The 71098-nt window shown below is 49.9% G+C and overlaps 1 protein-coding gene across 1 annotated transcript; it reads left to right on the top strand.

The window, feature by feature from the left end:
* Positions 1-16839: 16839 nt before the first annotated feature.
* On the top strand, positions 16840-55685 carry MAP2K3 (mitogen-activated protein kinase kinase 3). The gene is made up of 12 exons (XM_049874786.1): positions 16840-17061; positions 31175-31241; positions 31641-31689; positions 36816-36929; positions 37225-37344; positions 38267-38383; positions 39396-39447; positions 40073-40200; positions 40578-40655; positions 50717-50856; positions 52223-52268; positions 52843-55685. Exons 1-12 carry the CDS (start codon positions 17013-17015, stop codon positions 52924-52926), a joined length of 1044 nt encoding a protein of 347 aa, XP_049730743.1. The 5' UTR covers positions 16840-17012; the 3' UTR covers positions 52927-55685.
* Positions 55686-71098: the final 15413 nt, after the last annotated feature.

The following is a 71098-nucleotide window of genomic DNA, read 5'->3' as shown; positions in this document are numbered from 1 at the left end:
TAACAGTTAACGAGAGCCTCGCCTTTCTTGTTGACACAGCCCTTTATTATAGCCATTTGGGTCATTTTTCTAAACGTAGCATTTCTGTCATGGCTGCTGAGCCACCCACCTCATGGAGGTGCAATAATTAACCAGTTCCCTGGTGCTGGGCCTGTAGGTCATTTTCACTTTTTCACTGTCTTGAGACAAATACGTTGGAATGGATGTCTTCACTGTCTGTCCAATTGTCTTCTCAGACAAATTTCCCAACAGCAACGTTTACCGAGCACTCCTTATATGCCAGGTGTTACGCTAAGTGCTTCATGTGCACCCTGAGAAGCAGGGATCTTACCAACGAGGGAGATGGGCTTTGGAGAAGCTTAAACTTGCCAAAGATCTCCTTAGTGGTATGTAGTGGAGCCAGGATTGGAACCCATGTGAGGCTAATTCTACAGTCCGCTTTTTAATCATAATCCTGGACGTCCTGAGCACAGGACGAGCCTGCTCCAAAGTGGGTATGTTGTTGAACCATTGGAATGGGCCTGGCAGGGGCCTCCCCAAGGAGGTTATCTGGAATAAATCAGGGTCAGAAATGCCACTGGTGCAAGACCCAGGCAAGTTATGTGACTGAGGGAGACAGGCTGAGCGTCAGACAAGAGGGAGTGGTGTGAAGTGTGGCAAAGTGGGGATCAGCTGCTGCTCACTCCAGCTGGCTGTTATGTAGGGGGCGATTTTTTAATAAAACCAACCTCTGGCCTTTTGGTTAGCAGCCAAGCTCTTAACCACAATGCCGCCAGGGCTCCAATTTTTCAACAGGAGCTGAAAATCAAATAAAAAAGTAAGATCTCCTGGTTTTTAAATGATGGCAACTAATTTAAAAATTACACATGTCTGCAATTAACTCTTGTTAGTTGGGAGAGAAAGCATGAGAGAGAGCAGATATGGTGAACTGTTAAGACTTGATGACTCGAGGTGAAGGTCATATGTGTGTCCATTGTACTATACTTGCCGTTTTCTTCGGTAGGTTTAAACTTTTTCAAAATAAAGAACTGGGTTAAATAAAGAGATAAAACCATATTCAACATGTGAATCCTGGTTAGATTTAGTCATAATAGACATTTGGGGCACAACTGGTAAGTTGAGTCTGTGTATTAGATGCTTGTGGAATGATGGTTAATTGTCTCAGGTGGAATAGTCATATCATGGTTACAGAGGGAATGCCCTTCTTCCCCTAGGAGGTACATGCTGAAGTGTCGGGGGCACTTACTCTTGAATGGTTCAGAAAACAGTATACATCTCTATGTGGAGAGGGAGAGAGAGGAGAGAGCAAAAGTGGCGAAGCATGAACCATGGTCTCCTCCAGCTGTACGTGAGGTGTATATGGATTATGATTTCAAATTTTCATAGTAAAAATTTAGAGGAAAAACAAACAACAAAAAGGAACAATGTCAGTGAAATGAAACATATGTGGATGCTAGAAATGACCTCTAGTTTGCAACTTGTCATTTGGGCCAATCCACCACCACTTCAAGACAGGGAAACTGAGGTCTGAAGAGCAGGAGAGAAAGTCCTTTCTTTACAGCTCCCCCTCATGAAGAAGGTCAGATGCCCCCACCATACAGTTTTTGAAATTGGCGTCAGAAGCAGGATTTGTTGCAATGGCTCCAGACTCACGGAAGCAGGGGACTTTGTACAGAGAACGAACAAGAGAGCGTGGGAAGTGAAACTTTTGACTCTTGATGGTTACTTTGGTTGTTATCTGTAATGGCTAGGAAAGTAAGAGACATTATACTGCAGCTGAGAGGAGAAAAACTCGTTTGGAGTGGCTTGGGGCAAAAGCTAGGCTAGTAAAACAAGATGATTGATAAGAGGCCAGGGTCTTCTGGTACCACCCATCCAGAGCCCAAGACCATATGCATATGAATGGGAAGACAGTCAAGGTGTGGAGAAGAAGAAACTGGAATGTTTTAAAAAGGGTTATGTGTTTATCTGAATGTACAATGGATATTGAATGTTTCTCTTTCCTAGTGTTGGCACTGGGTAGTGTGGTAAAACAGACTTCTAAATGTATGATGGAAATGGACATTGGGTATTATAAATTAAAAAACGAAAGCGTGTAACTCCATCTTCAGCCAAGACTTGATTGGATATGCTAAAAGGGAAACTAGGATTTGCCCAGAAGAAACACAGGCTGTTGATTTGAATGCCTTAGCCCCGCATATAGAGTATTGGGGGCTTAGGTGGAAAACCTGAACCCCACCCAGAATCTTTCCAGTCAGGAAATTTGCATTTGAATACACATGCAGACTAACCTGAAACTGCTGGAAGAGCAGGAAATTTGCGTACAGAGAAAAATGGTTTTTCCTTTTTGAACTTTCAGCAAGTGGTTTGCCATTGGATGCATTGAGGCAGGAAAAGTCAGTGACCATCAGAAGAAACCCCCTTCCAAGACTGGAAGTTAAGTAGACGGGCTGGTAGGCTCGCTTGAGGACCACGAGATCAGTGGAAATGGGGGAGGCGTAGCAATGAAGAGATGGGCTGAGTTTGAACATGTTCCATTGGCACCCGTTGACCTAGCCCATGAGGGCTAGGGATGAGAGAGAGAGAGAAGAAGGGACTGGCTGATCTGAAGGGCAGGGAAGTGTGTGGACTCTTGTGCCTATGGCTAGTACCCACTGACCTAGCCCACAGGGGCTAGGGATGAGCTGAACAGAACCTGGCCAAATGAAGAGAGAGGTGTTTGACACTGTGAGCTGGTGTAGATTGCTGCAATTTGATGGCTTGCTCTGGGCTGGACTGTGCTTATAAATGCAGATGCTCAAAGTTCCAACCGGAACAGAAGAGTCTTCTGGTCAAGGATCATGCTTATCTCTTCCGAGTACTGGTTTGATAGGGATGGGCGAATTAGAACTTAGCTATATAAAATGAAGGAGGGGGAGATAAAGCCATGAAGTGGCTGGCTTACATGCTTTCGTGAGTGTGCTTACACTCAAAATGAGGGGGTCAAGGGAGGATCCCCACTTAATAGATTCCTCTTTTCCTGATGAGTCTGGCAAAGAGAGAGAGAAGATGCTGATAGGATTATATGATTTAGTTGTGAGTGTTGATTGTTAACAGGGTTATTGTGCTTGTGAACTGTACTGGTAGAGGCTGTAACTGTCAAAGAGTGAACTAAGGGGGAGGCACTGCTAGACTGGAATACAGTGGCTGAACTTAAAGTTCCTTAAAGGTTTTGCTATGCTGGTACCTCACGAGGCTCAGCACAAGGGAATAACTTCTCTCAGTTAAATTTGTCAGATATCAGAAAGGGTGATGATAAAACAACTTTTGGAGAACCTGACCAGGTCAGATGGACACCTGCTGCAGACCTGAGTGGCTGAGACCTGCATGGCATCACCCTGAGGACTCTTTTTCTTACTGAAGGACTAAATGATAATGACTGTTTTGGACTGGTAAAATGATTGGGAGGGGGAAGTTATCCTCCAAGTATGAGAGAGCCATGGCTAGAAAACCCAAAGGGCGGCCTGCAGTGCAATGAATTGCTTTTATATGGCCTTTCTCACCGTGGTCTTGTGACTCTTACAAAATGATTGGGTGGGAGTATACAAATAAGGTGCTTGTGGCTCACTAAGGGGATTGGACAGCTTGCTGATAATGCAAATAAGGTGCATGGAACCCTATGGGGGTGGAACCATGCAAATAAGGACTGTGGAACCCTAACGAAGGGATCAGTCAGTTTTGCCATCCTGTTTGGCTTAAAAGAGAGCCAATCCCAGACCATAGGAGGACCTCACTACCACCAAGAAGAGACAGGAGCACAGCATGTCTTTTGGACCCAGGCTTTCTGCACTGAGAACCTCCTAGACCCAGGGAACAGAGAGAGAGAGAGAGCTATAACACTGGAGATGGTGAGAGACAGTGAGAAGAGGCAGCAGCAGAGCCAGGAGACTAGTGCAAGATAGAACAGAGGGCTTTCTGGTCCATGAAGTAAGGTGGCTACAGTGGGTGTGCTGACCCACAGAGGGAGGCAGCTGAGTTCCTTCGGGCCAAGATTTCCTGGTGGAGTGGGATGCCCCTAGGCACTTGACGGTACTAAAGAGCTTTGTAGCACTTACCCAAGCAGGGCAGAGGCCAGGCCAAGGGACTGAGGGGCCGATGGGTGGAGAGGCCCAGGGAGAGATCTGCCTGTAGGCACAGCTGGGAAGAGGCTGTCCTGACCAAGGAACTGTATCCTGACTCATTCCTGATCCTAAATAGTAACCTGTTATTTCCCTAATAGACCCCATAACTATGAGTATGGTCTGTGAGTTCTGTGTAGCCATTGCAACGAATTATCGAACCCAGCAGAGAAGGGGGGAGTGCCGTGGGAGCGACGACTGGTGTCGGAATTGGTAAAAAGTTTAGAGTAAGGAAGTATGCCTGACTTCAGCCTCACAGGAATCAGCCTTGGATTGATGTTGCCCCTTGTAAAGTTAGAGGAGGTCAGACACCCCCACCATTTCACAACCCCTGACTTACCTTTCTAGTTACATTTTCTTACCCATGTAAAGGTGGGTGTTTGGGCTGGTGGCACTGAGACTCAAGCCAGCGCTCCCACCCTTTGTCTTATGTTCCATCCCCTTCCCCTCCAAAAATAAACCTCTAGAGGGGATCTGTTAAGGCTCCATTTTACAGAGGTGAAAGCTGAGACCCCCACGTCACACAGTGAGTCTGGGAAGGCCTCCGTCTTCCCTCCTGTGCCCAGGGCAAGAGCACTGGCTTTGGAGTCAGCAGGCCTGGTTCTATTGCCGGCTTGCTCTGAGACCTAGGTGGCTCATTGACCTCTCTGTGCTATGGCTCCCTCCTCTGCAAAACAGGAGCAGTCACTCCTAAGTCCAATATCGGGGTGAGAAGTTCATGGGGTAGCATATGAGAAGGCTCCTGACCTCTATCCTACCTCTATCATGGGTGCTGTCACGTGTGCCCCTGCAGTCCCTGGGATGTTGTGCCCTCACCCCTGCCTCAGGCTGCCCTGCAGGGCTGCTGCCTCTTCTTCCATCCTTTCACTCACCCGGCCCAGACTCACGGAGCCGCAAGACCCACTGAGACCCACGAAGGGGATTAGTAATGTGACCACCCTGCTCCCCTCCATCCTCCTCATAAGTCTCTGTGTGTCCCCTCCCCTGCTGTCAGGTTTGCTACAAGCGAGGGTTTGGCCTGAGGAATGGTACCCTAATGGTGGAACTTCAAGCAGCAATAGGTAAGGCAACTGGGGAGGTATTTGGGATGTTCTTGTCCCTTATCTAGGATGTCATTTTCCCTACAATCCTATTAAAAAAAAAAAAAAAAAAACCCGCGGCTGTTAAGTCTATTCCGACTCATAGTGACCCTATAAGACAGAGTAGAACTGCCCCATAGGGTTTCCAGGAAGCGGCTGTTGGATTCACCTGCTGACCTTTTGGTTAGCATTCTGAGTTCTTAACCACTAAGGCCACCAGGGCTCCACAATCCTATTGACAAACTCTTATTCATTCTTTGAAGCCCTGTTCTAATATCTCCCACCTGATAAGCTTTCCCCAACCCCAGCCCAGGTTGCGTCAGGCACAACCCTGTGGCCTCCTGCAGCACCCACTGAGTATCACCATTATGTGGGTAGGAATCTGTCTGTCCCATTGGCTTGGGAGGGTTTGAATCTTGTTCATTCTCGCCCATTTTACAGAACGGGAAAACTGAGACACATCAGCTACTGTCCAGGGCTTTTTTTTCCTTCATTAAACATGCTCCTCTGCATTTCCCAACTTTAATGAGGGATAATTTACATACAATGAAATTCATTCATTTAAGTGTACAGTTTGATGGTTTTTGACAAACGTATACAGCTGAATAACCACCATCACAATCATGATATAGAATATTTCCTTAACGCTGAAATTTCTCTCGCGTGTCTTTTCAGTTAATTCCCTTCTCCCACTCCCGATCCCTCAAAACCACTGATCCGTTTTGTGTCTATGGTTTTGCCTTTTCCAGAATGTCATATAAATGGAATCATATTGAATGTAGCCTTTTGGTCTGACGTCTCTCACTCAGCATGATGCACTTGAGATCCACCCATGTTGTAACACATATCAGAATGTCATTCCTTTTTCATCGCTGAGTAGTATCCCACTGATGGATATACTACAATTTGTTTATCCATTTACAGGTTCATGGACATTTGGGTTCTTTCCAGGATTTAGCTATTATGAATAAAGATGCTAGTAACATTCACACATGGGTTGTCTGTATAAATAACCGTTTCCATTTATCTTGGGAGTGGAGTGGCTGGGTCATATGGTGTATGTGTATTTAACTATAAGAAATGGTCAAACTACAAGAACTTTTTTAGGTGAAGGGAAAGACAACACACAATACAGGAGAGAGAGGTCAGCACAACTGGACTAAACCAAAAGCTAAGAAGTTTTCTGAATAAACCCAACTCTTCGAAGGTCAGAGTAGCAGGGATGGGGGTTTGGGGACCATGGTTTCAGGGGACATCTAGGTCAATTGGCATGACAAAAAGTGTTAAGAAAAGGTTCTGCATCCCACTTTGGTGAGTGGCGTCTGGGTTCCTAAACGCTAGCAAGCGGCCATCTAAGATGCATCAGTTGGTCCCAACCCACCTGGAGCAAAGGAAAATGAAGAACACCAAAGACACAAGGTGATTATGAGTCCAAGAGACAGAAGGAGCCACATAAATCAGAGACTAAATCAGCCTGAGACCAGAAGAGCTAGATGGTGCCCGGCTACAACTGATGACCGCCCTGAGAGGGAACACAAGAGAGAACCCCTGAGGGAGCAGGAGAGCAGTGGGATGCAGACCTCAAATTCTCGTAAAAAGACCAGACTTAATGGTCTGACTGAGACTAGAAGGACCCCAGAGGTCACGGTCCCCAGACCCTCTGTTAGCCCAAGACTGGAACCATTCCCAAAGCCAACTCTTCAGACAGGGATTGGACTGGAGTATAAGATTAGAAAATGATACTAGTGGGGAGTGAGCTTCTTGGCTCAAGTAGATGCATGAGACTATGTGGGCAGCTCCTGTCTGGAGAGGAGTTGAGAAGGCAGAGGGGGACAGGAGCTGGCTGAACGGACATGGGAAATACAGGGTAGAGAGAAGGAGTGTGCTGTCTCATTAGGGGGAGAGCAACTAGGAGTATATAGCAAGGTGTATATAAATTTTTGTATGAAAGACTGACTTGATTTGTAAACTTTCACATAAAGCACAATAAAAAAATTAAAAAAAAAAAAAAGAAACGGTTAAAATGTTTTTCAGAGTGGTTGCACCATTTTACATTCCCACTGGCAGTGTAGTTTCTACCAGAGCTGCAGCTCCTTCGCACACCCACATCCTCACCAACACTTGGAATTGTCAGTCTTTTTGACTTCAGCTATTCTAATGAGTGTGCAGTAGCATCTCATTGTGGTTTTAATTGGCATTTCCCTAATGACTAATGATGTTGAGCATCTTTTCATGTGCTTATTTGCCATTCCTATGCCTTCTATGTTTTTATGCCTTCTATGAGGAAGTATCTGTTTGAATCTTTTGGACAGTTTTTATTGGATTGTTTGCTTTCTTATCATTGCATTACAAGAATTCTTGGTATATTCTGGGCACAAGCCCTTTATCAGACATGTGTTTTGCAGATATTTTTCTCCCAGGATTGTTTTGGACTAGATAACCTCATAAAAGCTCAATAAGTGAGTGCTCTTATCATCATCATTACTACTATTTTTATTGTTCTTTTTTTGTCATTGTGGATAGGCTGAGCCTTCATGCCTCCCAGCCCAGAACTCCCAGTGGCTCCAGAGCCTCTGGATGTCTTGGTGGTGTTTGTTGTTTATAATGTTCATTTATCAAAGCCAGCCACCTGGCCATAGGCTGTGGGGCTGGGCCACTCCTGGGAGGGTTGGGAGTTTCAGTGGAGGCCTCCGGACAAAGCCCCAGCCCTCACCTACCTCTGGACCCACACCCACAGCCCTTGTGGGCTAGAGCACGTAGACACATTTCCTCCTTCCAGCCTCACCACAGCATCTGGCTCTGTGTTCGTTGCTGGTGGGAATGTCATATGGTACAGCTGCTATGGAAAACTCTGTGGTGGTTTCTCAAAAAGTTAAACTTAGAACTACCATATGACTCAGCAATTCCTCTCCTGGGTAGAGAACCAAAAGACTCGAACGCAGGGACCCAGACAGATGCTTGTACGCCGACATTCATTGCAGTATGATTCACTGCAGTCACAAGGTGGGATCAGCTCAAGTGTCCATCAGCAGATGAATGGATGAACAAAATGTGGCAGATCTGTGCAATGGCATACTACTCAGCTGTAGAGAGAAAAGAAACTCTGATGTTACCACGTGCTACCACATGGATGACCCATGAAAACAACATGCCAGGTGAAACGAGTCAGACACAAAAGAACAAATAGTATGAAATAGTATGATTCCTCTTGTATGAAATATCTAGAATAAGCCAATGCATAGAGATAAAAGTAGTTTAGTTGTTGCTAGGGGTTGGGGACAGGGAGGAATGGGGAATTATTGCTTAATGGGTACAGAGTTTCTGTTTGGATTATGAAAAAGTTTTGGAAACAGATAGTAGGAAAGGTCCCTGGATAGTGCAAATGCTGGTGGTTTGAACCCACCCTGCAGTGCAATGGAAGAAAGGCCTGGCGATCTGCTTCTGTAAAGATCACAGCCAAGAAAACTCTGTAGAGAACATTCTATTCTGTAACACATGGGGTCACCATGAGTCAGAATTGACTCGATGGCAAAGGGTTTGGTTCTGATTTTGGATGGTCGCACAACATGGTGAACGTAAAATGCCACCGAATTATTCACTTAAATATGGTTAAAATGACAAATGTCAAGTCATATGTATTTTACCACAATACAATCTAAAATATAAAAATAAATGCTAAAATCTCCTCTAAACAATAAATAAAAGAGGTATTTACTTGTCTCTGTCTAGACCTTTCCTGGAAGGATGCACAAGGAGCTGACGACACTGGCTGAGTCCTGGGAGGACACCTAGGTGACTGGGGAACACAGCTCGGAGCCATTTTTTTCACTCTATCCCTTGTTACCTTTTTAATTTTCAAAGAAAATTTTCCTCCTCCAGGAAGCCTTCTCTGATTTCACCGACCGAGAGAGCCCTTCCCTTGTCTAAATCTGGCTGCCCCTTAGGTACCTGGAAGGTACCTCTTCCCAGCTGACCCCTTGTATCTTTTTGAGTCAGACCGTGTGAGCCCTGAGGGAAGGGCCTCTTAAGCTGAGGCTTGTCCTTCTGGGGAGCCCACAGGCCCAGCTCAAGCCTTGAGCTTAAGCTCTGACTACGTGCCAGGCATGATCTCAACCTAAGTCTTTAAACATTTTTTTTTTAATTGTGGTAAAAACATACACAATACATCCTAACTCTTTAAAATCCAAAAAACCAAAAAAACAAACTGTCGATTCAATTCTGACACATAGCAACCCTACAAGACAGAGTAGAACTGCCCCACAGGAGCACCTGGTGGATTCAAACTGCCAGGCTTTTGGTTAGCAGCCATAGCACTTAACTGCTATGCCACCAGGGTTTCTCTTTTTAAAGTAAGGACTGTTTAAACCCGGTTTTTCAGATGAGAAACTGAGCCTCAGGGAAGTTAAGAGACTCAGTAACTTGCCCGGGGTCACACACTAGTAAATGGTGGAGTCAGAAGCCCACCCTAGAGGCTTTTAGCAGCTCTGCTGATGCAGCCTGGCCTAGAGGGCTGGTCCTCCCACCCAGCCCTGTACCGCTCGCTACTACTGCCGTGCATGAGGCCTGAGGCCCAGGCCTTAGGGTGATGATCAGTGAGGGGCGGGGGCAGAGGAAGGAGCAGAGATTCTACCTGTAACAGCAGGGAGGGCTTCTGGGGGAGATGGTGCTGGCCCTAGGCTTGGAAAGATGAGGTGGCCTCAATTCTCCGCCAAGCTCGTTATCTCCTCTCCGCAGACACGGAGATGATAGTTGTATGGGCCATGCTGGGGTGTTGGGAGCCCCGCTCCATTCCACAGTTGCTCACTGGCACCTACTGAGTGCCATGGATGACCACAGGCCCTGCGGTGACCAAAGCAAAGCCACTGTGCTCCGGCAGTTGACATTTTAGTGAGTCAGCAAGAGGTGGTACGCAAAGGGACGTGGCACTGGCTGCTTTGATAGTAGAGCCATTTCCCTTGTACGGATTCACTTAACTTCTGTGCATTCAACCTTAGCGATTAGAGGGGGGTAACAATTTAAATCCACCACCTGTCTGTCTGTTTATCATACTGCAGTGGCTTGTGTGTTGCTGTGATGCTGGAAGCTATGCAACCGGTATTTCAAATACCACCAGGGTCACCTGTGGTGGACAGGTTTCAGTAGAGCTTCCAGTCTACGTGTACTAGAAAGAAAGGCCTGGTGATCTACTTCTAAAAATTAGCCAATGAAAACCCTCTGGATTACAACAGAATATTGTCTGATACAGTGCTGAAAGATGAGCCCCTAGGTTGGAAGGCACTCAAAATACACGCAGTGGCTGCAACAATGGACTCAAGCATACCAATGACCATGAAGATGGCAACAGGAGGAGCAACATTGCTTTCTGTTGTACATGGGGTCACCATGAGGTGGAGCTGTCTCCATGGCAACAACAACAAATTGTATAAAGCAGGTGAGTCTCCTGCCCTCCCTGGTGTTTCATCCCCACGTGACTTTCTCCTCCTCCTACTGCGACTTTAGAACCTGACTCTACCAGCCTACAGTAAGAAGCTCCCTCTGACTACGAGCTCCTCAAGGCTAAATCCTGACTCCCCCACAGCACAGCCTCCAGCCTGGCCCATGGCTGGGCAGTGCTGGGACCACTGCAGAAATTGGCCCCAGCCCCTGCTTTGGAGCAGTGAGAGGCTGATGAGTGATTCATGATGAGAAGGCGGAAGGACAGGGGCACTGGGTGATGGCCCCCCATCTTAGAAGTAGGCCTTGAAGTAGGCGTGGGAATATGTCAGGTGAGGAAGATAGGGAAGGGCATGTCCAGATGAGAGAAATACAAGATTCTGTGGGAGAAAGCTAGAACGGGAATAGTGGGACTGGAGGATGTCTGGCGAGGTGGGCAGATTTGGGAGTTTCCCACTTTGGGAGCCAGGGTTTGGAGTGCGGTGGGCTCTGGGTTTTGGAGCTCTCTCTGACCAGGGTGTGAGGGTCTGAGGGCAGGAAGTACAGACAGAAGAGAAGCAGAGGGGGTTCCAGTATAAGGTGTGGGTTAGTGGTGGGGGTGAGTTGCCGACCCCTCCCACAGAACTAGAGAGTGGCCAATGCTGCTTGTTCGGGTGCAGTGCTGGACCTGGCCACCAGAGGGCTCTGTGGATCAGGTAGCCAAGAAAGTTGGTGACAGGGCCTTACACACAGGTGCGCACACAGGTGCACAAGGGTTGTGTCTGTGAACTTCCGTGCACCTGTGTGGCCACCCCATGTGCATCTACACATGTACCCTATTTGTGAGTGTGTGCATGTGTGTTCGAGGTGTGTGGATTTGTGCAGGTGTGATGTGAGAAGGGGTAGTGGGGTTCAGAATGTTCAAGCGGGTATGAGCAAGTTGGTGCAAAGGGTGCATATAGATGAGAACAGGGGGCCCCGTCACCCACTACCTCAGCTATCTTATCTCCTTGTTATTCCCCTACAAGAAACCTATGCTCCTACCTCAGTGCGTCTGCACGTGCTATCACCTTGGCCTGGAACGCTCCTCCCCCAGATATCTTCGTGTATGTCCCTGTCGCCTGTGCTTAAATGTCACCTTCTCAGTGAGGCCTTTCCTCACCTCCCTCTTTAAAATTTCAGCTCCCACCCCATACACAACTTCTCATCCCCTTTCTGACTTTTTCCAGAGTCCTTATCACCCTCTGACATGTTATAATTTAACTCACCTATTGTGCTTCTCTGTCTTGTCCGCTGTCTTAGTTACCCAGTGCTGCTATAACAGAAATACAACAAGTGGATGGCTTTAACGAGGAGAAATTTATTCTCTCACAGTCTAGGAGGCTAGAGTCCAAATTCATGATGCCAGCTCCAGGGGAAGGCCTTTCTTCCTCTGTTGGGCCTGGCAGAAGGTCCTTGTCATCAATCTTCCTCTGTTCTAGGAGATTCTTGGTGCAGGAACCCCGGGTCCAAAGGACACTCTGCTCCCAATGCTACTTTCTCGGTGGCATGAGGTCCCACTCCTTTCTGCTCAATTCTCTCTTTTATATCTCAAAAAAGATTGACTCAAGATACAACCTAATTCTGTAGATTGAGGCCTGCCTCATTAATATAATTGCCTCTAATGCTGCTTCATTAACATCATAGAGGTAGGATTTACAACACATAGGAAAGTCATATCAGATAACAAAATGGTGGATAATCACACAATACTGGGAATCATGGCCTATGCAAGTCGATGCACATTTTTGGGGGACATTTTTTAATTCAATCCATAACATCCACCTTGTGTCCCCTCCCCAAGAGCAAGGAGCTGTGTCTGTCTTGTTCAATACTGTGCCCTCCCTGCCAGGTACACAGTAAATTCTCTATAACGAGTTGTTGAATGAGTGAACGAACTACCCAATCCTGGATGTCTTAGTCATCTAGTGCTGCTGTCACAGAAATACCACAAGTGGATGGCTTTAACAAAGAGATATTTATTCTCTCACAGCCTAGTAGCTACAAGTCCAAATTCAGGGTGCCAGCTCCAGGGGAAAGTTTTCTCTCTCTTTTGAGTCTGGAGAAAAGTCCGTGTCATCAATCTTCCCTTGGTCTAGGAGCTTCTCCACGTGGGAACCTCAGGTCCAAAGGACAGGCTCTGCTCCTAGCACTGCTTTCTTGGTGGTATGTGGTCCCTCTGTCCCTCTGCTTGCCTCTGTCTCTTATATCTCAAAAGAGATTGGCTTAAAACACTATCTAATCTTGTAGATATCATCAATATAACTGCCGCTAATCCATCATAGTGATAGGATTTGCAACATATAGGAAAATTTCATCAAACGACAAAATGGTGGACAATCACACAATACTGGGAATCATGGCCTAACAAAGTTGACAGATATTTTTGAGGGACACAATTCAATCCATGACGGTGGGTCTGAACCATTCTTTCTCCTTCCTTGATTCCCAGGTCCTGCCTACCTCAGCTCACACCCCATCCCATTCTGAGCTTCAGTGTCCCTGTCTCGCCAGAGAGGAGTACTTAGAACTTTTCTTTTGGGAGTCAGGGTAAGAGGCTTGTGGTGGTGGCCCATGTCAAATGTCCCTTCTGGTTCTAAGGGGTCATGAGGTGCCCCAGCCTGACTGGACCATGAAGAGGCAGAGGAGGTCCACAGATATTGCTACAACCAGCCAGCAAGAGAATAAGAAGGTCTGTGGTTTCTGCAGTGGGGTGCCTCCCCCTCCACCCAACTCAGATTTGCATGCCAGTCTGGCCCTCACCATGTTTTGGCCCCACGTGTAGCCCAGTCATACCCCTAGCCTTTGCCTCTACTGCTCCTCCCAGCCTTGCTTTCTTGCTTCTCTGCCTGGTGAACTCCTGTTTGGCCATTAAGAGTTCAGTCTTAAAGTCACCTCCTCTGAGAAGCCCTCTCTGACCTCACTCCAGGTAGAGTTCTGGCACCTTCCTTGGCCTCATGCTCATGTGTCTATTTATAGCATCCCACATCAGGTTTTGTGATTCTTAGGCTGTTTGTCAGGCTCCCTGACTAATCCATAAACTCCTTGGGTGCCCGGGAGGCCTGCATTGGACTGGAGTCACTCCATGGATGGCTGTGGTATTCTTTCCTTTCTTGCTTTGCTCATTTCTCAAATACTTATGAGGCACCCACTATGTGCCACCCTGGGCTATGGCTCAGGAATGCAGCAGGGAGTGGGGTGGGCAACATTTTTGCTCAGGAGAGGCGGATGCTGTAAGGGAGTGAGCCAGATTAAAAAACAGTGAAGAAGACTGGCATTGGCAGGGTGGGTGCTGGGCAGAGAACAAACAATGATGTCAGGCCATGACTGGGGAGGCTGCTGGGGAGAACTGAGGGAATCATGGGGGAAAGATGCACCAGGCAGAGGGGACAGCAAGCAAAGGCCCTGAGCCAGAATCTGTATTGGTATGTTCTTGAGGTGAAATGACTAGCTCAAGTGGCCCATTTGAAATAGAATGCTCCAGGCCTCTTTCTTCCCTGAGCACCCAGAGTGGAACAGCCTGGATGGCTTCCTGTAGGAGGTGGCTCACAGTGTGTCCTTGAGCTTACCTTTCCTGGGCAGTTAGTGTGTGCCAGGCCCTGTGCCAGACACTTTCAAGCATGACTTCAGGGAGATCTTACTGTCCCTGTGGGACAGGTAAGTAAGCTGAGGTGTGGAGCTGTTCAGTGACTTGTCCAACATCTGGAGTTGGGAATTGAACCTGTGCCTGAGTCCAAAGATCAAAATTTTCCATCCCATTGCCTGGAAAGCGTATGTTATGGGTTAAATCGTGTCCCCCCAGAATGTCTGTCGATTTGCTAGCCATGATTCCTAGTATTGTGTGGCTGTCCACCATTTTGTGATCTGATGTAATGTGTTGTAAATCCTACCTCTGTGATATTAATGAGGCAGGATTAGAGGCAGTTATGTTAATGAGGCAGGCCTCAATTGAAGGTTGTATCTTGAGTTGATCTCTTTTGAGATATAAAAGAAAAGTGAGCAAAGAAGAGAGGGACCTCCTGCCACCAAGAAAGAAGCGATGGAGCAGAACATGTCCTTTGGACCTGGGGTCCTTGGGCTGAGAATCTCCTAGACCAGGGAAGAGTGATGACAAGGACCTTCCCCCAGAACCCGCGGAGAGAGAAAGTCTTCCCCGGGAGCCTGGGCCTTGAATTCAGGCTTCTATCCCCCTAGACTTTGAGAGAACAAAATTCTGTTTGTTAAAACCGTCCATTTGAGGTATTTTTGTTATAGCATCAGTAGATAACTAAGACAGTGAGCCAGAGATGCAGGAAGAGAATAATGATAATTATAAGGCTGCTTCACATCCTTCCTTATCTCATCTGGCCCTCCCCACTGGTGTGGGTGGGGCCCTGTGGGGTCGCCTCTGTTTTACAGAAGGGCAAGCAGAGGTCAGCCCCCTGCTCCAAGTGTTTTCAGCAGACCTGTCTGCTGGAGTCACAGGAGACCCCCATCAGGCAAGCCCACACCCATGCCTGCCCAGGGCAATGACTGACTCCTTTAACTTCTGCAGGGCCTTCCTGCCTCTCTAGCCTGTGGCTTTTCATTCTGGGCACTGGATGCCAGTGCCAGCTTGGTTGGTGGGGCCTGAAATCCCCTGAGGCTCCAAGTGGGAGCAGAAGGGAGAAGATCCAACCAGCCATTATAGATGAGCAGATAGGGCCCCAAGAGGGGAGGGGAGAGGACCAGGCCAAAGTGCAAGCCTGGATAAGAGCTTGGTCACGGCCTACTGAACTGAGTAACCCAAACCAAAAAACCAAACCCATTGCTTTCGAGTAGATTCCTGCTCATACCGACCCTACAGAACAGAGTAGAACTGCCCCATTAGGTTTCCAAGGCTGTAAATCTTTACGGAAGCAGACTGCCACATCTTTCTCCTGTGGAGGGGTTGGTGGCTTTGAACCAATGACCTTTCAGTTAGCAGCTAAGAACTTTGACCACTGGACCACCGGGGCCCCTGAACTGAGTAAAATGAATTGAGAGGTGCCACTCGACTCCCTTATACTCAGTTTCCCCATGTGTAGAACGGGAGAGGGGTCGGGTAGTAACGACAGCAACCGTTAAAGCTACTTTCCTTGCCTCTTAGCCAGCGCGGTGTCGCTCCCCCCGCACCCCTACACCCCACGTTGATACCGGCTGGAGGAGAGTGCATGTGTGTGGACGCGTGCAGCCCTTCCTATTCACTAAACAAATGCGTCCTGAGCGCCTGCGGACGCCTGTTCCGTCCTCGCGAGCAAAGCTCCGTGGCACGGGCTGCTGTCGCACTGTTTTACAGAGAGAGAAACGGAGGCTCAGGGTTATCGCCTGAGTCACCCCAGGTAATCCCCGCTGGAAAGGTGCAGTCAGGACGTAAAACAGGTTTCATCGGGGCGCGCTTTAGCCTCTCCACAACACCCTGTCTGCCGCCGCGCTGGGCCCCGGCCGGGTTGGCCGGCCGCGCTCCGAGATCTCAGGGTTTTCCCAGACAACACACCCCAGGTCGCGCCCCTGCACCTGGCGCGCTTGGGTAGGCTGGGGAGGGGGCGCTGCACGCGGGCTGACAGGTTCCCGGGAGGTGGGCGGGGCTTGGCTCTTGACAGGGAGCGGGAGGGTCCCGGCTCTGGACCCAGTAAAGCAGAGCCTGGCTGGGGCCTAGTTTCCCGGGCGGAGGGCGGGCTTGAAAGGCAGTGGGCGGGGCCTGATTCCGGGTGAACGGAGGTCTAGGCCTCTTGCTTGATAGACGGGGCGGGGCCTGGCGTCTGACGGGTCCCGAGACGCGCCTTGGAAACTGGTGGCCAATCAGCGCGCCAGGCAGGGCCTAATGCCGAACAGCCTGAGGCCGGGGCTCGGAGGTTCCCGGCGGGAAGTGAGCGGTGCTTGGTTCTTGACAAGCAACGGCAGGGGCCCGGCTTTAGAAAGAAGGGGGCGGAGCCTGGCTCGGCCCCGTTTCCCGGGTGGTGGGCGGGCTTGACAGGCAGTGGGCGGGGTCTGCAGCTGAACAAATGGGGGGGCGAGGTCTTGTGCTTGACGGGCAGGGGCGAACCTGGAGTCTGATAGGCTGCGGAGCGCGGCCTGGAGACGGAGGGCCAAACGGCGCGTGGGGCGGGGCCTGCGTCTCGGCGCCGTCTAGCTCGGCCCCTGAGGCTCTGCCCAGTCTGGCTACGGCGCCGCCCGCCGCGGTCGCGTCCTCCCACCGCCGCCCGTTTGCCCCGTCGCGCCCGGGCCGCCTGCCCGCCCGCCCGCAGCCATGAGTCCGTGCGGCCCCGACCGAGCCCGCCACCCCCTCGAGTAGGCCTCATCGCCGCGCCGCCGGCCCGCCTGCACCATGGAGTCGCCCGCCTCGAGCCAGCCCCCCAGCGCGCCCCAGTCCAAAGGTAGGAGCCAGCCGGGACCCGCGGTCGGATTCCCGCCCCCAGGCCGGGCCCGGGCCTGCCTGCAACCCTGGCCTCCTTGGGGGCCCACCCATCCGGAACTCGACAGCGCCTCAGGTTCTCAAGTCTGTCCAGTCCCGGATCCGACGCTGGGCTGGACCTCTTCTGACCCCCAGTGTGGACCTTGGGGCTGCACGCAGGCCTGGGAGCTCCCGGGGCTGACAGAGGCTGGGACCGCACTCTGACCCCCTCTCCTGTCGGGAATCGGGAACTCTCTCTGACCCGCAGAGTGGGCCTTAGGGCTGCATCCTGACCAGGGGACTCCCAGGCCGGGGTCCTTAGCGGGACCCAGGTGGGCCGCACTCTGCTCCCACCTGATCCCTTGGCTGTGTCCAGGTTGGTATTTAACTTTGATCCCTCCATCTGGACCTCAGTGAGTTCCCCTGCTGGGACCTTGCTGCATCCCCACCCCAGGCGGGTACGCTGGCTACACCTCAGCTCAGAACGGCCCCTTCACTGGCTGGCTCTGTCCCTGTGGGCCCCCACATTGCCCCATCCTCGCTGGCTGCACCGGGCTTCTCCCCAGATGCTTCTGCACCCTGCCCTACACCCCCCACCCTGCAACGCTGGTTCCGGAACCACTCTAGGTTCCTCGTTAATCTGTGGCCACTCTGAGGCCCCCACCCCCTCTGACGTTCGGCCCTTCCTCTCCTTGCTCCTATTGTACCCTCATGTGCCCGGCTCCACACTGGACCCATGGCTTCACTGCCAGGCACCAGGCTGGTTGCTGCCAGGCCTGTTTCGCCTGGCGGCCCGTGGGTCCTGGGCCAGCTGCCAGACCAGGGTGCTTACCTCGAAAGGGGCTTGCTCTGTCTTTTCCAAGTCGCAGGCCTTCCTGGAAATTTTTGTGAGGTGGCGGCCAGGCGGGATTTGTCATGCAGAGGGGGGAGGACGGGCCTGGAGGGCAAAAAGGGGATTTTTTTGCAGGAAGAGGAAAGGATGTTTTGGTGTGTCAGAATCTCAGCAGACTGGGCCGTGTGAGAGATTTCCAAACCGGACATAGTTGTGATGAATGGGCCACCTCCCCCAGCAGGCCTTTTAGTGCCTCTGGGCCTCAGTCAAAACCAGGGTAATCACACCTTCCTTCCACAGACGTGGCAGGGGGCACGGGTGCTGTGATGAGAGGTGATATATACATATGACAGTGCGTGTAAAGAGGTGGAAAATGTTGTGAAGAGCTCAGTGCAGTGCCCAGCACATAGTAGGTGCTCAGGAAGGGACAGGGCTGTGCGTATTTCTATTGTTGCAGTTTTTATTTTTAGAAAGGCCTCAGCCATGCAGGGTCAAGGACGTACCTCTGTTTGAATTGCAACTGTGGGGTGAAGCAGGTCACAGGAGCAGTTAGTGGTATCCTAATCAGTGCTGGAGGGGCCCGGGCTGTGGGAGGCTGTGTGGGGTCCGGGGGCGGGTGTGGCCCTGCCTGGCCCTGCTGCTGGTGGCTTCCATGGCTGTGGGCCAGAGCCCAGCTGGGTGGGCAGAGTAATTATGTCTTACATAAGTGGGAGGCTGGATCCCTGACCATTGCCCAACTGCGGTGAGTAACTTGGGAGGCACTCACTGGGGGAGGTGGCAGGGGAGGGGCACGCTCTGCACAGACCTCATGGAGCTTGGGAGCCGGTCAGCAGGACACTCCCCACTCAGGAGCGTGGTCTGGGCTGGCTTTGTCATGGCACACTGAGTTTTGCTAGCCTGTGCGCTCCTGGGTTGGAGGAACTTATCGGAAGCAATGTGTGTTTGGAGGCACTTTCAGCTATTCAAGGCAGGGGTGCCTCATCAAAATAGAAGTTAGAATTACAGGGCTGTGAAGGGAGAGGGGGCATGGGTGATGGGCAAAGGCCGGTGGGGAGGGACCCTGCTGGGTAACTTGAGGCTGACGCTGCCCTCTCTGGGCCTCTGCAGGGAGGCTAGGGTGTTGGTCTATCTGTGGATACAGGGAACAGGCGATGTGGGAGGGTTGGGCAGAAGGTCAGGGGCCTCCCCCATCAGCCTTTTTGGGGTTGGCACAGGATGTTGTGCCCCTTCTCTTTTCCATGTGCCATGCACCCTCTCATTTATGCTTCTCAGCCTGCGACCTCATTTTACAGATAAGGACACTGAGGTTTGGAGGCATTAAGTGCCTTGCCTGAGGTCCCCAAGCCAGGATGGTTGGAGCCAGGATTCTAGCCAGGACTGTGTGTCTGCTGTGTGGTCTCCCCCATTTGCCCCCACACCCCATTCTCATGCTGGATGCTTGAGCCCTGTGTCAGGGGGCATCTCCTCCTGGCCAGTCCCAGACGTGGAGCACAGAGTGAGGCAGAGGCCTTGCCTTTGCATGCATGCACAGCCCTTTACAGTTGGCACATGGCACACTCACTGCAGTCTGACTCATTTGACAGATGACACAACTGAGGCCAGACGTAGGAGATGCTGGACTGAATCCACAAGGTTGGGGTCCTGACCCAGTACCCTTCACATCCTGGGCACAGGGCCCCTAGCACTGAGCTCTTCTCAGTTTTCTCAGAAGAGCTGGAACAGAACAGGGAGGGGTTGGCATTTGACCTTGAAAGAGCTTTACCTTTGAGCTTCCGTTTCACCCTCCCTGTACTGAGATTCTCTCGGCGCCCTGCTGGTGGAGGGTTTTCCATGAATGCAGAAGGTCCCCCGACCTCCTTGCCCACATATTGCTGTCTTTCTGGCTGGTGGCTCTCGGGACAGTGTGCAGGGGCACGTTTCATAGCACGGCCTGGTTTGCTGTCTCCATGTCATGTTCAGGCACCCACGTGTCCTGTCCCGTTCACGGCACAGGCCTCTGAGCCCTGCCCCCTGAGTGCTGCCCTGGGTGGGCCCTTCCATTTTAACCCCCACAAAGGGCCTGGTGGGGCTGGACTACCTCAGCTTCCCAGTGGGGATGCCAAGCTTTGAGAAGCACCCTGCCTGCTGTGGCTGCTGGCCACTGTCCCTACAGATGGGAGGGTGGCACTTTGGGGACTTCCCCCACCCCTGGCATGACGCACAGGAAACTCTATCAGCCAGCCTGAGCTTGGGGCTGAAGGGAGCAAAGTTCCCAGCTGCCTGTGTGGGGAGAGGCTAGGGCAGTGGGAAGCTTCCGGTGGGTGAGTCATCAGGCACTGGGCGCTGACTCACCCCCCGGGCGTGCCAGCCAGCCGACTGTTGCTGAAGGGCCCAGTGGGAGAGGGGCTTCATGCCTGGCCTCGTAGGCTGGCACATGGCTCAGAGCTGGTGGCTGGAGGTGGTCCCTTCCTGGCCTGGGCTGGACTGGGACCCCTGGGCTGGCCCTCCCAGCCCCGCCTGCCCCACCCAAGGGCTTCCTTTATTAGGCAAGGGGCTCTGCTTCCTCTTGCTCACCAAGCAGGTGGAGGCGGCTATTGACTGCCCTTGGCCCAGGGGACTCCGTAGGGGTCAGACAGCTGCTGGGAGGTCAGGGAGGCAAGAAGCAGAGGTAGTTTGGGGGGCCATGAGTCGAGGTGGGCTGGGCTCCAGGAGTGATGGGGAGAGGTTAGGAGCTCAGGCCTCGTCCAAATCCCAGCTGTGTAAAATTGGACATGTTAAGTCCAGGGCAGTCTCTGCAGACTGCAAACGACTTAGGTCCTCCAGGCATGGCCCAGCTTGCAGATGAAAAGCAGCAGTTTCCTCACCTGCAGGATGGGCAGGGGGCTTACCTGCCTGCCTTGCTGGCAGCCACAGGGATTGGTGCTGAAGCTCTTGACCAGGTGCTGGGCACAGCAAGGCTGGCCCTGGCCTAAAGAGCACCATGGTTGGTGCAAGGTCGGGTGAAAGCCTAGGCTCTGGAGTGGGTGGGCCCAGCTTCGAATCCTGCCACGCTGCACGGCTTTCTGGCTAGGGGGAGTTGTATCCTCTCTCTGATCCTCAGTCTCTTTTTCTGTAAAGTGGGACTAAACGCCCCTCCCTGGCTGGGTGGTGGTGAAGACTGGAGAGAGTGTTTGTCAAGTGGATGGCATCTGTTATTCTCTTCTTACTGTCGCGGGCGTACTGCTGCTGTTCTCTTGGGGATGGATAAACAGCACTTGTAGACGTGAGGTGTCCCTGGCGGTAGGATTCTTTAATGCCAGCCAGAATTTCCCAGGCTCTAGGGCCTCTTCCCCATGGGTCCGCACTCAGGCTTGGGGCTTTTCATTGCCTCTGGGCCTTCCTGGAGGCCTGTGGGGACCCAGAGAGCTGGGGTACCTGGCTGTGTCTGCAGTCAGCTCCGCCCTTCCTTGCTGGTGGTCTGACTCCAGCATCTGGGCAGCACTGAGAGGATGAGCCCAGGGAAAGCTTTCTAGGCCGTCAGTTAGTGCCAGGCTTAGTGCTGGCTGCGGGACGTGGTGGTGACCCCTGACCCCATGGGGCCCTGCCCGGGAGCAGAAGCGGGTCGTGGTGCAGTAGCTGTGGGTGCCAGTTCTTGTCAGAAGATGTCAGTCTGGCAGAGCAGGAGGATGCCCTGACAGGAGCCCCCTCCCAGCAGATGTGAGAGGTAGGCAGGCCTGCCTGACCTGGGACCTGCAGCCCCCCAGGGCCCGGCCATGCCTTGCCGTACCCTCAGCAGGCTTCTTGTAGAGGGCATCAAGGCTAGTGCCTTGTTAGTGTAGTGGAGCGCTCGTGTACACGTGGCAGGCTTACACCCACATCCTGCAGGCCTGGCCACGCACACAGTGGTCCACGCGGGCATTACCGTTGTGGGGCCGGAGTGAGTTGGGACAGGCATCCAGAGTTTTCTCTGCCCCTGAGCCTTTTAACCTCTCCCTGCCTCAACTTTGCATCCAACAGATGGGGACCTAAACTGCAGGATTGTCACGACGCATCCGTGAGGTGATAAAAGGAAGTGCTGGTGGCAGGGCTGGCTCAGAGCGCGTGCCAGTATGTGTTTGCGTGAATGGTGCCCCAGGAGGTGTGCAGTGCCTGGCCCCCGTGCTTTACCCACACTTCCAGCTCTCGCCATCTGCACTCCGTGTGGTGACAGCTGAGGGTCACCTGAGCCCATGGATGCAGTGCAACATGCCAGGCCCCTGGGCCAAGCTGCGGAAGGCCTTGGGTGTCAGGCGGGGTGTTGGGGTCACCCACGGTATCAGGAAGTTGAGGAATGTGCTGTGCACCCATTAAGCAGGTGGCTAGTCTGGGGTTGGGCTGGGGGCTGTCCTGTCCTGGGTGGGCAGGTTCACTGGGTGGCTTCAGGACTTCTAGCAGGAGAGACTGGCTCTAGGCCCACCCCTGCCCCACTGTCTTTCCGACCTTGGCAAGTCCTAGCCTATCTCCCGAGCTTCAGTTTCTCCTCTGAATGAAGGCAATGAGTAGTGCCCACCTCCCTCCCAGCTGATGCTGAGGGTGGGAAGGGGAGGGACTTGTCAGGTGCGGAGCTACCGCAGGCACCCAGTACCCACTTGGAGCCTGTGCTGTGGTCATGTCTCTGCCACTAGGAGTCCTTTGTGATTTCTCCCCGTAGGCCCCATGTTTCAGTGCTAATGATAACAAGCAAGAACAGCATTTGTCAAGGAAAGGTGCTTCCGCTGTTTTGCACATGCCAAGGGCCTGCCAGGAGGCTGGCTGTGCTCCCAGCGGCCTGTGGTGACCTGGGTGGCCTCACTTGGGCCCCCAGCGATCCCTCACGTGAGTCCTGTTCCTGGGTGGCCCCTGATCAGACCCCTGTTGTGTGCCACTGAACCCTCATGGTCACCAGAGAGTAAACCAAGGCCAGAGTCAGGGTCTCCAAGGCCCCAGCACTGGTGCATTCTCTCTTCTCCCCAGAACCTCTGGGAAGGTTGGAGGCTCAGAGAGCGGGAGTAGCTTGCCCAAGACATGCAGCAGCTCAGGTCTCCGACAGCTGTACCCAAGCCTCCCACTCCCTTCTAGCTGGCCCCTGCTTGGTTTTTTGGGGAGGAGGCACTGGCCCAGATTTCAGGGCCTGGGTTCAAGTCTTAGCTCGACTCTTGCCCTGAGGTATGAACTTGGGTGAGCCCTTGGCCTCTCTGGCCTCCGAGTCTGTCCTGGACTATCCCCGATGGGCCACCTGGCTTCACAGAGGCCTATAGCTCCCTGCCCCAGCTGCCTTTGACTCCAGGGAAGGGCGAGTCTGGCTGCCCATCTCAGTGGAGGAGGACACTGAGGCCCAGACCCCCTGCAGCACCAGGATGTGGGGCTTGAACAGGGCCTATTTCTCACTTACTTATTTTGTTTAAATTATTTATATTTAAGTAGAACCCCTCGTGGCACAGAGGTCAAGAGCTTGGCTGCCAACCAAAAGGTTGGTGGCTCAAATCCACCAGCTGCTCTTTGGAAACCCTACGGGGTAGTTCTGCTCCGTCCTATAGCATAGGATCTCTAGGAGTCGGAATCGACTCAGCAGCAATGGGTTTGGTTTTTGGTTTATAATTAAGAATCTCTGAGTGGTGCTGTTGGTTAAACGCTTGACTACTAGCTGAATGGTTGGCGATTTGAACCAACCCCGAGGCACTTTGGAAGACCTGTGGGATCACCGTGAGTTGGAATCGACTCAACAGCAACTAAGAACAACAAGATATTTAAGTGGCAGACACTGCACGTGGTTAGAAATCTTAAAGGTACAAAGAAGCAGTTTCTTGCTGCCAGAATGTTCTATGCAGAGATGAGCATTTTCTTTTGCACAATTTGCTCTTCTCCTTGCTGTTTTCTCTTATTGTGCCTCGGAAATGACCCCATCCCTGCTAGGGAGCGCGTACCCTGGCATTCCACCAAGGGACTGAGCCACACCCTAGCCAATTCTCTACCTATCCTGATCTTTTGATTTTATAACCCCAGTTGGGCCTAAGTTTTCTTATCCGTAAAATGGAGATCATACTAGTACGTAACTCATAGGGTTGCAAAGTAGTTAATAGTTATGTGAGATGTAATTGAAGTGATTAGCGTAGGCCTGGCACATAGTAGGTGCTCAGTAGTGGTTATTTGTTTTGCTTCTCATGGGAGTCGTAGTTTAGGGATGAATTCCCTGAGGTGGGATTTCTGGGTCGGGGCAGTGGGGCAGTTTGGGGGTCCAAAACGTCCTCCAAAGAGGCGGTGTGGGGACTTCACACTCCCTCCGGCATCAAGAGCAGCTCACAATGGACTGGACTTTGGGTTCAGCACCTGGGGTGACAGGGGGTTCAGTCCATTGAGGTCTGATCAGGGGGACAAAGGGTGTCTCTTACTCCTGCTGAAGCTGCTCATTGGGGCAGCCTGTGTGCCTGTCTGCTGAGGGGAGGCTGCTGACTGCTCCCCTGACTGACGTGCTGGCTTCCAACACCACTGTGCTGCTTCCCCTTCTCCCACCTCCCAGCCCAGGTGCCATCTGGGGCCTTTGCATGAACTGTCGTCGCCTGTGCGCCCCTCTCTGGACTTCTCCGGGGCTGCCTCCTCCTCACCAGGTGGCCTCCACGAAGGTCTCACCTCAGAGAGGGCCCACCCACCCCTCTCCGTCCCCGTCCCTGTCATCATTTTTCTTTAGTGCTTTTAGCCCCCTGGGAATTTTCTGTGTTGTGTGGGTTTGTTTTGTGGGCTTGTGTGCTGCTCACTCCTGTCCGTTCCATTAGACCAGGTTCCACTGCTGGCATCTGGGGCTGGATCGTTCTTTGCGGTGGGGGGCTGTCCTGTGCATTGTGGGATGTTTAGCGGCACCCCTAGCTGGGACCCCCTTAGTGCCAGGAGTGCCCCCAAGTTGTCTCCAGACATTGCTTGTGTCCCCAGGAGGTGGACTTGTCCCGATGAGGACCACTGCTGCATTAGAGCCTAACTGCTGGGAGGCCTGGACCCTGGACAGGTGGGAAGGCTAGATGCCGTGACGCACCAAAGGATGGTCCTCCTGCCTAGGCTGCGCAGGGAAAGCGGGCCAGGGAGGTGCATTGGCTGGCCAGGTGGGCGCCTTGGCTGGCCAGGTGGGCAGCAAGCAGCTGGGGAGAGAGAGAGGAGGGCACATGTAGGTCAGGGTCCAGCTCAAGGCACTGGGCCTGGCATACAATAGGTGCTCAGTCAGTGAGAGTCCCCCTCTTCTGCCACCTAGGTCTCCTCTCCAAGCCCTAAGGCAAGGCCCCCAGGACCTTGGGTTGGGGGCGCAGTGCAAGGGCAGCCCAGGACCCTGGGAGCCTAGTAGTGAGGGGCTCAGCCTCCTCCTGCCCTGACAATGCTCAGGGGGCACCAGGGTCCCAGGAGGGATGTGGTGGGGTGTGATCCTGGCATCAGGCAGACGTGGGCCTGAACCTTGCCCTTGAGAAGCTGCTTAGCCTCAGAGCCTCAGTGGTCTCGCTTGTGAAGTGGGACAAGGAGACCCAGCTCTTGGGGCTCTGGTGGAACGACCTCGCTGAGGGACATGCGTGAGGCTCTGCTTTGGGCACACCATGCGGATCTGCCTGGCAAGCTTGGATGATGGAGCTGCTGTGTGGTTCTTCTAGAGCCTGGGTGGTGAGTGCGGACTGTTCAGCCCAGGCTGGGACTCAGCACAGCCCTACAAACATTAGCTGTTGAGGCACATCTACTGCCTTTGTACAAGGCTGCCCCTCCCCTTCTTGGGGCATCAGTTTGCCCACTGGTACAAGGAGAGCAGGTGACCTAGTTGCTCTTTGTAACTACCTGCAGGATAGAGCCAACTGACTGAGTGTGCAGGGGAGGGGAGGAATGTGAACAGGGTCAGGGAGGATGGGGCAGTCTCCATGACCTGCAAACAGAGAGCCTGGTCCCAGAGGCATCCTCTGACCCAGGGCAGGCAGTTCCTTACTGATGGGCACTCAGGGCCCAGAATTTTTCTGGGGGGAATTGGGAATCATGAGAAACAATTGAAATACCCCAAAGTAGGAGCTGGGACAATCAGTTAGGAGCAGGTGTACACTTGTAGTGGAACTGTGATGTGGCTGAACGTGATGAGGTGTGAGCTCCCTGTGTCAGGCCAGATCCCAGCCCCTGATGAGCAGGTCCTGGGACAGCAGCATGATCACGTGAACTTAGACCCTCTCTGTACCCTTGGGGCGCAGGCGGGGAGAGCTGGGTAGGGAGGCGTCTCTCTGGCTGTCTCTGTTGATGCTCAGACATTTGAGCCCCATGGATCTGTCGTCAAGTCCATTCTCTACCAGATACCCACTGTGTGACCTTGGTCATCCCCCCTGCCCCCAACCTCCTCAGCACAACAGGACCAAGAAAGCGCTTCCTTTATGGAGCTACCAAGAGGATAAAAGAAGGGGCGCCTGGGGCTGAGGGCCTGGGTCTATCTCTGGAACCTCGAGTTTGCACATGGCTAGCCACATCTTCTGCAGGTCGGACTCCGCTAAGTCTCTCAGTCAATACTGTCACTGGCCGTACCTCATGACCCAGGGATCGGTTCTGTCATCCTCTTTTACAGTGGGGACCACTGACACCCAGAGGGCTGAAGCAGTCAGCCGAGGGCACAGCTAGGACATGGCAGAGGTGGCACGTAAACCCAGGCCGTCTGTGGGTCGCCTCTTTAAGACCATCACTGTAGAACTGTAGCTGGTGCATGTGATGTGGAGACCAGTGGGGTGAGGGAGAGCCAGTAGCCAAGGTGCTGCCTGAGCCGGGGTGTCAGGAAAAGCCTCTCTGAGTGGGTGAGTTAAGAATAATGTACTAGCCACTGCAGAGTTTAAGGGAAGAGCATTCTTGGCAGCGGGAACAGCATGTGCAAAGTCCCTGAAGTGGGAAGGAAGGTGTCTCAGTCAAGGGCATTCAGTCCTGAGTGGGAGAGAGGGGCGGGGTGGTGGGTTGGTAGGAGTCCAGCCTCCTCTCCTCACACAGCGACAGCTGTATAGCCTCAGGTCAGCTGCCGCGTTCCTCTCAGTCTCAGTGTCCTTGCTCCCTCTTTGCGGGGCCGCTGTGGGGCTGGTGTGAGCTTGAGGACACACAGACGCCTGGCACTGCCCCCCCGCCCCTGGTGCCCTGTGAGCTGAGGCCACGTCTTGCTGTGGTTTGCTTGTGGTGGCCCGCCAAACCTCTGTTTGTTGTGGTGACCGTCACCACTGTGGGTGCACCTGGGCAGCCTCGGGTGGCCTGGCCAGCTGGCCCAGCCCTGACATCTGTGGCAAAACAGTGGCAGCAGCCATGGCCTCTTTCTGGGCTGTCTCTGTGGCGGCCTCACCCACTCCTTCTGACAGCTGGCAGGGTGCCCTGTGGGGCCTGGGTCACTCCTGATGCAGGCTCCATGACCCCAACGGGTGAGTGGATCATCTGTCCTGTTGGGCAGTGGGCGAGGAGGCCAGCATGCACAGCTCTCTGCCCACCCAGCTGGCATGCTTTGATGAGGCCCTGACTGGCCATCGGGGTGGGGCCTGGCAGTGTCATGGCTCTGCACACAGTTTTGGGGCCTGGCATCTGGGCATTTCTGAGGTGCCTCTTGGGAGAGGCTAGATCCCATCCCTCTGGGGCTGTCTTGTTTCCTGGTGATTTGGGGACAGCTGGGCCCAGGCCTTCTCTGAAGTAGCAAGTGACATGTCCCTTCATAGTACTGAGGACAGGAGAGGATGGTGCTTCCAGCTACCTGCTTGTGGCGGGCCCCACCCACCTGCTGGGCCTGAGGGTTGTGGACACCACGTACCCAGTGCAGAAATGAGGCCCTAGCACTGAGCTGGGAGTGGCAGAGGCCACACCTGAGCCTAGTTCAGAGGAGCTCTGCACAGCTCCTGCGGGTGGCTTGCAGGTCAACCACAGGTCCCTGGTGGCTGGCATGGGATAGGGTGGAGACTCAGGATGGTGGGGGTGAGGGGAAGCTCCTCTGAGAGCACAGCTGATGGGACTGTTTCTGCTCTTGGTGGTTTTGGGGAGCCTGCTTGAGTCCCTGCTCTGCCACCTGTGCTCAGTGGCCTTGGGCACCTCACTCCTCCTGGGGGTGGAGCTGCCTACAGGGGCACCTGGAGCTGGGACTCTGCATTACTCCCAGGCCCACTCCTTGTCAGCACACTCCTCAGCTCCTTGACCGATGGCACCCTGCTTACAAGATGGTGCTTAGTCCCCTCAGCTAATGCTGCAGGGCATGGACACCAGGGTGCGGACATGCCCAGCCCCTAACACAGTGCCTAGTGAGAAAGGGTGCCAGCTCAGGGTTCAGCCTGTCCGCACCCTGGGGAGGGGAGTGAGGCATCCCTGATGGCCTTGGAGAGGTTGGCAAAGGGGAGAATTTAGTGGGGTGGGAGGGGAGGTGGGCATGGCTCTGGCCTCTGGGGTGAGTGGGTCTGAGGTCCAGCTCCTGGCCCTACATTCACTCTCAGGGAGCTTCGGTCTCCTAGTCCTTAGTGGGTATTCCCCCCTCCCCAGGACAGTGCGTATTCTGGGGCTGAGTGGACCCTGCTGGGCCCCCTCTCACCTCACACTTGTGTTGGCTCAGCAGGCAGCTGGGGGTGGTCCTCAGAGGTGAGGGAACTGAGGCTTAGGGAGGCACTGAGATGTGCCCAGGGCTGTGGGCAGGGGCAAGATAAGGCCCCAGTGTCCAGCCTCCAGGCCTGGGGGGCTTATCCAGCCCCTGCTCGTGCCCCAAAGCCCCCTGCTCTCCTAGCCTGGCTCAGAGGGAGCTCACAACATGCAGTGTCAGAAGCAGGTTTGAGTGCCTCAGTTGTCCCATCTGTAAAATGGGGATTAAGCCACTCTGGCCTCTCGTGCTGTCAGTCTGCAGATGGGGAAGCTGAGGCTTAGCGAAGGGCAGGGGCTGGCCCACACCCATGCAACGGTCAGTGCCAGGGTGCCTCCACCCATGGACTCATCTGTGGAGACCCTCGGGCTCTGATGTGCGTGCTGCCCACCTGCTGGCACTTTGGAAGGACCAGGACATGACCTAGCGCCTGCTACTGCCCACCCCAGCCAGGGCCCTGCAGCCTGTGTCTGTTCAAGGCCTTCAGCCATCCATGAGATGCATAGGAATACAGAGGCTGGTGGGGTGGCAGAGCCAGGACCTGAATGGGGGCTTGCTTCAGGCCCCCTTCCTGTGGTCAGTGTGACTAGTGGAGGTGAGTGCTGTGCAGCGGGAGGGCAGGGACCTGGCCCCAAACCAGGCTACTCTGACGGGCTCTGCTTCTGGAGGCCGTGTGATCTGGGCAGGCTCTGGGCTACAAAGGGTGTGTAGTAGTGGCCTGGCTGTGTGGTCTGGGGGTCATGGTGGGAGGTATGGCTGGGGATCCCATCCAGGAGCCGTGGAGGGCCACGGGGCTGGAGCCTTCTCAGTTCACGCATTAGAAGCAGTGTTTGGGGCTGGTTCCGGGAGGTTGAGCCCTGGCCCACACCCAGTCCCTCGGGCATCCTACCCTCCCGGCTCTTATTCACTTGCTCCCCCTGCTTACTTCACATTTTAGGACTCAGCTCACAATCACACAAGGACAAATATTATATGACCTCACTTAAATAAAAAGACAAGAACAGACAAATATATAGAGACAAAGTTCTTAGCGGTTACCAGGGGCAGGAGGGAGGGAAAATGGAGCACTGAGTTTCAGTTTATGGCTGTCTTAGCTGTCTAGTGCTGCTATAACAGAAATACCACGAATGGGTGGCTTTAACAACCAGAAATTAATTTTCTCACAGTTTAGGAGGCTAGAAGTTCTAATTCAGGGTGCTAGCATTAGGGAAAAGATTTCTCTCTGTGTGGACTCAGGGGAAGGCTTTCTTCTGTCGGCTCGGAGGAAGGACCTTTTCTCTTTGAGCTTCTGCTCCTGTGAGATCTTCATGAGGCTTGGCATCTCTCTTTGCCTCATGTCTGCTTATTCCTTTTCTTGTTTAATCTCTTTTATATTTCAAAAGAGATTGACTCAAGACACACCCTGCGCTAATCCTGTCTCATTAATAGAGCAAAGACAGCCCATTCCCAAATGGAATTATAACCACAGGCATAGAGGTTAGGATTTATGACACTTATTTCTGGGGGACACAGTTTAATCCATGAAAATGGTGATGGAAAAATCACATCGATAGACCATATGGGGCAGTTCTACTCTGTCCTATACGGTCGCTATGATTTGGAATCAACTCTATGGCAACTGGTAATGGGTAGGGTTACACAGCCAATTAATGTATTTGCTTTCGATAAGTTGTACACCTGTGAAAAGTTGAATTAACAAAAGTTGTGTGATAGGTGTATTTACAATAGTGACCAAATACTTCATGGGACTTGGTTCCTTGGTTGGGAGGTTTAGGGTCATGGTTTCATGGGACATCCCAGTTAATTGGCTTAATACTGTGTTTAGTGCTTCTGTTCTGCCTTCTAGTTTGTTGTGTAGTGCTAGGGTCTTAAAAGCTTGCAAGCAGCTATCAATTGTACAACAATTGGTCTTTATTTGCCTGGAACAACAGAGGAAGAAGGAGAGTCAGGAATAGGAGGAGGAAGTGGAATGCCTGCCTAATTGCCTCCTTTGCCATGAGACCAGAAGAACTGGATGGTGCCTGGCTACCATTACTGAACATTTTGATCAAAGATTCTATGGAAGAATCCTGATCAAAAGGGGCAAAATGCAGGACAGAATTTGAAATTCACCTGGAATCCAGACTTTGTGGAGCCATAGAGGATGGATGAACCCCTGAAACTATTGCCCTGAGATAATCCTTAAAGCTTAAACCAAAAATAGCCCCTGAAGTCTTCTTAAAACCAAACAGTGGTTTAGCATAACTAATAAAGAATGGCTGCCTTAAGCATTGTGCTTTTTTAAGTCTATCTATGTGGGATCAAATCTATAACAGCAACTCAAAAGATTAGATAGGAACTTAGGAGGTAGTGAGTTTATGTTGATGGAGAGGAACAACTCAGAAAAGGGGGTAAGAATGATTGTACAACTTGAAGTCATCAATGCCACTGAATTGTTGAGTTGGTGTATGTTCTGATGTGTATATTCTCAACAACAACAAAATAAAATAAAATACATGTATGTGTGTATATGTGTATATTTATGTTTACATATAAATATATATATATATATATACCCTGGGGTGCCCGTCCCAGCACTGACCACACCGACCTTGGCATCAGGTTGAGTGCGGGGCCTGCGCTCTCCCTGTCCTAGCGTTGCCCAGGTCTAAAGGGACTGGGGGATGTTGACTGGCTGAGTGACTAACCAGATGCCCCTCCCCCCTTTAGGAAAATCCAGGAAGAAGAAGGACTTACGGATAACCTGTGTGTCCAAGCCTCCACCACCCAACCCCACGTGAGTCTGCCTTAGTTTCTCCCCTGGGCTTAGCCTGGAAAGTCTTTCCAAGGGGGCCATGCCTTAGCCTCAGGTACCTGTCCTGTGCAGCACCAACAAAGGCAACCCTGACAGGGGGCTTGTGAGCGGTGTCCACTCACTTCTCAGTCCCATGCTATAGAAGGGGGAAATGAGACACTGTGGGGTGGCTGGGTAGGGCCTTAGGCATGTGTGAATCACTCGGGCCTCATGCCCAGCGTGGGTGGTCGATGCTCAGCACTGATGAAGTGAGGGGATTTTAGGAGTGGGACCTCCCTCAGGCCTCTGGAAAAGCTCTGATCCCTTCCAGGCCAGTTCGCTCCTTCTCTTGGTAGGGGTGGGTGACTTTCTGAGCTCAAAGGGTCTGCTTCATCCCCACAGGCCCCCCCGGAACCTTGATTCCAGGACCTTCATCACCATAGGAGACCGGGTAGGTACTGGCAGCCCCTCTGGCAGGCGCCTCGCTTCCCTGAGCCTCAGTGTCTTCATCTGACAAGTCTGTGGGGCGACTGGGTGGGTGCTGTGGGTGGTAGGTAGTGCTGGGCTTGACCTCTGTGACCTTCCCTTGGAATGGGAGCAGACTGCCTGCCTCTTGGGGCTGTTGTGAGCTCAGGGTCTGTGCTGGGCTTTCTAAGAGGTTGGGCTCTGAGGCCACCTGCCTGTGCCTGTATCTTCTGTGGAGAAAGCGTGTAAAACAGGCAGATTCCTGGGCCCCACCCAGACCCGCAGGCCCAGAAACCTGCATTATAAATTTGATCCATCTGTCTATCTATTTACTTTTGTATTAAATAGTCTTTTTTTTTTAGAGCAGTTTTAGGTTTACAGAAAAATTTTGCGGAAGTACAGAGTTCCCATATACCCCCTCTTCTGCCTGGACACAGTTTCCTTTATTATTAACATCTTGTGTTCTTGCATCTTACATCAATTGACAAACCAATGTTGTTACACTATCATTAACTAAAGTCCATAGTTTAAGAGCCCTGGTGGCTTAGTGGTTAAGAGCTCAGCTGCTAACTGAAAGGTTGGTTGTTCAAACCCACCAGCCACTCCACAGGAGAAAGATGTGGCAGTCTGCTTCTGTAAAGATTCACAGAGATCCTGTCATCTCAAGGGATATACTCGAGTCCGTATTTTGGCTCCCGTGGGCTCGTTCTAATTTTCTTCAGCTTCAACTTGAACTTGCATATGAGCAATTGATGGTCTGTTCCGCAGTTGGCCCCTGGCCGTGTTCTCACTGATGATATTGAGCCACAGTTAGAAAACCAAAAGAGGAAAAGAAGTTTGGCATTTCTCAGGCTGAAAGAACTGAAGAAAAATTTAAGCCTCTAGTTGCAGTATTGAAGGATTCTACAGGGAAAGTATTGAATGACACAGAAAGCATCAAAAGAAGATGGAAGGAATACACAGTCACTGTACGAAAAAGAACTGGTTGATGTTCAACCATTTCAGGAGGTAGCATATGATCAAGAGCTGATGGTACTGAAGGAAGATGTGCAAGACACCGTGAAAGCATTGGTGAAAAACAAGGCTCCAGGAATAGATTGAAATGTTTCAACAAGTGGATGCAGCGCTGGAAGTGCTCACTCATCTATGCCAAGAAATTTGGAAAACAGCTTCCTGGCCAGCTAACTGGAAGAGATACATATTTGTGCCCATTCCAAAGAAAGGCGATCCAACAGAATGCAGAAATTATCAAACAATATCATTAATATCACACGCAAGCAAAATTTTGCTGAAGATTATTCAAAAGCGGTTGCAGCAGTAGTACATGGACAGGGAACTGCCAGAAATTCAATCCAGATTCAGAAGAGGACATAGAACCAGGGATATCATTGCTGATGTCAGAGTCAGATGGATCTTGGCTGAAAGCAGAGAATACCATAAAGATGTATACTTGTGTTTTATTGACTGTGTGAAGGCATCTGACTGAGTGAATCATAACAAATTATGGATAACATTACGAAGAATGGGAATTCCAGAACACTTAATTGTGCTCGTGAGGCCACCCGTACATAGACCAAGAGGCAGCCCTTTGCACAGAACAAAGGGGTACCGTGTGGTTTAAAGTCAGGAAGGATTTGCATCAGGGTTTTATCCTTTCATCATACTTATTCAATCTGTATGCTGAGCAGGGAATCCAAGAAGCTGGAGTATATGAGGAAGAACATGGGTTCAGGATTGCAGGAAGAGTCGTTAACAACCTGTGTTATGCAGGTAACACAACTTTCTTTGCTGAAAGTGAAGATGACTTGAAGCACTCACTAATGAAGATCAAAGTTTACAGCCTTCAGTGTGAATTATTCTTCAACATAAAGAAAACAAAAATCCTCACAACTAGACCAGTAAGCAACAACCTGATAAATGGAGAAAATGGTGAAGTTGTAAAGGATTTCATTTTACTTTGATCCACAATCAATGCCCATGGAAGCAGCAGTCAAGAAGTCAAATGATGCCTTGCACTTGGCAAATCTTCTGCAAAAGACCTCTTTAAAGCATTAAAAAGCAAAGATGTCACTTTGAGGAGTAAGGTGCGCCTAACCCAAGCCATGGTGTTTTCAATTGCCTCATATGCATGCAAAAGCTGGACATTGAATAAGGAAGACTGGGGAAGAATTGATGCCTTTGAATTACGGTGCTGGCAAAGAGTATTGAATATTCCATGGACTGCCAGAAGAACGAACAAGTCTCTTGGAAGAAGTACAACCAGAATGCTCCTTAGAAACAAGGATGGTGAGACTTTATCTCACATACTTTGGACATGTTATCAGGAGGGACCAGTCCCTATAGAAGGACATCATGCTTGGTAAGGTAGAGGGTCAGTGAAAAAGAGGAAGACTGCTGAGAAGATGGACTGACACAGTGGCTGCGACAATGTGAGGATGGCAGAGGATTGGGCAGTATTTTCGTTCTGTTAAACATGGGATCTCTATGAGTTGGAACTGACTCAACGGCACATAACAATTTATTGAAGAGACTCTTCCTTCCCCACTGAATAGACTTAGCACTCCTGTTGAAAATCAGTTGACCATAGATACATGGATTTGTTTATGAACTTTGAATACCTTGCTCCACATGTCTTTTATTATACCAGTACCAGACTGTTTTAATTATTGTGGCTTTGTAATATGTTTTGAAATCTGGACATGTGAGCATTCCTACTTTATTCTCCTTTAAGATTACATTAGCTATTCGAGGTCCCTTGCCCTTCCATATAAATTTGAAGATTGGCTTTTCCATTTCTACAAAGAAGGTTGTTGGAACATTGATGGGGATTGCATTGAATATATAGATTGCTTTGGGTAGTATTCACATCTTAACTGTATTAAGCCTTTCAGTCCACGAAAATGGAATGTGCTTCCGTTTATTTAGGTTGTCTTTGATATCTTTAAGTCATGTTTTATAGTTTACTGTGTACAAGTCTTCACCTTCCTGGTTAATTTTCTTACCAGCTACTTTATTCTTTTAGATGCTATTGTAAATGGTAATGTTCCCTTAATTTCTTTTCCACCTGCTGTTGCCTATGTATAAAAAGCCAACTGATTTTTGTGTGTTGAGCTTGTACCCTGCCACCATGCTGAGTTCATTTATTAGTGAACCTTTCTTGTGGATTCTTTGAGGTTTTCTGTGTATAGAATTATATCATCTGTGAAAATAGTTTTACTACCTCCTTCCCTAAATTCCGGAAACCCTGGTGGCATCGTGGTTAAGTGCTACAGCTGCTAACCAAGAGGTCAGCAGTTCGAATCCGCCAGGGGCTCCTTGGAAATGCTATGGGGCAGCTCTACTCTGTCCTGTAGGGTTGCTATGAGTCGGAATCGACTCGACGGCGGTGGGTTTGGTCTCTAAATTCCCTAAATACCTTTTATTTTTTCTAGGCTAATTGCTCTGGTTAGGACTTGAGAACAATGTTGAAAGGCAGTGGTGAGAGTGGGCATCCCTGTCTTGTTTGTGAACCTAATGGAAAAGCTCAGTCTTTCTCCATTGATTTTGATGTTAGCTGTAGGTTTTTTAGAAATGCTCTTTATTTCATTGAGGGATTTCTCTTCTGTTTCTATCTTTTTAAAAAATTTTTATTGTGCTTTCAGTGAAAGTTTACAAATCAGGTCAGTTTCTCACTGTTTCTGTCGTGTTGAATGTATTTATCGTGGAAGAGTGTTGAATTTTGTCAAATGCCTTTTGTGCATTGATTGAGATGATCTGTGGTTCTTTTCCCTTATTCTGTTAATGTGGTGCATTATATCGATTGATTTTCTATTGTTGAACTACCCTGGGGGTATTCCTGGGATAAATCCCCCTTGATCGTGGCATATAATCTTTTTAGCATGTTTTTGGATTCAGTTTGCTAGTTTTTTGTTGAAGATTTTTGCATCTATATTCATAAAGGATATTGGTCTATAGTTTTCTTATGATATCTTTGTCTGGCTCTGGTATCAGGGTAAATCTCGCCTCTTAGAATGAGTTAGGTAGTGTTCCCTATCCTCCTCTTCCGTTTTTGGAAAAGTTTAAGTGGGATTGGAGTCATTTTCTCTATAAATGTTTGGTAGAATTCCCCAGTGGAGCTATATAGTCCAGGACTTTCCTTTGCTGGGAGGTTTTTGATTGCTCTTCCATTTGTTGTGGGTCTGTTGAGAGCCACTATTTCTTCTTGAGTCAGTGTAGGGAGCTTATGTGTTTCAAGGAATTTGTCCATTTCCCCTTAAGTTATATAATTTTTCGGCGTAAACGGTTCATAGCATCCCCTCCGTTTTCAGTGGCTGATTTTGGGGAAGTAGATTCCCTGGACTTCCTTCCGAGGTGCTTCCAGATGAACTCTCACCTCCAACCTTTCGGTTAGCAGCCGAGCGTGTGAACTGTTTACACCACCCAGGGCCTCCTTACTGCCTCTACTGACTTTCCAGAAAGTCACAGAGGTGGAATTGCACAGTGTGTAGCCTTTTTGGACTGGCGTCTTTCCCTTCATTGTCCTCCGTGTGCCTGCAGATGATGTGGGAGGACGCCAGTGACTGAGGACTGTGGCTAGTGCTGAGGGAAGCCTCTGCCCTGTATCTGTCCCCCCATCTCCTTCACCCCTAGCCTTTGCCATGGCTGCCACTCTTTAGTGGTTTGCTTGTTCTTTCTTTGTCTGCCTCTCCCCATAAATGGCAACTTCTATGAGACCAAGACCTTTGTTTTCTTCTCTGTGTGTGTCCCAGTGCTGAAGTAGGAATTTGCTCGTAGCAGGTGCTCAGTAAATACTGGTTGAAGGAACGATTCAATTTAAAGGCTTGAGTAGGGTTGGAGGGAAGGGGGAGGGGCATTTTTCTAGCTCCCTGGGCCAGCGGGTGTATTTCATGGTCTATCTTGCTTAACGCTTGTAGAGGCCCTTTGATTTTGGTGCTACTGTACTGAGGGCAGTGAGCATCTCAGAGAGGTTAAGGTACTCTCTTAGGGCCACATAGCGAGTTGTGACTGGTTCAGGGTTTGAACCCAGACCTGACTGACTGGTCAGCTCTTTGACTTGCCCCAGTTGTCTCTACAGTACTGCCATCAACTCTCTGTCTTTTCTGTCCCCTCAAGAACTTCGAGGTGGAAGCCGATGACCTGGTGACCATCTCGGAGCTGGGCCGTGGAGCCTATGGGGTAGTGGAGAAGGTGCGACATGCCCAGAGTGGTACCATCATGGCTGTGAAGGTGAGCAGACCACACTCCGCCCCAGCCCTCCAGGGGAGCACTACAGCCGGGAGTTGCCTCGGAGAGCTGCCTGGAGGAGGAGTGGGAGCTGAGCCTGACACAGGCTCACAGGCCATTGGTTTTTTGTTCAGCTGATGAGCTTTGGTCGGCTCCCAGCTCTGCGGCTACCCTGCTGCCGAACCAGTGACGGGGCAGAGCTTTCCAGGGTAGGCTGGGCGATGGCTCTCAGAGCCCCTGGCTCTTGGCCCCCTTTGTGGCTGTTCCCCTGAGCCATGTCACACCTTCCCCCAAACAGCGGATTCGAGCCACCGTGAACTCACAGGAGCAGAAGAGGCTGCTCATGGACTTGGACATCAACATGCGGACAGTTGACTGCTTCTACACTGTCACCTTCTACGGGGCCCTCTTCAGAGAGGTATGGCCTGGTCGGGGGCTGGGCCAGTGCCCACCATCTGTCGAGCTGGCAACCCGCCATCATCATTTTGCTCAATTGGCAAACCTACTGCATGTGGGTGCTGGGACAACATGGGTGGCAGAGTCCCTGTCCTCGCAGAGGCAGCGCCGCTTGGTCCTTAGGACCCAGACGCCTGGCTTCCCCACTAGCTACTGCTCTGTGCTTCAGTTTCCCCATCTGTACAATGAAGCGAGTAATTGTCCATCCCTCCTGAAGTTGTCCTCTGCATTAGAAGACGTAGCATGGGCCTGGCCCACAGCAAGTGCTCTGCGTGGGGGGCTCGTAAGGACCATTCTCATCATCAGCAGGGTCTGAGCTGGAGTGAGGGATGTGGTGGGTGCAGGGGCCACAGTGGGAGGGGCTGCAGGGCTGGGTCCTGGGTCTGAACTGGAGCGAGGGACGTGGTGGGTGCAGGGGCTGCAGTAGGAGGGACTACAGGACAGGGTCCTGGAGGTAAGCTGGGACAAGGGACATGGTGGGTGCAGGGGCCGCAGTAGAAGGGGCTGCAGGACAGGGCACTGGAGTTGAGCTGGCTTAGCTGGCCCTGAAAGCCCCTGTTGGAGGCACATGATTGGTTCGTATTTTTATCTCTTTTCCTTGGAAAATGTCTTGGAATTAGAGATCAGATGGGGGGGGAGGGGGGCAAGAGGCAACAGAACAGGGGGGAGGCTGGTATGTGGGCCCACCAGTGTAGACAATTGGGGGGTGGCAAAAATCGGATGGATTGAGAAAGTTCGAGAGCAAGATGGAAGAACACAGGTGTGGAGCTCAGTAAAGGTGGGGGCTGAGTAGGCGGGGGCTATGTCCGAGGGTGGGCCTGGGGCTGGTGGGGGTCAGGGTACAGGCGAGATCTGCATGAGCTGACCCCTTATCTCCACTCTAGGGTGATGTGTGGATCTGTATGGAGCTTATGGACACCTCTCTGGATAAATTCTACCGGAAGGTGCTGGACAAAAACATGACAATTCCAGAGGATATTTTGGGGGAGATTGCTGTGTCGGTAAGTGGCTTTGGGCCTGGGCTGGGGCTGGAGGCCTTGGCCCTGCTCCAGTGGGCAGAGCCTGGCTGCCCTGTGGTATCCAGGGCAGAGCTGGGCCCCTGCAGCCGCTGAACCGAGACTACTGCTTCTGGGTCCCAGCCAGGACCAGAGCTTCTTGCTGAGGGCATCCGGGGGCCACACAGGCTTGACAGGTCCGTCTCTAGGCCTTCATGTTTTTCTCCCTAGCTTCCCCACAGCTTTCTGCTGTGAAGTGGCTGGTGGCTTTGAACCACCAACCTTTTCATTTGGCAGCTGAGCACTTAACCACTGTGCCACCAGGGCTCCTCTCCTAACTTCCCAGTCTCAGGAAGTTTTTCAAAAAGGACCTGAGTATTTACAACTTCCTCATTCTCAAAATGCCATGAGGCAACCCACAGGGGTACAAGCAGGATGAGGGAAAAGGATGGTAGAGATGAGCTGAATTGGGGAGAGGTTAGCATCCAAAACACATTCCTGCTGAGGTTGTAGACTTTCCCTGAGGAGAGTGAGCATCCCAGCGGCCAGGGCGAAAGGGAACTGTAGGTATATAAGTGGTGTTTCTCCATCCTGATGTGCCCATGCCCATGGACAAGTGCTCCGAGCAAGTGGACTTGGCTCTGCAGGGGTGGAGAGAGGAGCAGAAGGCTGCAGAGAGGCTGAGGTTACCTGAGGAGAGCCTGATCAGAGTGTTGATAGGCCAGGGATGTCACAGATCTGGGACTTTCGGGGTCTTAGGCTTGGGGTATTCCTGGGAAAGTCTTGGGCTTGAGACCTGGCAGACCTGGGGCAGGACGGGGGAAAGAAAGACAGGCAGCATGTCTGCAGCGGGGTTGCCCTGATAGTGGACAGCCCCAGGGGCTAGGGGCTGGGGTGTGTGTGTGGGGGGAAAGGAGACAGGGCCACACTGGGCAGGGGTGGAGTAATTGCTCTGTGCATGTCAATGCACTGCAAATAGCCCCTCCTCATCCCTTCCCCACCCCTACCCGCAATACAGATTGTGAGGGCCCTGGAGCACCTGCACAGCAAACTCTCCGTGATCCACAGAGGTGCGTGTGGGCAGGGTGAGGGTTCATGGGGGGCCTCACAGGGGACTCTCGGGGTGGGACGTGAGGGAGGGACATCATGGGGGACTTTATAGGGGGACAGGGGAAGGGGCCTCACAGGGACTCATGGTGGGGAGGTTGTGGGAGCAGGCGTGACTTGTTAGTGTATATCATTTCGTCCAGGCCCCCTAGGCGGGTGGACTTCTCCCCATTGTCAGGATGAGCAAACTGGCTCAGAGAGGCTCATGGATGATGTGCCTGGGGGATCAGGAGCTGAGCCTGACTGCCAGTCTAGGGCTCATCTCCCTGTGGCCACCTGTGATGCTCAGCACTGCCTGGACATCCCTGTGCCTCTTGGGGCCTTCTGGGACCTGTGGGTACTGCTAGGAGGAGTCCTGACTTCCGGAGTCCAGCAACAGTGGAGTCAGAAGGACCTGGCTTATGTCTCAGCTGTGCCACCACCCACTGCATGACATGGGCGAGTGGCACCACCTCCCACACCCTTAGGGTCCTCATCTGAGGACAGGCTCTTGGTGGTAGGGCATGGTATGGCCTGACACAGCTGGGTGCCATGCCTGCACCAGAACTCCATGGACAGGAGCTAAGACAACCCATTATGTCCCTGTAGACGTGAAGCCCTCCAATGTGCTCATCAACAAGGAGGGCCATGTGAAGATGTGCGACTTTGGGATTAGTGGCTACTTGGTGGACTCCGTGGCTAAGACTATGGACGCCGGCTGCAAGCCCTACATGGCCGTGAGTGCCGCCGCCCACCGGGCCCTGGGTGCGCCGCCTTGGCCAAGCAGTCCCTGCTTATCCAATGTCATTACTGGGCCCAAACTACCCCTGTTTGAATGTAAACAACACAGACCCCTATGCAGGGAGACTCTGCCTCTCTTCTAATGCCAGGGAAGTGGGCCCTGCAGCCCCTGCCCAAGGCAGGGTAGGACACCAGGTTGTACCTTGTGACCCTAGCCCTTGTTGGCCACAGTGTCTGTGGCTGTCATGTGAGGCAGCGGGATCCCTCAATGTGGGGGAGGGGGAGGAAGACTTAGTTCTTAGGGCCTTAGGTGCCCCCATCTGGGTATTCTCACCCTTGGGTATGTTATCACGACTCACTGTCCCCCCAACAGCCTGAGAGAATCAACCCGGAGCTGAACCAGAAGGGCTACAATGTCAAGTCCGATGTCTGGAGCCTCGGCATCACAATGGTAATGGGGGTCTTATCCTTGCTGGTCAGGGAGGGCTAGGAGGGGGCCTGCCTGCATCTGCGAGCCATTGGGATAACATAGTTTAGGTCCCGGAGAGAAATGTTGACCTCAAACTCTGAGAAGAAAAGGTGCCATCAAAATAACCATGTACCTCAGAGCATTGTGCAGGTGCCATTATACCCCTTCCCTGATGGTTAAATCCAATCTCTACAAGAGGATCTTGACATCTTGAGATAACTCACCCATTAAACATTTCTCACTCTGGAAGAATTCTGAAGAGCTCATGGTGATTGTTGAGAAGTCATATCCTATCACAGTAAATTAAATGAGCTCTTCATATGTACAAAATGTCAAAAGGAAAACAATGAAAATCCTTTCAGATCTTTCTCATAGTGAAGAGCGTGTTGTATGCGGGATCCAGGTGTCTTTCACTGGGCTTGGGGGATGGGGTGGGTGAGCTTCTTGACTCCGAGCCTGCATAGCCTACAATGTCACCATTGGGCAGGTGGGAAGTGGTGCCCACCTGTTACCACTGAGCTGCGTGGAGGGAGTGGTGCAGGGCTCCTCTCTGTACCCATGATTTGCCTCTAGGTCATCGAGGCACAGGGATAGTTCCAGGCCTGTGTGTGTCTCTTGTTCTGCTCAGAAGTTCCCTACTGCTCCCTGAGTCAGGGCTCAGGGCAAAGGTGAGGGTCAGGGTCATTATTTATTTTTTTGTTCACATTTGCGTTTTAGAACACTTGCTCTGGCAGGAGGGGAGAGTGGACTGGAGGGTCAGGAAAGATAGGCTGGGTGCTTCCCCACCTGCATCTAGGCAGTTGTGCGTAACAGTAGGCCTGTGGAGAAGCTGCACACAGCCACAGCTAGCATCATAAAGGAGGGCGCTGACCAGCTGGAGTGATCGTCCCCCATTTCAGCTGGTGGAGCTGATGATGTGTGTTCCAGGTATGGACTTGTCCTTAGAGTTTTGATAGTGTCACCACCTTCCCTGCCCCAGAGATCCTGGCCCCAGGGGAATTTCCCACCTGCCCTTACCCCTCTGCGGTTGGAGAGTGGACTCACCCAGTAAATAAACCAGTCAGATGGAGGATGACCCAGGGCATGGGGACCTGTGAGGTAGGGAGGAGTGGGAAGTGACCGGTGGGGGGAAGGGCCCCTACTGCAGGTGAGGAACCAGGGCAGGCATCTGGTGACTGAGTGAGGGGGCAGAGGGGTCCCAGAGACAGAGCAGCAGGCGCAAAAGGCCCTGAGGTAGCCACATACCTGATGTGCCTGGGTAGCTGGATCTGAGGGGAGATGGAAGAGAGGGCAGGTGGGAACACTGTCAGGGGTTGGTGTAGGACCAATGGAGGAGTTTTAGATTTTACTGATATTGTCATTATTATTGTTATTATATGACTGCAACTTTATTTTCTGTACTCAGTGTTTCTGTAGACAGTGACTGGGAAAGAATGAACATCAAAATAATTTTGCCACTTCTCTGACCATAAAGCAATAAAAGTAGAAATCAATAACAGAAAAAGCAGGAAAAAGAAATCAAATGCTTGGAAACGGAACAACACCTTACTCAAAAACTACTGAGTTATAGAAGACATTAAGGACAAAATAAAGATATTCATAGAATCCAATGAGAATGAAAACACTTCCTATCAGAACCTTTGGGACACAGCTAAAGCAGTGCTCAGAGGTCAGTTTATAGCAATAAATGCGCACATCCAAAAAGAAGAAAGGGCCAAAATCAAAGAATTATCCCTACAACTTGAACAAATTGAAAGAGAGCAACAAAAGAAAACTTCAGGCACCAGAAGAAAGCAAATAATAAAAATTAGAACAGAATTAAATGAAATAGAGAGCAGAAAAACATTTGAGTTAACAAGACCAAAAGCTGGTTCTTTGAAAAAATTAATAAAATTGATAAACCATTGGCCAAACTGACAAAAGAAAAGCAGGAGAGGAAGCAAATAACCCAAATAAGAAATGAGATGGGTGATGTCACAACAGACCCAATTGGAAATAATTGTATCAGGTTACTTTGAAAAATTGTACTCTAACAAATTTGAAAACCTAGAAGAAGTGGATGAATTTCTAGGAACACCCTACCTACCTAAACTAACAGAAACAGAGGTAGAACAACAAAATAAACCCATAACAAAAGAAGAGATTGAAAAGGTAATTTAAAAACTCCCAACAACAACAACAAAAAACCCTGGCCCTGACGGCTTCACTGGAGAATTCTACCAAACTTTCAGAGAAGAGTTAACACCACAACTACTAAAGGTATTTCAGAGCATAGACAAGGATGGAATACTCCCAGACTCATTCTATGAAGCCAGCATATCCCTGATACCAAAACCAGGTAAAGACACCACAAATAAAGAAAACTGCAGACCTATATCCCTCATGAACATAGATGCAAAAACCGTCAACAAAATTCTAGCCAATAGAGTTCAACAATATAAAAAAAAAAAAAAAAAATTCATCATGTCCAAATGGGATTTATACCAGGTATTCAGGGTTGGTTCAACATTAGAAAAACAATTAATGTCATCCATCATATACCATTTTTTTAAATGGGATTTATACCAGGTATTCAGGGTTGGTTCAACATTAGAAAAACAATTAATGTCATCCATCATATAAATAAAACAAAAGGCAAGAACCACATAATCTTATCAATTGATGCAGAAAAGGCATTTGACCAAGTCCAACACCCATTTATGATAAAAAGTCTCAGCAAAATAGAAATAGATGGAAAATTCCTTAGCATAATAAAGGGCATTTTTACATAGCCAACAGCCAACATCATCCTAAGTGGAAAGAGTCCGAAAGCATTCCCCTTGAGAATGAGAACCAGACAAGGATGCCCTTTATCACCACTCTTATTCAACATTGTGCTGGAAGTCCTAGCCAGAGCAATTAGGCTAGATAAAGAAATAAAGGGCATCCCTGAAGAAGCAGGAGAGCAGTGGGTTGCAGACCCCAAATTCTAGTAAAAAGACCAGACTTAATGGTCTGACTGAGACCAGAGGGATCTCAGAGGTCATGGTCCCCAGACCTTCTGTTAGCCCAAAACAGGAACCATACTCGAAGCCAATTTTCCAGACAAGGATTGGACTGGACTACGAGACAGAAAATGATACTGGTGAGGAGTGGGCTTCTTGGATCAAGTAGACACATGAGACTATCTGGGCAGCTCCTGTCTGGAGGGGAGATGCGAAGGCCAAGGGGGACAGAAGCTGGCTGAATGGACACGGATATACAGGGTGGAGGGAAGGGATGTGCTGTCTCATTAGGGGGAGGGTAACTAGGAGTATATAGCAAGGTGTGTATAAGGTTTTGTATGAGAGACTGAGTTGATGTGTAAACTTAAAGCACAATAAAAATTAAAAAAATAAAGGGCATCCAGATTGGTAAGAAAGAAGTAAAAGTATCTCTATTTGCAGATGACATGATCTTATACACAGAAAACCCTAAAGAATCCTCAACAAAACTACTGAAACTAATAGAAGAGTTCAGCAGAGAATCAGGATACAAGATAAACATACAAAAATCAGTTGGATTCCTCTATAACAACAAAGAGAATGTCCAGGAGCAAATCACCAAATCAATACCATTTACAGTGGCCCCCAAGAAGATAAAATACTTAGAAATAAATCTTACCAGAGACATAAAAGACTTATACAAAGAAAACTACAAGACGCTACTGCAAGAAACCAAAAGAGACCTATATAAGTGGAAAAATATACCTTGTACATGGATAAGAAGACTCAACATCGTAAAAATATCTGTTCTACCCAAAACGATCTATAGATACAATGTAATACTGATCGGGATTCCCATGACATTTTTTAATGAGATGGAGAAACAAATCAACTTCATATGGAAGGGAAAGAGGCCCCGGATAAGCAAAGCATTACTAAAAAAAACAAAGTGGGAGCCTCATACTACCTGATTTTAGAACATATTGTACCACCACAATAGTCAAAACAGCCTGGTACTGGTACAACAACAGATACATAGACCAATGGAACAGAACTGAGAATCCAGACAAATCCATCCACATAAGAACAGCTAATATTTGACAAAGGCCCAAAGTCTGTTAATTGGGGAAAAGACAGTCTGTTTAACAAAGAGTGCTGGCATAACTGGATATCCATCTGTAAAAAAATGAAACAAGACCTATACCTCACAGCGTGCACAGAAACTAACTCAAAATGGATCAAAGACTTAAACATAAAATCTAAAACAATAAAAATCATGGAAGAAGAAATAGGGACAATGCTAGGAGACCTAATACATGGCATAAACAGTTTACAAAACATTACTAACAATGCACAAACACCAGAAGAGAAACTAGACAACTGGGAGCTCCTAAAAATCAAGCACCTACGCTCATCCACGGTCTTCACCAGAAGAGTAAAAAGATTACCTATGGACTGGGAAAAATTTTTTGGCTATGACAAATCTGATCAGCGTCTGATCTCTAAAATCTATGTGATACTGTGAAAACTCAACAACAATAAGACAAATAACCCAATTAAAAATTGGGTAAAGGACATGAACAGGCACTTCACCAAAGAAGACATTCAGGTGGCTAACAGATACATGAGGAAATGTTCATGATCATTAGCCATTAGAGAAATGCAAATCAAAACTAAATGAGATACCATCTCACCCCAACAAGGCTGGCATTAATCCAGAAAACACAAAATAATAAATGGTGGAGAGGTTGTGGAGAGACTGGAACACTTATACACTGCTGGTGGGAATGTCAAATGATACAACCACTTTGGAAATTGATTTGGTGCTTCCTTAGAAAGCTAGAAATAGAACTACTATACGATCCAGCAATCCCACTCCTTGGAATATATCCTGGAGAAATAAGAGCCTTTACACAAACAGACATATGCACACCCATGTTCATTGCAGCACTGTTTACAATAACAAAAAAAAATAGAAGCGACCAAGGTGCCTGTTGACGGATAAATGGATAAATAAATTATGGTGTATTCACATAATGGGTTACTATGCAACAATTAAGAGCAATGATGAATCCATGAAACATCTCATAACATGGAGGAATCTGGAAGGCATTATGCTGAGTGAAATTAGTTGCAAAAGGACAAATATTGTATGAAACCACTATTATGAGAACTCAAGAAATAGTTTAAACACAGAATAAAATATTTTTTGATGGTTACTAGGGTGAGAAGGGAGAGGGGTATTCACTAATTAGATGTAGATAAGAACTATTTTAGGTGAAGGGAAAGACAACACACAATACAAGAGAGGTTAGCACAACTGGACTAAACCAAAAGCAAAGAAGTTTCATGAATACAACCAAACACTTCGAAGGTCAGAGTAGCAGGGACGGGGGTCTGGGGACCATGGTTTCAGGGGACATCTAGGTCAATTGGCATAACAAAATGTATTAAGAAAACATTCTGCATTCCACTTTGGTGAGTGGCATCTGGGGTCTTAAATGCTAGCAAGTGGCCATCTAAGATGCATCAGTTGATCTCAATACACCTGAGGGAGCAAAGGAGAATGAAGAACACCAAAGACACAAGGTAAATATGAGCCCAAGAGACAGAAAAGGCCACTTAAACCAGAGACTACATCAGCCTGAGACCAGAAGTAGATGGTGCCTGGCTACAACCGATGACTGCCCTGACAGAGAACACAACAGAGAATCCCTGATGGAGCAGGAGAACAGTGGGATGCAGACCTCACATTCTTGTAAAAAGACCAGACTTAAGGGTCTGACTGAGACTGGAGGGATCTGGGAGGTCATGATCCTGGGACCTTCTGTTAGCCCAAGACTGGAACCATTCCCAAAGCTAACTCTTCAGACAGGGATTGGACTGAAGTGTAAGACAGAAAATGATACTGGTGAAGAGTGAGCTTCTTGGCTCAAGTGGATGCATGAGACTATGTGGGCAGCTTCTGTCTGGAGACAAGATGAGAAGGCAGAGCAGGGACAGGAGCTTTGAATGGTCATGGGGAATACAGGGTGGAGAGGAGGAGTGTGCTGTCTCATTAGGGGAGAGCAGCTAGGAGTACATAGCAAGGTGTGTATAAGTTTTTGTATGAGAGACTGACTTGATTTGTAAACTTCCACTTAAAAAAAAAATTAAAGCACAATAAAAAAATTTTTCTTGTCAGGGAGGTGGAATTGGGGTGGTGTCTTTGTTTTGCTTAATATTGTTGAGACATCATTTTTTCAGTTAAACTCTTTCATTTTGAAGTAGAGGTGAATATTCTAAACCTGAAGGGGTAACAGTATATTCATAGGTAAGAGTTTTCTAATTCCTGAGTTAATTTTATTACTACATTTTTTCTCCTTAATTTCTTTTTTTTGGATGACATGTGTTTTCAGTATTGAAATGCATGCTATTTGTGTTTAAATTTTTGGTTGGTAATATACATTTTGAGAAATGTGATCTGGTAATAACAAGTCACCAATGAGGTGAGTGGCACTGTGGTGCCACTGATCTGGGGTGTTACAGTATACCATTGAGAGCTTTGATTACTTTATCTTGGGCGCCTTTCTATTAGGTTACTTGGGATACCTCTGGTTTTCCAAAGATGACACAGAAAAGCAAAACAAACCCATCAGGTCTCCCTAACTATCATAAAAAAAAAAAAAAAAACCCAGTGCCGTCGAGTCGATTCATACAGGAAAGCAATAATTATGCCTGCAAGCTTTATGTTACAGAAATAAAGGGGAAAAAAAGGCAAATGTTTCCAAAACGACCACATCCAGGAAGCATCACCTAATAGAATGCTCAGCCTGTACAGTAACGAGGCTCTGACTCTGGTCTGAGTGTCACACATTTCAAAAGGAACCCACCTTAACTGTAAATGCCTTAGAACCGGAATAACACCTTACCTCTGAGGTCCACAGGCATCACAGTGGCTGGCATACCGTTTATGCCAATGGTAATGAAAAAATTAAAAAATAAAAAGAAGAGGTTCTTTTTATCCAGAGAGACCACACTAAACTGGCTGGATGCATGGAATCTAACTCATGGTCACATCACACACACATACCTATACACACCTGGTTCCCCTCCCTCTTCATTCCCCACCTTCTCCCCCCCCCCCTTTGTTTTATTTGTCCATCATCATTTTTGGGGACCCACCCTGTCCCAGTGGCCTCCTAATGTCCACACTGGAACTTGGCCAAGTGTGTGCTAAGTGTGTGCCTCAGGTGTCAGCATGCTGTGTGTCAGGCCACTCCAAAACCCACTGACTTGGAGCAACAAGGGTCGTTATTTCTCAAGTGTCTGCAGTATGGGCTGGGCTGTTCCGGGTGACTCTTCTGCTCCACCTGGCAGTGGCTGGGGCACTCATGGGCTATATGCAGCTGGCAGTCTTCACAGTCACGGTGACCCTTTGTATGGCTCAGAAATGTGGCCGGTTTAGGCCTCCTTTCAGCATAGAGCAGTCAGGAGAGTTGGAACCCTTTTCTGGTGGAAGGCTTCCAAAAAGGAAGTCCACCTCAGGGCCTGGCCTGGAGCTGGCCCAGCACCACTTCCGTTTCATTTTATTGGCCAGTGCTAGTCAGAGGCCGGCCTGGACTTGAGGGCGGGGGAAGGGACCCCACCTCATGGTGGGTGGAGTGGCGGGCACACAGAGCAGGGGAGGTGGGGGGAACCACCTTTGGAGAGTAGCAACCATTGTACAGATTAGAGTTTTCCCCCAGGTCATAGAATTAATTAAATGTAAAAATACAGAGGGAAAATAAAAGGAAGAAAAAAATCATAGTACCATTCAACAAAACACATCTTTCCCCCATTGCTAACTCCCAACAGTATACATTTCCTTCTGGAATTTTTTCGTTGCCTTTTTCGCACATACCCATTCAGACTTCTCCACTTAACATTACAGCATTCATGTATCTCTGATTGTTGTAAACTCCTCATATGCATCTTTCTGGAGGCCCTGGGTAGTGCAAACAGTTAACGCACCTCTACCCGGAGGCTCTTTGGAAGAAAGACCCGGCCATCTACTTCTGAAAACTCAGCAGTTTGAAAACCCTGTGGAGCGCAGTTCTACTCTGACACATGGGGTCGCCATGAGTCAAAGTCGACTCGATGGCAGCCGGGCCTGGAACATTTGGGAAGGCTCTTGGCCCATAATCAACACTGACCAAGTGTTGATGTTCGTATTATTGTGAACGTTTGAGGTTTTACAGGGGTGTAGTGGGCCCTCGTTGTTTGTGGATTCCACGCTTGCAAATCTGCCCACTCGCTAAAATTTACCTGTAGCCCCCAAGTCAGTGCTTGTGGTCCTTTCACCGTCCTTCATGGGTGTGCGCAGAGCAGTGGAAAATCTGAGTGACTGCCGCGTGCGCTCGCAGCTGAGGTCCCACCAGGTGACGCTCTGCTCCTTGCTTCAGCTCTCGTCCTGTAAACAGCATCCTTTCTGTGGTCTCTTTAGTGCCATGTTTGTAACAATATTGGGAGCTTTTGTTGGTGATTGCACTGTTTAGAAGCTTCCTAAGCATAGTAAAGTGTTGTCTTGTGAGTGTCTAGGTGACACTGTGAGGCGCCTCTCCATGCCCAGGTGTGGCAGCAACTTTGTTTTCCGTTTTTTGAGCTTTTTAGAAAAATTATCAAGAGGGGGGTAACTTGGTCAAAGGTTTGGACAATTTGCTTCCCTACTTATAAACACTGGCAGGTGCTGACTCCTTCTCTGGTGGCCCTTACAGAACCCTCCCTCCTGCATGTTGGAATCAGCCAACATTCTAAGAAAAGCACCCGACTCAGGAGGTTTGTGGTATGAAAACAGACACACACAGATGCATAGATATGCAGGCACAGACACAATGCCCCACACAGGCACACACACAGAATCACAAATATACACACACATTGCACACACAAACACCGATACACACACAGTCATGCACACTCACCCACGTCGCTGCATTGTGCATGCCCTGGTATGTGCTGCATTTGTGCCTCTGGGCTAATGGGAAGGTACTTTTTTAGCATCATCATCGGCGATTGGTTTGCGCACCAGTTGCCCGCACACCCACGCTGTCTGTTTGGGCCATGGCTTCTTGGCTCTGTGTGCCTGTGGGCTGCCAGCAAGGGCACTGTGCTAGAGTCACAGCATCCCTGTGCTCCTCCAGACAGAGGCCAGGCTTGCCTGGGTCCTTGTTTTCATCCCAGCTGTCACGATTGGAATCCAGAATCTGACTTCACACCAACTCCTGGCAGCGTTCGGGGCTGGGTGCCTGGAGGGTGCCCGTGGGAGTCACAACCATGCAGGAGAGATGAGACCCAATGTGGCCAGGAGGTCAGAGAAAAACAGTGATGAGGGCAGGAAGGGGAAGGCTTCCTGGAGGAGGAGGCATCGTAGATGGGCCTTATAGGATGTCAGTAGGCGGGGATGGGAGGCTTTAGGGCGGAGGAGGGGTTGCAAACTTAAACACCTGCTGGGGCCAGGCAGGCAGCACCAATCACATGTGTCTTCCATCCAGCAGCCCTTCCATGAACATGGGGGCAGATGTGTGTGAGAGTTGTTTGACTTCCCGTCCACATCCTCTGTCATTAAAAATGATGGGATGCTGTGTCTGTATTGGGGAGACATTGGGGAGGGGTGGCTTGTGGCTGACAGAAGTGGACACTGTCTGAGGGCTCTGGTGATTGCTGCCTGCCAGGAGTGGCCCAGGGGTGCCTTTTCCTGTCCTTTTCCCAGATCGATTAGAACCTGGGGTTTTACATAAAACCTCCCTGCTTCAGAGTGATTTAAAGCACATGATGGAGAAAGTGGTCCCACATAGGGCAAGGCTTGCTCCATACACGGTGTCTTAAGGCAGGGTCAGAAGAGCTACGGGTGGCGGCTTTGCTTTCACCTTTGGTCTGATGCTGCAGTTGTGTTGGAAAGGTCAGCCAGAGCAGCCCTTGGCCCACATGGTGGCCCAGCTCCTGGGAGCCAGTCCACGGTGGGCAGGCCCCCATGATGCCCTGCACCCTGTTTTCAGGTGCAGGGTGGGTTCATCTGGTGACCAGGGCCATGCTGACCTCGGTAACACTGTCCCTCTGCAGATTGAGATGGCCATCCTGCGGTTTCCTTATGAGTCCTGGGGGACCCCGTTCCAACAGCTGAAGCAGGTGGTAGAGGAGCCGTCCCCCCAGCTCCCAGCTGACCGGTTCTCTCCTGAGTTTGTGGACTTCACTGCACAGTGGTGAGTTTCCTGTCCTCCCCAGGGCCCAGTCTGTACCCCTTCCTACACCCCCTCCCCGCCCTGGACCCTTAACAACACACCCCCAAACAACATAGTATTGAAATATGTAAGGCAGAAATTGCTAAAGAGTATAAGGGAAATTTGATAAAACTCTGGTTCTGGTAAACCAGTTGCCATTGAGTCGATTCCCACTCACAGCAACCTTATAGGACGCAACAGAACTGTCACATAGGGTTTCCAAGGAGTAGCTGGTGGCTTCGAACTGCCGACCTTTTGGTTAGCAGCCAAGCTCTTAACCACTGCGCCACGAGGGCTTCTCTGGTCCTAGTACCAAAACCAAACCAAACCCAGTGCCATCGAGTCGATTCTGACTCATAGCAACCCTATAGGACAGAGTAGAACTGCATCATAGAGTTTCCAAGGAGCGCCTGGCGGGTTCGAACTGCAGACCTCTTGGTTAGCAGCTGTAGGACTTAACCGCTATGCCACCAGGGTTTCCCTGGTCCTAGTAAGAGACTTTAATCCAATCCTTCCACCAGTGGACAGACTAGGTGGATCAAAATAAAAGTATATGAATAATTTGAATAATATACCGGACAAGTTTGCACTGGTTGACGTTTAGGACTTTGTGCCAAAGTAAAGAATGCCTGCAGGACTCTTATGAGCATTAATCATATTCGAGCTTCCAGAGGAAGTATCAGTAAATTATTCCCCAAAGGCGGATCACATAGGCCATGTTCTCTGACCGTAGTGCAATAAAACTAGGTGAAGAAAAGCTACCTGGAAACTAAAAAGAAATTTTTCTAAATAACTCTTGGGTTAAGAGATTTCAAAACATAAAATTACAACTGGAAGTGAAAAGCAATGAGAACACAAAATATCAACATTTATGTGTTATAGGAAAGAGACACTTAGAGGAAAATCCATAGCCTTTATTTCTCTTATTAGAAAATAAGACTGAAGATAAATGAGCTGGGCAGTCATTGGCCACCTTGACCCCCTTTAACTGAGGCCTCTCCTCTCTCAGGATGATAAGGAATTTCCTCTCCAGATTAAAGGCCTTGAGTCTGAGTATATATGTGATTCTCAGTGTAGTAGTTCACTATCAGAAGGGACTTTGGAAATTATAGAGACAAGGAAACTAAGGCCCAGACAGGTGAGGAAACTTGACCCAGGTCTCTAGTTTGCACCCGTGGATTCCACTCTGTCCTTGGGAGCCCCCAGAATTGTCCCCCTCTCCCTCTCTAAGCCCAGGTGCACTTGTGTGCTCCCTGGCTGCCCAGTCAGGGCCTGGGGCTGGCCTGCCTGGGGCTGCTGGCCTCCCTGTCTGTCTCCCCCAGCCTTAGCCTGCCCTGTTCTCTCCTAGCCTGAGGAAGAACCCCGCGGAGCGCATGAGCTACCTGGAGCTGATGGTGAGTGTGGGGTGGATGACCTGCCTGCTGTCTTTTGGGCTCTCTGAGGAGGCCTGTCCCCATGCCCAGAGGTGGGCACCTTCATTAATTCATTTATGCACAAGTCACTCATTCGCTCATGCTCTCTGGGGCTCCCTGCTCCATGCCAGGCCCTGCAGAGGGCAGTGCCAGGGCAGGTGGTATGGTGGGGCTAGAGGAATGGCGAGCTATTTTACCCAGAGGTATCAGGGAAGGCTTCACAGAGGAGGTACCATTTGAACTGCACCTGGAAGGATAAAGAAGGGTTACCTACTGATGATAGGAAGGGTGGAAGGCCTAGCATGGGCAGAGGCCTGGCGTGTGTGGAGAAAAGTGTGAAGCTTAGTTTGGCTGGAGGGTGACCGTAAGCAGGCCGAGGGAGAGCCCTGAACCTGTTTCCAACAGTCAGGGCAGGCTTGCAGGGCAGAGATCTTAGAAGGATGAGTAGGCATTTGCCAGCAGGGGAAGTGGGTCCTGGGCCAGGGGAGCAAGCGGGAGGTGGCCCAGCTCCCCCACCTGCACCCATGGTGACTGTGCCTCCTCCTCTGACCCCCAGGAGCACCCTTTCTTCACCTTGCACAAAACCAAGAAGACAGACATTGCTGCCTTCGTGAAGGAGATCCTGGGGGAGGACTCGTAGGGGTGGGGCCTTGGACCCCCCCACCCCCAGCCCTCAGAGCACCTCAGTTCCTGTCTGCTGGGGCAGTGCTGACCCACGTCTATAAGCTACTGCCACTTGGCCTTGGGGCGCCTGGAGGAGCTGGGGGGCTGTTCCCACCTGGCTCTGCAGCAGGCCGTCTTCCCAGGTGCCAAAGAACCGGTCCATCGGGGGCACCGAGCCAGGCCCAGGAGCCCCCAGCCCCACCAGTGCCTCTGCCCTTGCTGCTTCAAGGACCCCAAGCCTCCAGCCCTCCAAATCCTAGACTTGGAGGGGCCTGGAGGTTCAGCTGAAGCTCCCTTCTGGGGCTCTGGGCACCCCACTGGACCCTGCTGCCCCTCACAGCCTGTGTGGACAGCCACTGCACTGGCCAGGCCCCAGATGCCACCAAGTTGTATATTTTTTTATCTCTTGACTAAATGGACTTTGCGCACTTTGGTCCAGCGTGGCCATACCTGCTGGCCCACCATCGGTGAGGGGACATGACGGGGATGAGCCATGTGGGTCACCGAGATGCCAGGAGCTGCCCGAGGCCTTCACCCAGCACTGGCAGACGGGACCTCACAGGGCACTCAGTTGCCAACCCCACTCCCCCACCTCTAGGGAGCATCGTTTCATCTTTTTTTTTTTTTTTTAATTTATCCTCTGTGGGTTGTTTCTTTTGCTTTGTGGGTTTGGCTGTTTTTTCTTGCATGGTTTGGAGCCCATCGTTTCTCTCGCCCCCTAGGGGACCTGCAGGCCAGGCAGCTCCCTCTGCTCCAGGGCGCCATCCAGCCCTGTCTCCTGGGACTGGCTCGACAAGGGCTGTGGACTTTAGTGTTGTTTTTTTAAAAAAAAGGAAAATCTATTTTTTGCAGAAAGGACTGCCCACTCTGGGGCCTTCTTCCTGACTGGTTGGCGTTTCCTAGTTGCTGTTTTAATTTAAAAAAAAAAAAAAAAAAAAGTGGGAAGAGGTTGTGTGAAACTGTGTGAGACAGCGACCAGCCCTGCTCCTTGGGCATGTATGCTGCCCCAGAAGGTCTCCTCACCCCGGGCAGGGCCTGGGCAGTGTGAGCAGGAGTGGGGGCTGCTGACCCACCAGGGCCCTGCCCTCAGCAGGCCTTTTCTCAAGGAGAAAACGTGGATTCCCAGTAGGCTGTGATGGAGCACAGCATTCAGGGCCATCTGGGCACCAGAACAGGCCAGCACACTCTGCTGTTAGGACAGTGCCAGTCCCCAGCCACAAGGAGAGTGGTGGTACCAGGCACAGAGAGTGGCCACCACACCACACATGGTGCCCAGTGCTCTCACTGCCTCTAATGCTACACCGGCTGCTCTGGGGTGGTTATGTTCTCATCCCCAGAGTACATGTGGGACCCAGGCCCAGAGAGCGAAGTAACTTCACCAGAGCCACACAGCTGACAATGTGACAATGTCCTAATTCACACCCAGACCATCTGGGGAAATCCTGGTGGTATAGTGGTTAAGTGCTATGGCTGCTAACCAAAGGGTCGGCAGTTCACATCCACCAGGCGCTCCTGGGAAACTCTATGGGGCAGTTCTACTCTGTCCTGTAGGGTCGCTATGAGTTGGAATTGACTCGGCGGCACTGGGTTTGGTTTGTTTGGTTACACCATCTGCCTTCAAATGATCATGGAGGTTTGTGGGAGCACATATGGAGAAAACCTGGCGGGAGGAAGTGATGTTGAACTGAAATTTAAAAGATGAGAACGGAGAGAAGGGCTCCAGGCAGAGGGAGCAGTATGTGCAAAGGCCCAGAGGTGCCGAAGGAAGCCCTGTGGGGTTAGTCTGAGAGCATGAGGGCTGTGGAGCGAGATAAAGCCATGGAAGGCTTTGACATCAGAGAGCCCAGCTCCACCATTGAGCCTATTCTGTGGGCAAATCTGAGCTCATTCCCTCATCTGAAAACCACAAAGACTCTTGGTGCCCTTGGAAATGGTATCCAGTTCCTTGTCACAGATAGAGAAAGGGGCTTGGGGACAGGAAGTGCACCCTGTGAAGGCCACCTTGCCAGGGTTCAGTCTGGTTCCAAAATCCTTGAGGCCTGGGCTGGGGCAGAAACCCTCCTTCATCAGACTGATGCAGAAGGGCATTTTGTTTGCTCAACAAGAACTGTGTTTGGCTTCAGGCACAGTTGGATTCAGGGGCTCAGTTAATGTCCTGAAGAATTTGTCTCCTCTATAGCTGTTTTTCTCACACTCCCCTCATGGGAACAGGTCAGGACCCCTGGGCCCATGGGCTCAGTGTTCCAGCCCAGGTCCTAGGGCTGCTCTCATTGGCTAGGAAGGGTTCACGTGCTCACCCCAAACCCAATCACAGACCAGAGGTGGAGTGTGCATTGAGGGGAGTTGCCCAGCCTTGCCTCAAGATCTGAGCTAGGCCCCCATGTCCCTCATCCCAGAAGGAGGTTTTGGGTCCTCATGAGGGGTGGCTCTCTAGGTCTATCCACCACTCCTCCCACCCTCAGCTCAGCCAGAAGCAAGTTAGGCTCTTGCCTCCAGACAGCCCTCAGCTGGGACAGGCCTCTCTGCCTGTGAACAACCCTTTTGTGGGTCAGAGCATGCAGGGGCATTTGTCCCCCTCTCTCCCTCAGGTTAGTTTTTCTCCCTCAGGTAGGCTTGCTCTCACCACAGGGCCTTTGCATTGGCTGTGCCCTCTGCCTGGAGCGCTCTCTTTCCCCCTACCCCCCAGATATCCCTGAAGCTGGCTCCCGTTCACAATTCCCGTCTCCAGTGTTCCTTCCCTGGGAAGGCTTTCCTGACCACCCTGGCTCAGATAGTCTCCTCCCCACCCGGCCCAACACGTCTAGCTAATTACTCTGCTTTGTGTAGGCAGAGTTTGATCTACCGCTGTGCCTCATAAGAATCAGGGTGAATCAAGCCTAGAATAGGCCCGACTCCTGAAGGGCACTCAGTCTTTCTAGAGTGAGTACGCGAATGAATGAGTGCGGCAGTGAACGGGCCGCCCTGTGTGCGCGCGCCCTGTCTTCCCCCAGTCCGAGAGCGCGGCCTCAGTCGTCTCCCCCTGCGGCCGCCAGGGGGCGACAGAACCCCGACCTTAACAGCGGCCCCCGGAGCCCCGCCCGAGCCCCGCCCGAGAGAGCTCTGCAGACCGGACCGGGGCACCACAGGGTAGGGGATGGCCACAGCCAGCCACAAACTGGGCAGGGGTGGGTTGTGGGGGGAAGGGACGGGGATTTTCGGAAGCGGGTAGGGGCCTGCGCTGGAGCTCCGCTCTGCCCCAGCATCCGAGCCCACTGGCCTGCTTGTTCTATGGAGACGCAGGGGCTGCTCTGTGCCTGCAGCAGTCCTAGGGTCACAGGACGTGAGGCCAGATTCGTCCACAGATTCTCACTGGGGCACCACGCTCTGGGTCTGGCAAATCTCTCTACAGTTTACAGAGTGCTGTATCACTTGCAAAAGTACTCTACAATTTGCAAACTACTACAGTTTCAGATACTTTATAGTTTGCAAGTCACTCTACAGTTTACAAGGCACTTCAGTTTACAAAGCACTTTATAGTTTACAAAATAGTTTACAAAGTAATTAACAGTTTGCAGGGAACTCTACACTATTACAAGGTACTTTATAGTTTGCCAATCACTCGGCAGATTAGGAAGTACTTTACAGTTTGCAAATTTGTCTACAGTTTATGTGTCACTGCAGATGCCAGTGTTTAAGGGCCAGTTGCCATGCATGGCGCCTTCAGGGTTTACAGGGGGTGTTCCTGCATCCAAGGAGGAAGCCACAGTGTGCAGACCACTTTTGTATTTACAAGGCCCCTGACAGTTTATAAAGCCCATGATCACAGTGAAGCCGCACCCCTCATGATCTTTACCCCAGGTGGCAGGGCCTTTTCTCCCCATTCCCAGGCCCTGGGGTCAGGGTGCAGAGGACAGGGACCATCCAGGGCCCCTTTGTTGAGGTAGAATGTTTCCATTTCCCACCAGGCAGCAGGGCCAGGGAGGCACCCATTCCAGACTGGGATTAATGAATCTCTGGATTGACAGAGGGTGGGGACTCCTGGCCAGTTGGCTTCCGTGCCAGCCATGCGCCTCCTCACCAGGCAGCATTAAAAATGCAGCAGGCAGGCCTGGTCAGAGCAGGGAGGCAGGCTCTGAGGATTTGGTGACTTCCCTTCTACAGGTCAGGGTGTATCAGCTCAGGCCTCTCCTCAAAACCCTCTTGTGGCTCCCACCTGCCTTAGTCAAAGCCTCTCGATGATCTACATACACCACCGGCCCTCCATGACTCCCAACTTCACACACATACACACACACGCACACACACACACACATACACACACACACTCCCTTAGCTTCCCGATGGTCTATAACACCTGGCCTTCACAACTCTAAACTACACACACACACACCACACACACACACACACACACACGCATACTCCCTTAGCCTCTTGATCTATACCACCTAGCCTCAGCTTCACACACACACACTCCCTTAGCTTCCCGATGATCTGTAACACCTGGCCTTCACAGCTCTAAACTACACACACACACACACATGCACACACACACACGCATACTCCCTTAGCCTCTTAATCTATACCACCTAGCCTCAGCTTCACACACGCACACACACACACACACACACTCCCTTAACTTCAGCCATGCTGTGCCTCAAGCACGTGGCCCCACATCCTGGCTGCCTTCCTCTGCTTAGATGCTACCTCCTCAAAGAGGGCCCTGACCACCCTTTTCTACATTGAGCTCGTGGTCACCTAGCCTACTGTTGAAGTCCTCATCCATGCCTGCCTCCCCCACCTGATTGTGAGCCCTCTGGGTGATGGTTCTGTCTTGCTCAGAGTCACACAGGGGACAGCAGGTGTGGGAAAGTTATCCTCCAGCCCACTGCTGAGTGCAGAAACCAGGGAGCAGGCTCCAAGAATCAGGCCCTCTGGTGGCTGTGCCAGGGCTTGGGCAGCTGCACCCTACTTATTCTGGGGTGTTGGTTCTGGAAGGGCTCTCCAGGAGCAAGCCAAACCCTCATTGCACTGATGGTGGCCTAGCTTGCCATTCTGTTGGCAAATTCGGGGCAGGACTCCAGGAAAGGCCTGGGCTGCTGAGCTGGCAGCTGTTTATTTTAGGACAGCAGTCCCAGCAACTGTCATTGAGGTCCCTCTACCCCATCCCAGTTTATAAACCTGTCTGGGTCACTCTGGCCCAGGGTGGGAGATGGAGACCAGACAAGTGACCTTACCTCCAGCTTTGCCTCAGGTTATTCCCCCAGCTGAGCAGGCAGCCCCATATTATCTCCTCACCCAGGTTCTTGGAGCCAGCAGGGACTCACTGGGACTCACAAGCATCAGTCCTCTTCCTGAAGCACAGACCCCTCCCCTGCCACACCCATAGGGGGCAGCCTTAAAACCCTGCTGGTGTCAAGTCGATTCCAACTCATAGTGACCCTGTAGGACAGAGTAGAACTGCCCCATAGGGTTTCTAAGGAGTGGCTGGTTAGCAGCTATAGCTCTTAACTGCTGTGCCACCAGGGTTTCCAGACAGTGATAGGCACAGAGACCCAGGTGTCCTGCCCCTACCCCCACCCCCAGGCTGAGGCTCTGCCCCACCCTCAGAAGCTACCTACCAAGACCGGTTTAGCAGCGCCCGCCCCTCAGGGGGCCTTGGAAAAGCCACAGGAGGCTTTACTCCTGCCCTAGGCGGTCCTTGGGCTCAGAGGGAGGGGGAAGGCCTGGGGAGGCAGCCAGAATCTCTGCTTGAGAATGGGGGAGTTGATCTGTGCACAGGCCCAGGAAATTCTCCCCTTCCCCCAGCTCCTAATTCTTCATGGCTCCCTACTACCCATAGACCCAGGGGAAAGGAGGCCTGGTGTGAACACTCTACAGCAGGGCCATGTCTGGGCACTGGTTGCCTGAGCACCTTCTGTGCACGAGGCAGCCTTCTGGAACTGGAGAGAGACCCGGACTCAGGCCCACCTGGTCTCAGCACGCACAGTGCTCAGCATGTGCAAATTCACAAGTGCTTAAAGCAGGCTTCCCAGCCTTTCCTCTTGATCAGTCCTTAAGAAAAAAAGCTAGATGAAAATATAGTTAATTAATTACATTATTCAAATTAATTACATTTAAATAAAATCGAGTAATTAATTTAAATTAAGTAATTGAATTATTTAAATTTAATTTCCCTCTAATGAGACATATTAATACTAAGGAGTAAGATTTTGTGAGGTAGGGTTGAGCTCTGGAGAGCCACAGACAACTGTAATGTCTAAGAATTTTTTCTCCCCAAGAAACAATTCTGCCCCCTTGAGAACACAGAGCTTAGAGAATTATAACTCTGCTCAGTGCTGTGAAGAGGGGGACACGTGATGGGAGCCCATGGTGGCTGGTGACCAGGGTGGGTGGTGATGGGGAGACAGTGGCAGTCGCCGAAGTCTCCATGTGGGGCAGGCGTGGGGCAGAAGGAAGAGCAGGAGCAAGTAGGTGAGGAGGTGGCAGGATAGTCTGTGCAAAAGCTCTGAGGTGGGAGGGGCCTTGGGGCAGGTAGAGAGAATCACGGTTTGGAGGGCAGGCCCCACAGGGCCCTGAAGGCCACTGTAGAGAGTCTAGGCTTTATCTTCAGGGAAAATGGCAGTCAAAGCCCTGCTTCAAAGTCCCTGTGATTGTTAAGGTTGTGTGTCAACTTGGCTGGGACATGCTTGTCAGTGGTTTGGCAGTTATAGTGAGTTTGGCAGCTATATAATGATAAGATCGCCTCTGTGATGAGATCTGATATAATGTGATCACCTCCATGATGGGATCTGCTGTGAGTAGCCAATCAGTGGAAAGGGGGTTTCCTTGGGGGTGTGGCCTGTATCCAATATAGGTGGACTTTCTGGCAAGGCTCGCTGGCTTTTGCTGACACCGGATCCTGCAGCTGGCTCATATTCATCTGACCTCCGGTTCTTGGGACTTGAGCTAGCAGTTTGCCTATTGATCTAGGGATTCATCAGCCTCTGTGGTCTGGATCTTGGGTTGACCAGCTCCTGCCGCTACATGAGTTGGGAGAAGCCTCCAGCCTGACCCACGGACTTGGGACTTTCTAGCCCCTGCAACTGTGTGAGCCATTTCCTTGATATAAATCTCTCTCTCTAGACGCTTCACAGGTTTTGCTTCTCTAGAGAACCCAGCCTAAGACAGTCCCCCACACTCTTACCATATGAAGCTATATTCTCTACCCAGCCCCAGCCCTGGCTCTTGGGTCAGAAAACCCTGATTCTGACACAGTCACTCCCAGGTTCTATGAACTTGAAGATATCACAGTACCTCTCTGAGACTGAGCTTCCTCACTGCAAATTGGGGTAACAACACTGATCACAGGGTTTTGGGTGAATTCAATGAAACCCTGGAGAGTGCAAAGACCCCTCAAAGACCTGACACACCACAGGTGCTCAATTATTGAGCTTGTCCCAGAGAGTGAATGGTGAGCCTCAGGCACAATGTTTTCTGTGCCTCAATTCCATTCTTCTTCCCACAGTTGCCTTTAAACCAAACCCATACTCCTGTAGGTCCCCTGAGGGCACGTGTCCACAGCCGAAATAGGCTTGCCTTTGAAACCTTGGTCTTAATGACTGGAGAAGCTGTCCTGAAAAAAAACAAAAAAATTCCAGGGACTGCTGTGGCAGACAGGGATAGACCTGCCCTTCTTGGGGTCTCTGGGCCCCTGACTGGAGCAAGGGTAGAGCCTGGCCAGATGCCCAGACACTCCATCTGATTCCACTTTGTCCCTCTGTCCATAAGTGACCTCCAGCAATCACACAGGGCTCAGTTTTGTTGGTTGTGAAATGGGGTAGAGAAGCCCCAGCCCAGCTCACCTCCTCTAGGTGCCTCAGTGAGTTGCTGTCTAAAAAAAGGCAAGGAAAGCGGGGAGAGGACATTGGGCGCAGGGCCTCCCAGGAGGGGTGAGGACTAGGGCCTCTCAGGCAATCACTCCTTCCTATCACTTGCTCGTTCTGGTCCTTCTGCCAGAATTCTCCTCAGGATTCTTGGTTGCAAGCAACAGAGAGTAACTCTCTTCACCATAAGTAAAGGGAGGATTTTGGGGGCTCAATCTCAGGGTTTACAGAGTAGATGAGAGAACTTCCCAGATCCAAAGCAGCTGTAGGGTCTGGACATCAAGCATAATTTGGCCAGGATCCCGCTACAGCCCTGACCCCAAATATTGGGCTCCAGAGTCCCAGACAGGAACATCCTGTTGGCCAAACCAAAGTCTGTTTCAGCTTCTGTGGTAGGAGGTGGGATGCTGATTGCCCAGCACTGTACCCTGTGAGCTCCCTCCCTAGTAAGAAGGAATCTGGATGCAGGGCAGCCACTTCACCCCAATACACATAATCACTATACTCCTCCTTTTCTGCCAGTGAAATACTCATCCCTCAAAACTCACTTTTGAAACAAGCCAAATGTCCATCAGATGGATGGTGTCTTGGTCATCTAGTGCTGATGTCATAGAAATACCACAAGTAGGTGGCTTTAACAAAGAGAAATTTACTTCTTTCAGTAAAGTAAGCTAAAAGTCCAAATTCAGGGCGTCAGCTCCAGGGGAAGGCTTTCTCTGCCTGTTGGCCTTCCCATCAATCTTCCCCTGGACTAGGAGCTTCTACACGCAGGAACCTCAGGTCCAAAGGATGTGCTCTGCTCCTGGCACTGCTTTCTTCGTGGCATGAGGCCCCCCATCTCTCTGCTCGATTCTTTCTTTTATGTATCAAGGGAGTGCCTCAAAACACAATCCAATCCTGTAGACTGAGTCCTCCCTCACTAACACAACTGCCGCCCATCCTCTCTCATTAACATCATAGAGGGAGGATTTACAACATATAGGAAAATCACACAGTACCAGGAATCATGGCCTAGCCAAACTGATACACATATTTTTTGGGGGACATAATTCAATGCATGACAGATGGATAAACAAATTGTGGTCCACTCTTACAATGGGATGTTATTCAGCCGTAAAAAGAAATGAACCACTGCTATGAGCAGCGACATGGATGAACCTCAGAAACATTATGCCCATAAAAGAAGACAGACACAAAAGGTCAACATATAGTATGATTCCATTTATAAGAAATGTTCAGAATAGAATAGGCAAATCCATAGGGACAAAAAGCAGATTGGTAGTTGCCAGGGGAAGAGGGGAGTGGTGATGGGAAGTGAGTGCTTAATGAATATGGGTTTTCAGTCTGAGGTGATAAAAATGTTCTGGAAATAGATAGAGCATGGTCACACGGCATTGTGAATGCACTAAGTGCCACTGGATTGTCCTCTTTAAAATGGTCAATTTTATGTTATGTGAGTTTCACCACAATAAAAAAAACAAAACTCACTTTTACTGGCTCTGCCTTTGTGAGGTCTTCCCTGCCTCCTCTTCAGGGTGTCTACAGTCCCCTCACTCCAGTCTCACTGGGTGGCCATTGCCTATGCCCAGGCTGGCCTCCTGCATGGCTCTGCCCCCTGCAGGGCAGAGGTGGCCCAGCATCTGTGCCAGGCCCTGCTCAAGCCCACCACATGGATTACCACACTGAATTTTCACAACAGCTCTAGGAAGTGGGCTCTATTGCCTTTCCCAATTTACAGATGATGAAACCGAGGTACAGAGAAGTTAGGCAATTTGTCCAAGATCACACAGCTGGTAAAGGGCAGATCTTGGATGCAAACACAGGCAGCCTGGCTCTAGGGGCTGATGGTGAGTGGAAGGTGTCCAGCCCATGGCCTCTCCAACCCCCCAGTTTACAGACTCTCACAAGCACCCAGGGCGTTCCCCTCCAGGGTGGGGACTGGCTGCTTAGCCCCTGTTGCCCTTTCAGGCATTTGAAGACAGTGACCCTCCTCCCCGCAGAATGGGTTCCGCGAGCCGAGTAAACAGGATACCACCGTCTAACTGAAAAGCTCTGCATCATTCAAATCTCTAGATTGTTAAAAGGAAGAAACCATACCAGTCTCAATTGTGCAGATTGCTGTCCTCGAAACTCAGAGGGAGAAGCTCAGGCAGCGGAAAGAGCTTGTGACCACGTGGCCCGGGGCAGGTCCCTCTCCTCCAGGAGCCTCCGTTCCTTCATTTGAAGAGAGAATGAAAGCACCTGCCTGCAGCGGATGATGGTCCCCTGCCCCTGCCCTCTCTGCCACCACCTCGTCAGGGCGTGGTGGCTTCACATCCCCACTCCTCCCAAGAGCTTGTTCTGGGGCCAAAGCCATTTACATGAGTGAGAAATAGGCCAGAAATGCTGGGGAATTCAACAAGATGTTGAGGGCTGTGTTCCATGCCACCTCCCGAGGCTCCCCAGCGGGACTGGACTCCAGTTGCCCACAACGGTAACTATGGCGGTGACCCATCCGTATTGCCTCCTTCGCTCTCTGCCTCACTACTCCGCTTAGTCATTTGTGTTTTCTGGGATTATCCCCCAAAATAAACCATTTGCACCTAAATCCTTGTCTCAGGGTCCACTCCTGGGAGAATCTAACAAAGCAGTAAAAAACAAAACAAAGCAGTACCTCCAAGAATTATGACGGGGAATGCAAGAGCTACTAATTGTTTTTTTGTGAATATTAATGCCCAGTCAGTGACATCTGATGTCCCTGCCCACGGGACCACGCTCTCCTGGCTCCCCTTGCAGTCTGGGCCCTACTTCTTTCAGGTCCCAGGTCCACTCATGACATTAGGCTTTTCTGTAACATTGCTCCTCCCCCTCCCACCCGCCTCTACATTAGCTGTGTGGCTTTGGGCGTGTTGCTGTACGTCTCTGATCCTCCAAATTCCCAGGCCCATGTGTGGGGCTTGCTGCCTTCTCTGGGCCGACACCAGTGTGGCTTACTGAGTGTCTTAATTATCTAGTGCTGCTATAACAGAACTACTACAAGTGAGTAGCTTTAACAAACAGAAATTCATTTTCTCACTGTTTAGGAAGGTAGTAGTCTGAATTCAGGGTGCCAGCTCTAGCGAAAGGCTCCCTGTCTCTGTCTGCTCTGCAGGAAAGTCTTCATCTCTTTGAGCTTCAGCTCTTAGGCGATCTTCTTGTGGCTTAGCATCTTTCTTCTCCCATCTTTGCTTCTCTCGCTTGCTTGTTTAATCTCTTTTGTATCTCAAAAGATATGATTTAAGACACACCCTACACTAATCCTGTCTCTTTAGCATAACAAGGACAACTCATTTCCAAATGGGATTATAACCACAGGCATAGAAGTTGTTGCTGTTGTTGTTAGCTGCCATCGAGTCAGTTCCGACTCATAGCGACCCTATTTACCACAGAATGAAACACCGCCCAGTCCTGCACCACGCTCACAATCCTTGTTATGCTTAAGCCCATTGTTGCAGCCATCGTGTCAATCCGTCTTGTTCAGGGCCTTTCTCTTTTTCACTGGCCTTTTTCTGCTTTACCAAGCATGATGTCCTTCTCCAGGGACTGATCCCTCCTGATAACATGTCCAAAGTATGCAAGATGCAGTGTTGCCATCCTTGCTTCTAAGGAGTATTTGATTTGTACTTCTTCCCAGACAGATTTGTTGCTTCTTTTGGCAATCCACGGTATTCTTCTCCAACACCACAATTCAAAGGTGTCAATTCTTCTTCCGTCTTCCTTATTCACTGTCCAGCTTTTGCGTGTATGTGATGCAATTGAAAATACCATGGCTTCGGTCAGGTGCACATTAGGGTTCAAGGTGACACCTTTGCTTTTCAACACTTTAAAGAAGATCTCTGCAGCAGATTTGCCCAGTGCAATGTGTCTTTTGATTTCTTGACTACTGCTTCCATGGGCGTTGATTGTGGATCCAAGTAAAATGAAATCCTTGACAACTTCAATCTTTTCTCTGTTTATTGTGATGTTGCTTGTTGGTCCAGTTGTGAGGATTTTTGTTTTCTTTATGTTGAGGTGCAATCCATACTGAAGGCTGTGGTCTTTGATTTTCATCAGTAAGTACTTCAAGTCCTCTTCACTTTTAGCAAGCAAAGTTGTGTCATCCGTATAAGGCAGGTTGTTAATGAGCCTTCCTCCAAACCTGATGCTGTGTTCCTCTTCATATAGTCCAGCTTCTCGGATTATTTGCTCAGTATACAGATTGAGTAATTATGGTGAAAGGATACAACCCTGATGCACACCTTTCCTGACTTTAAACGACACAGTACCCCCTTGTTCTGTCCAAATAACTGCCTCTTGAACTATGAACAGGTTCCTCATGAGCACAATTAAGTGTTCTGGAATTCCCATTCTTTGCAATGTTATCCATAATTTGTTATGACCCACGTAGTCAAATGCCTTTGCATAGTCAATAAAACACAGGTAAACATCCTTCTGGTATTCTCTGCTTTCAGCCAGGATCTATCTGACATCAGCAATGTTATCCATGGTTCCACGGCCTCTTCTGAATCTGTCTTGAATTTCTGGCAGTTCCCTGTCGATATACTGAATGATTGTCAGCAAAATTTTGCTTGCATATGATATTAATGATATTGTTTGATAATTTCCACATTTGGTTGGATCACTTGTCTTGGGAATAGGCATAAATATGGATCTCTTCTAGTCAGTTGGCCAGGTACTGTCTTCCAAATCTCTTGGCATAGATGAGGGTGCACTTCCAGTGCTGCGTTGTGTGATAAAACACCTCAATTGATATTCTGTCAATTCCTAGATCCTTGCTTCTTCAGTGCAGCTTGGGCTTCATCCTTCAGTACCGTTGGTTCCTGGTCAGATGCTACCTCTTGAAATGGTTGAACATCGATCAATTCTTTTTGGTATAGTGACTCTGTGTATTCCTTGCATCTTCTTTTAATGTTTCCTGCGTCGCTTAATATTTTCCCTATAGAATCCTTTACTGTTGTAACTCGAGGCTTGAATTTTTTCTTCAGTTCTTTCAGCTTGAGAAATGCCGAGCGTGTTCTTCGCTTTTGGTTTTCCATCTCCAGCTCTTTGCACATGTCATTATAATACTTTACTTTGTCTTCTCGAGAGGCCCTTTGAAATCTTCTGTTCAGTTCTTTTACTTCATCAATTCTTCCTTTTGCTTTAGCTGCTCGACTTTCAAGAGCAAGTTTCAGAGTCTCCTCTGACATCCATCTTGGTCTTTTCTTTCTTTCCCGTCTTTTTAATCACCTCTTGCTTTCTTCATGTATGATATCCTTGATGTCATTCCACAACTTGTGTGGTCTTTGGTCATAAGTGTTCAACACGTCAAATCTGTTCTTCAGATGGCCTCTAAATTCATGTGGGACATACTCAAGGTCATATTTTGGCTCTTGTGTATTTGTTCTGATTTTCTTCAGTTTCAGCTTGAACTTGCAAATGAGCAACTGATGGTCTGTTCCACAGTCAGCCCCTGGCCTTGTTCTGACTGATGATATTGAGCTTTTCCATTGTCTCTTTCCAAGGATGTAGTCGATTTGATTCCTGTGTATTCCATCTGGTGAGGTCCATGTGTATAGTCACAGTTTATGTTGGTGAAAAAGGTATTTGTAACGAAGAAGTCATTGGTCTTGCAAAATTTTATCATGTGATCTCTGGCATCATTTCTATCAGAAAGGCCATATTTTCCAACTACTCGTCCTTCGTCTTTGTTCCCAACTTTTGCATTCCAACCTCCGGTAATTATCAGTGCATCCTGATTGCATGTTTGATCAATTTCAGACTGCAGAAGCTGGTAAAAATCTTCAATTTCTTCATCTTTGGGCTTAGTGGTTGGTAGGTAAATTTGAATAATTTCCTGATCTTTCTTGTAGGCATATGGATAATATGCTATCACGGACAGTGTTGTACTTCAAGACAGATTTTGAAATGTTCTTTTTGATGATGAATGCAATGCCATTCCTCTTCAAGTTGCCATTGCCGGCATGGTAGACCATATGATTGTCCAATTCAAAATGGCCAATACCAGTCCATTTCAGCTCACTAATGCCTAGGATATTGATGTTTATGTGTTCCATTTCATTTTTGATGATTTCCAATTTTCTTAGATGCATACTGCGTACATTGCATGTTCTGATTATTAATGGATGTTTGCAGCTGTTTCCTCTCGTTTTGAGTCATGCCACGTCAGCAAATGAAGGTTCCAAATGCTCGAGTCCATCCACATCATTAAGGTCCACTCTACTTTGAGGAGGCAGCTCTTCACTAGTCGTTTATTGAGTGCCTTCCAACCAGAGGGCTCATCTTCCAGCACTATATCAGGCAAGGTTCCTCTGCTATTCATACGGTTTTCATAGCGTGTTGCTGTGATGCTGGAAGCTTTGCCACTGGTATTCAGATACCAGCAGGGTCACCCATGGTGAACAGGTTTCAGCTGAGCTTCCAGACTAAGATAGGCTAGGAAGAAGGACCTGGGATAGAGGTTAGGACTTACAAAACATATTTTTGGGGGACACAATTCAATTCACAACACTGGGCAACTGAACCTCAGATCCCATGGTGTCTTCCAGCAATCTATGGGCAGCAGAGATGAAGGCTGATGCAGGTATGAGGGGCCCCTGGGGTGTGTCTAAGCTGTCAGTCATTCACCTTGTTTGGAGCCAGGGCATGGGGAGGGCAGGCTGAGTTCAGGTTAGTGAGGCCAACAAGGCTGTTGGGAGGAGTTTGGGTTCCTTCAGTGTTCCCTCAGGACACTGTCGGTGAAAGGCAGGATCAACTCACAGGCGTAATTTACACCCCAGAGCTCCTCCAGGTCAGGCTGGATGGGACTGACACTGAACCTCTGCTTGGCTTCTTTCCCTTTTCTTTCCTGTACCCTTCGCTCCCTCACTGCTTTCTGCTGGGAGCACTTTATCTATAAGGCACTTGCACAGGAACCTTCGTCTCAGGGTTTGCTTCTGACAGGCGATGGTCTGCTGGCCCTGGGTACCATGTGTGGTTAGGATCTAGTTACTGGTTAGGATCTAGTTTGGCTCCCTGAAATAAAAATCTAACTTAATGATGGTTTCAGCAAGATGGACATTTATTTCTCCCTTTTGTATCAGTCTGAAGCCAGTGGTCCATGGCTGCAATGTGGCTTCATGGCATCATGGCCTAGGTGCCCTACTTCTTGTTGCGCTGCCATTCCCAGGGTGTTTGATGCCTTCACCCATGTGATCCAAGATGACTCCCTGCCATCAAGCCCACATTCTGGGCAGCAGGATGGGAAAAGAGTTACATCACTCTGTTCACCTCCCATTTGTCAAATTTCAGTCACATGGTCATCCATAGCTGCAAGGGAGGCTGGGAAATGTAGTCTTTATACAGGCAGCCAGGCACCCGCCTAAAAACCAACAGTTCTTTGGCTATAGGAGCCAGTTGTTAAGCATTCAGCGGCTAACCCAAAGGTTGGTGGTTCAAACCCACCAGCTACTCTGACGAAGAAAGATGTGGCAATCTGCTTCTGTAAAAATTCACAGCCTTGGAAACTCCATGGAGCAGTTCTACTCTGTCACTATGAGTCGGTTTTGGTTTGGTTGCTATGACTACAGGATGATGGGGAATAGAAATGGGAGAGATCTATCAATTCCCTCCACAAACAGGAAAGGCAAAATTTACTTTAAAGCTAGAACAGAATTCTCCTTTTAAAGAAAACTGTCCTCGTTAATAAAATACCCTGAGAGCCTTGTGCGGGTGTGTGAAGGGGGCTTTTCTCAGGGAGGCCTGGATGGCACAGGGGAGAAACCAGAACCTGTGAACTGTTCTGGGGTGCCTGGTGGTCTAGGACACCCTGGAGCAAGGAGTTGAGGGAAGATGGGACAAGAAGTAACCAGACAGGAGCTTCCCACCAGCTCTCGCTATGAAACCCACCTCCCCAACTTTCAGTGAAAGTCTCATACACCCAGCAGCCTGGGAGGAGGGATTTGGTGGAGATCAAGATAAAGGAGCTGGTGTCCGTGAGGGTGTCACCATGCAGGCAGAAGGGAAGAGTTGCAAAACGCAAAGCAGAATTGGGGCATAGAATATTGGAGCAAGTGAGGAAGTCTTGCCATCCTTGTATCTAAGGAATATTCTGGCTATACTTCCTTCAAGACAAATTTGTTCATTCTTCTGGTGGTCCACTGTATGTTCAATATTTTTTGCCAACACCATAATTCAATGTGTCAACACACACAATATGACATTGGGGTAAGTGGGGTTCAAGTGATACGTGAGCCCCCGAGAATTCCCAGTGGAAGCCAAGTCTCCCCCATTAAGGGTTTATGGTCGTTTTAATTTTAAATATCAACAGAGTGTCTCACGAGGTGGATGACTGGGCTCCATTCATTTGCCACATAGATTTGCAAAACTGGAGCCATTTCACATGTACAAATGTGCACCCTTGGCTCACACAACAGCATGTCATGTGTGTTTGTGGTACAATGGGTTTCTCTTACATATGGCCTTTCCAGGGTTTGTAATTCTTCCAAAATTATTGCTTAGGCCACAATCTTTCAAGTCATTGGTTTATATAATATCAGTATAAGTGGCTTGCAGGGTTTGTTTGACTTACTAGCAGCAAAAGGGGCTTATAATTGGATTGAGTGGCTTTGGCCCACTTAGGTGACTGGTCAGTTTGTGGTCCTGCTGGGAGGTCTACACCTTCAGATTGCCTACAGAAGTGGCAATTTTGAAGAGACTTCGAGGAACCTCATGACTGTCAAGAGTCTGGAGAAGAGGATGTCCTTTGGACCCAAGGTCCCTGTGCTAAGAACCTCCTTGTTGTTATTGCTGTTGTTGTTAGGTGTCATCGAGTCAGTTCTGACTCACAGCGACCCTGTGTACAATAGAAGGAAACAGTGCCTGGTCCTGTGCCATCCTCACAATCATTGTTATGCTTAAGCCCATTGTGGCAGCCACTGTGTCAATCCATCTCATTGAGGGTCTTCCTCTTTTTTGATGACCCTCTACTTTACCAAGCATGATGTCCTTTTCAAGGAAATGAACCTTTCTGACTACATGTCCACAGTGTGTAAGACATAGTCTTGGCATCCTTGCTTCAAAGGAGCAATCTGGTTGTACTTCTTCTAAGACAGATTTGTTCGTTCTTTTGGCAGTCCATGGCTTATTCAATATTCTTCTCCAACATCACAGTCCAAAGGTGTCAATTTTTCTTCAGTCTTCTTTTTCATCATCCAGCTTTCATATGCATAGGAGGCTACTGAAAACACCATGGCCTCGGTTAGGCGCACCTTAGTCTTCAAGGTGGTATCTTTGCTTTTCAACACTTTAAAGAGATCTTTTGCAGCAGGTTTGCCAATGCAGTGTGTCATTTGATTTTTTGACTGCTGCTTCCATGGGTGTTGATTGTGGATCCAAGGAAAATGAAATCCTTGACAACTTCAATCTTTTCTCCATTTACCATGATGTTGCTTATTGGTCCAGTTGTGAGGATTTTTGTTTTCTTTCTGTTGAGGTGTAATCCATACGGAAGGCTGCGGTCTTTGATCTTCATCAGTAAGTGATTCAAGTCCTCTTCACTTTCAGCAAGCAAGGTTGTGTCATCTGCATAACACAGGTTCTTAATGAGTCTTCCTCCAATCCTGATGCCCTGTTTTTCTTCTTATAGTCCAGTTTCTCAGATTATTTGCTCAGCATACAGACTGAATAAGTATGGTGAAAGGGTACAACCCTGACGCACATCTTTCCTGACTTTAAACCATGCAGTATCCCCTTGTTCTGTTTGAACGACTGACTGCTGCTTGATCTATGTAAAGGTTCCTCATGAGCACAATTAAGTGTTCTGGAATTCCCGTTCTTCATAATGTTATCCACATTTTGTTATGGTGCACACAATCGAATGCCATATCATAGTCAATAAGACATAGGTAAACATCTTTCTGGTATTCTCTGCTTTCAGCCAGGATCCATCTGACATCAGCAACGAGATCCCTGGTTCCACGTCCTCTTCTGAATCTGGTGTAAATTCTGGCAGTCCCCTGTCAATATACTGCTGCAGCCACTCTTGAATGATCTTCAGCAAAATTTTACTTGCATATGATATTAATGATATTGTTTGATAAATTCCATGTTTGGCGGGATCACCTTATTGTTGTTAGGTGCGGTCAAGTCAATCTGACTCCTAGCGATCCTATGTACAACGGAAGAAATGCTGCCCAGTCCTGTGCCATTGGCATGATTGTTGCTATGTTTGGGCCCATTGTTGCAGCCATTGTGTCAGTCCATCTAGTTGAGAGCCTTCCTCTTTTTTACTGACCCTCTGTTTTACCAAGC

This window comes from Elephas maximus, chromosome 2 (genome assembly GCF_024166365.1).
Source record: "Elephas maximus indicus isolate mEleMax1 chromosome 2, mEleMax1 primary haplotype, whole genome shotgun sequence".
NCBI lineage: Eukaryota > Metazoa > Chordata > Mammalia > Proboscidea > Elephantidae > Elephas > Elephas maximus.
Note: the sequence above shows the minus strand (reverse complement) of the source record. Positions and strands in the feature narration are given on the sequence as shown.

Bases quoted from the DNA above. Each gene is read 5' to 3' on its own strand.
- MAP2K3 (XM_049874786.1), top strand. From the start codon at position 17,013: ATGGAGTCGCCCGCCTCGAGCCAGCCCCCCAGCGCGCCCCAGTCCAAA. The intron at 37,345-38,266 runs GTATGGCCTGGT...TCTCCACTCTAG, and splicing joins ACGGGGCCCTCTTCAGAGAG to GGTGATGTGTGGATCTGTAT. The intron at 52,269-52,842 runs GTGAGTGTGGGG...TCTGACCCCCAG, and splicing joins TGAGCTACCTGGAGCTGATG to GAGCACCCTTTCTTCACCTT.